Source organism: Triticum urartu, chromosome 2A (assembly GCF_056163025.1).
Source record: "Triticum urartu cultivar PI428250 chromosome 2A, HENAU_Tu73, whole genome shotgun sequence".
NCBI classification, from domain to species: domain Eukaryota; kingdom Viridiplantae; phylum Streptophyta; class Magnoliopsida; order Poales; family Poaceae; genus Triticum; species Triticum urartu.
The window spans coordinates 685,206,041-685,278,129 of record NC_141874.1 but is presented as its reverse complement, the minus strand read 5'-3'; positions in this window follow the sequence as shown (position 1 = coordinate 685,278,129).

Sequence of the window (72,089 nt, the reverse complement as noted above, 5' to 3'; positions counted from 1 at the left end):
GACCTTGTGAGAGATGATGACATGTTGCGCGATCATGCACAACATGATCGTGAAGGATGAGGGTGAAGATGCTATCGGAGGTCTGAAATTTGAGAATCTGGTTGATCCTATCCAACTTCCACATCAGGATCTAACTACGTTTTATGAGTTTGTTCAAATGCATCCACAAATTTAGCATCGAGCAACTCATGAGCAGCTCAAGGAAGACTTGACTGGGCATCCATGAACTGTTAAAGGGGACAACTAGAACATATGCGCGAGTTGAATTCAAGTTTGAATTATTTTATTTGAAAACTTAGTTTGATTATAATATTTAAATTAGAACTACTGCTGTATATGAATATTTTCTCTTGTATATTTGATATGATATTATTTTGAGCTCATGGACTTAAAAAAACAAAGGCAAATATTTATGAGACAAGGTTGGATGGTTGGCCCCCACATCACTGTCCGTGGACAAATACAATGTCTGTTTTGGAGGCCGGTATTGGAGATGCCCTTACCGCACACAATTTATTTTTGGTATTATTTCTCTCTCACATGCTGTCAATATGGGCCTACACTTTTATTATATGTTGCATATGTAGACAGGACCGTATTTGTGACGTATTCGTGTGTTTGAGTATTGTTTTGAAGCATTTTGCAAGTACTAGAACGGTTGAGTTACAAGCCAACGTTAGGAGGACCAAACGTGTACTTTACTTAAATATTGGCAACATCTATCTTCTTACCTTTTATCTCCATGTCGCCCTCACTCCCAACTCAGGTGTACAAGATTTAAGTTTGGATCTTCGATTATAAATATCAATATCTCTTGAACTAATTGTCAGATTAACAAGCCACTAGTTTATTGCACATGCGTTACGACGAGCGCGTACTGAATCTTGTCTGATATATACCTTAAATACATCAATGTTCATAACATTTAATTTGATGGGAGTATGTGTAGGAAAGGATAAGGAAAGTTTTGATTCAGTTGACATGTTGGTAAGGTTGATTTGAATGAGTTAGCACGTGGTTTTGGGAAAGTATTGATTTGTTTTAGATAATTCCAAGTTAATATATTTATGTTTGTTTTTATTTTGTGCGGCACTAGTTGAGGTTATCAGAAAAACAAACAGGAAATCAAAGGGGGGGGGAATGTCCAGGGAAAAACCGGATGGGAGATGAAGGCGATGCTGCCAACTCCCCTTTAATAGTAGAGATTTGTGTCACATAGGTTGGGGGAAAAGATCGAATGAGAAGTGGAGGCTACGCTACCAACTCCACTTTAATAGTAGACATTTGTGTGGCATAGGTTTGGAAAAAATATCGAATGAGAAGTGGAGGCGACGCTACCAACTCTCCTTTAATAGTGGAGATTTGTGCGACATAGGTTGGGGAAAAAGATCGAATGAGAAGTGGAGGCGATGCTACCAACTCCCCTTTAGTAGTAGAGATATGGGCGGCATAGGTTGGGGAAAAAGATTGAATGAGAAGTGAAGGCGACGCTACCAACTCCCCTTTAATAATAGAGTTTGTGCGGCATAGGTTGGGGAAAAAGATCGAATGAGAAGTGGAGGCGACACTACCAACTCCCCTTTAATAATAGAGTTTGTGCGGCATAGGTTGGGCAAAAAGATTGAATGAGAAGTCAAGGCGACGCTACCAGCTCCCCTTTAATAGTAGAGATTTGTGCGGTATATGTTGTAGGGTGGAACCCTAGATGGAGATCTTTCACGAATTGGAGGGGAAATCCCCAAGAATAAGAAGAACACAAAGGGGGAAAACAAGAGGAACACTCAAATTCTTGATCCAATCACACATGTGCTAGATCCAATCACACAAAGGGAGATACCAAGGTCCAAATCCAACACAAGAACATAGAAGAGGTAACTAGTTCATCCCAATCCTATGAGGAAGGAAGTCTTGATGATCCTATGATGGGGATCCTTCTCCAAGAGGAGGCCTTGCTATCCACAAGAGGATCTTCTCCCTTAGGAGGTCATGATCTCCAAGAGGAGGAAGATGAGCAAAGCTCTCTCAATATATCACATATACTTTGCTATCCCCTCTAATGAGCTAGGTGAGGAGTATATATAAGCTAGGGACGAATTGGGGGTAAAACCAGGGTACATAGGTAAATTATCCCGAATACGCGTAGCCACGGTGGAGGGTCTGGGCACCCGGGGTCAAGGGGTCCGAGCACCCGGGGGTCGCCTGGAGACGGAGGGCTGGGCACCTGAGGCGCGCCTGGGGAGGGGGGCCAGGCACCCGGGGAGTCCAGGGGCCGCGCCCTTGGCGGCTTGCGGGGCCGGGCACCCGGAGGTGGCGGTGCGGGCACCCGGGGGTGGATGGTGCGGGCACCCGGGGTGTCCAGAGAGCTCTGATGCTTCGTGTCTTGGGGTCCTTTTTCCTCCTCCTTCTCCCTTCTTGGATGGTGTAGATGTTCTCTTGCTCTTGAACTCCTCCTCGTCGTTGATGAAGCTCCGGTAATACCTATACATGCACATGAGAGGGATGTCAAGTAGTATACCATCCTCGAAGGGGTCAAGTGAACATGTGTAAAGGAGATGATTAACCTTTATGTATGTGAAGTAGATGTCGCACGTGTCACTTGCCGAACAGACTCTTGACAGGGTGATGTCCGTAGGATGCTCCGCATCACCCCGCCCCCCTTGGGAAAGATCCGACCACGGATCGAAAACCAAATCACCATGGGAAAGAGATGGCGTTGCCGTGTAGAAGTGAACATGCACCAAGTACTCATAGTCCTCAAGCTCGAAATGGGCACTCTCCAATGTCGCACCGTCTAGTGATTCCTTCAAAAGGAGCACGAACAACAAACACTTGGAAGAACAAATGTGGTTAGCATTAGTGCAAAACCAAGCATTCAAGTGGTGATTCACTGAACAAGTGTCATCATCATGCATAGCATATGGTGTAACAAAGGATTGTGACATGGCATGAAAGCACATAAATTGAGAGAAATCAAGGACATCATGGAAACAAGCATGTAAATGTGAGATAGCAACGAAAATATGTGTGTTAAGAGAATAAGCATCTACCTCAAACTCATAGAAAGCATGCATAAGGCGCTCAACAAATGGTGTATGGTATGCATATGAAGCATTCACAACACCAAGATAAATGAAGTGTCTAAAGTGCAAGACAATCCAAGCGTAACGTGCATGGGGTGTAGTGAATATAGAGTGGCACTCAACACAATAGAAAGAGAAATTGTTCATCATGTGCGAGGAAATCAATTCAAGCAAGCTAGTGGTGCAAAGATGCAACATACTATAGGTAATCATGGCAATCATGTCATGTGTGCAAATAGTAGGCCTAGGTAATGCACATGGCATATTGCAAGCACGAACACTAAGCAAGATCAAAGTATCATCATAGGCATTGGGAACAAAGCAAACATGGCAATAACAAGCAATACCTTCACTAAGCTTGCAAATACACATACAAGTACTAGAATCAATCATCATGTGTAATGCAAAGCATGGGTCACAAATGCATGGTAAAGGCATAGGAATAGGCATGTCATGCAAAGTGAACATGGCAAGATGGGCATAAAATATGTAATGGACAATAACCGATAACCATGTGAGGGCCATATAGAAGAAATGCGCGAAGTCATTATGCGGAGGGAGTGGTGGGAATGAGAATCCACGGTATCCCAAGTCATCATTGCTCTCTAGAGCTCATTTTGTCAACTCATGGGATTGTGAGGTTGACAAGTATGCATGGGTACCTACACAACAAATACACAAACAAAAGAAATTGTGTGTGTGGTAAATGTACACATCATCCATCATGATGTGTATGTGCACGTGTGGGTTAGCACAAGATAAGCATCGCTCAAAGAAATTTGATGCATGGTACAAGAACATGTCATCCATCATGAAAGAATATTTCTTATGTATAACACGATGGGGACACAAATTGAGAATGCAATTATAGCAAGTGTGTGGCACAACAAGAGAATTTTTATTCATGGGATGCATATGGTGCACACAATCATGGGAATCATGCAATGGATGGGATGGATCAAAATCTCCTAATATGGATGAGGAAACTATGGGGGTCTCCTCATGAGAAATAGTGGAAACATCATATGGAGAAAATGGATAACATCCGAAACAATGCATATTCGAAGCTAGGTGGTAATGGCATGGCATATGAGATAAATAATGCAAAGTAATCATATCAATATCATCACAAGAAAAACAAATGCCAATAACCATGGGCTTGTCATCTATGCCGTATGTGCAAATTGGGTTTATTTTAATGGCATATGCAGAGTCACTATGATGAGATTGGAATGATGCAATATGGGAGATCTCACTCATAGCATATGACAAATTTAATGGATTGTCAAACATAATGTGACCAATAGAATTTTCACATGATATCCTATTGAGCATAGCATCACAACTAGGTAATTCGATATGCTCAACATCATATTCATAAATGGGTGGAATATCGAAAAAAGTAGATGATTGCTACCTCTTAAGCACTACGTTGGTTTTCCCTTGAAGAGGAAAGGGTGATGCAGCAAAGTAGTGTAAGTATTTCCCTCAGTTTGTGAGAACCAAGGTATCAATCCAGTAGGAGGCCGCGCACGAGTCCCTCGCACCTACACAAACAAATAAAATCCTCGCAACCAACGCAATAAAGGGGTTGTCAATCCCTTCACGGCCACTTATGAAAGTGATATCTGATAGATATGATAAGATAATATTTTTGGTATTTTAATGACAAAGATGCAAAGTAAATAAAGCGAAATAAGAACGGCACCCGAAATAGCTTGTTAACGGGAGATTAATATGATGGAAAATAGACCCGGGGGCCATAGGTTTCACTAGTGGCTTCTCTCGGGAGCATAAGTATTACGGTGGGTAAACAAATTACTGTTGAGCAATTGACAGAATTGAGCATAGTTATGAGCATATATAGGTATGATCATGTATATAGGCATCACGTCCGAGACAAGTAGACCGACTCCTGCCTGCATCTACTACTATTACTCCACACATCGACCGCTATCCAGCATGCATCTAGAGTATTAAGTTCAAAAGAACAGATTAACGCTTTAAGTAAGATGACATGATGTAGAGGGATAAAGTCATGCAATATGATATAAACCCCATCTTGTTATCCTCGATGGCAACAATACAATACGTGCCTTGCTGCCTCTACTGTCACTGGGAAAGGACACTGCAAGATTGAACCCAAAGCTAAGCACTTCTCCCATTGTAAGAAAGATCAATCTAGTAGGCCAAACCAAATTGATAATTCGAAGAGACTTGCAAAGATAATCAATCATACATAAAAGAATTGAGAGAAGATTCAAATATTGTTCATAGATAAACTTGATCATAAACCCACAATTCATCGGTCTCAACAAACACACCGCAAAAGAAGATTACATCGAATAGATCTCCATGAGAATCGTGGAGAACTTTGTATTGAGATCTAAAAAGAGAGAAGAAGCCATCTAGCTAATAACTATGGACCCGAAGGTCTGAGTTAAACTACTCACACATCATCGAAGAGGCTATGGTGTTGATGTAGAAGCCCTCCGTGATCGATGCCCCCTCCGGTGGAGCTCTGGAAAAGGCCCCAAGATGGGATCTCACGGGTACAGAAGGTTGCAGCGGTGGAATTAGGTTTTTGGCTCAGTATATGGTAGTTTGGGGGTACGTAGGTATATATAGGAGGAAGAAGTACGTCGGTGGAGCAACATGGGCCCCATGACGGTGGAGGGCGCGCCTGGGGGGTAGGCGCGCTCCCTACCTCGTGCCTTCCTGGTTGATGTCTTGACGTAGGGTCCAAGTCCTCTGGATCACATTCGTTCCAAAAATCACGTTCCCGAAGGTTTCATTCCGTTTGGACGCCGCTTGATATTCTTTTTCTGCGAAACTCTGAAATAGGCAAACAATAACAATTCTGGGCTGGCCCTCCAGTTAATAGGTTAGTCCCAAAAATAATATAAAAGTGTATAACAAAGCCCATTAATCATCCAAAACAGAATATAATATAGCATGAAGCAATAAAAAATTATAGATACGTTGGAGACGTATCAAGCATCCCTAAGCTTAATTCCTACTCGTCCTCGAGTAGGTAAATGATAAAAATAGAATTTTTGATGCGGAATGCTACTTGGTATAATTTTTTTAATGTAACCCTCTTAATTGTGGTATGAATATTCAGATCTGAAAGATTCAAGATAAAAGTTTAATATTGACATAAAAGCAATAATACTTCAAGCATACTAACTAAGAAATTATGTCTTCTCAAAATAACATGGCCAAAGAAAGTTCATCCCTACAAAATCATATATTTTAGTCATGCTCCATTTTCGTCACACAAGAATGCTCTCATCATGCACAACCCCGATGACAAGCCAAGAAATTGTTTCATACTTTAGTAATCTCAAACTTTTTCAACCTTCACGCAATACATGAGCGTGAGCCATGGATATAGCACTATGGGTGGAATAGAATATAATGATGGGGGTTATGTGGAGAAGACAAAAAAGGAGAAAGTCTCACATCAACACGGCTAATCAACGGGCTATGGAGATGCCCATCGATTGATGTTAATGTAAGGAGTAGGGATTGCCATGCAACGGATGCGCTAGAGCTATAAATGCATGAAATCTCAACAAAAGAAACTAAGTGGGTGTGCATCCAACTTTCTTGCTCACGAAGACCTAGGGCATTTGAGGAAGCCCATTGTTGGATTATACAAGCCAAGTTCTATAATGAAAAATTCCCACTAGTATATGAAAGTGACAAAACAAGAGACTCTCTATCATGAAAATCATGGCGCTACTTTGAAGCACAAGTGTGGAAAAAAGGATAGTAGCATTGTCCCTTTTTATTTTCTTTTTTTGGGCCTTTCTTTTTTATTTGGCCTTTCTCTTTTTTGGGGACAATACTCTATGAATGATGATCATCACACTTCTATTTATTTACAACTCAATGATTACAACTCGATACTAGAACAAAGTATGACTCTATATGAATGCCTCCGGCGGTATACCAGGATAGCAATGAATCAAGAGTGACATGTATGAAAAATTATGAACGGTGGATTTGCCACAAATACGATGTCAACTACATGATTATGCAAAGCAATATGACAATGATGAACGTGTCATGATAAACAGAACGATGGAAAGTTGCATGGCAATATATCTCGGAATGGCTATGGAAATGCCATAATAGTTAGATATGGTGGCTGTTTTGAGGAAGATATAAGGAGGTTTATGTGTGAAAGAGCGTATCATATCACGGGGTTTGGATGCACCGGCGAAGTTTGCACCAACTCTCAATGTGAGAAAGGGCAATGCACGGTACTGAAGAGGCTAGCAATGACGGAAGGTAAGAGTGCGTATAATCCATGGACTCAACATTAGTCATAAAGAACTCATATACTTATTGCAAAAATCTACAAGTCATCAAAAACCAAGCACTACACACATGCTCCTAGGGGGATAGATTGGTAGGAAAAGACCATCGCCCATCCCCGACCGCCACTCATAAGGAAGACAATCAAAGAACACCTCATGTTTCAAATTTGTTACATAACGTTTACCTTACGTGCATGCTACGGGACTTGCAAACTTCAACACAAGTATTTCTCAATTTCACAACTACTCAACTAGCACAACTTTAAACACTACCTCCATATCTCAAAACAATCATCAATCATCAAACTTCTCTTAGTATTCAGCACACTCATAAGAAAGTTTTTTACTAGTCTCGAATACTTAGCATATTAGGATTAATTTCTCAATTTAAGCAAATTACCATGCCGTTTAAGACTCTCAAAACAATATAAGTGAAGCATGAGAGAATAATATTTTCTATAAAACAAATCCACCACCGTGCTCTAAAAGATATAAGTGAAGCACTAGAGAAAAAACTATATAGCTCAAAAGATATAAGTGAAGCGCATAGAGTATTCTAATAAATTCCGAATCATGTGTGTTTCTCTAAAAAGGTGTGTACATCAAAGATGATTGTGGTAAACTAACAAATAAATACTCAAATAATACAAGACGCTCCAAGCAAAACACATATCATGTGGTGAATAAAAATATAGCTCCAAGTAAAGTTACCAATGGAAGTAGACGAAAGAGGGGATGCCTTCCGGGGCATCCCCAAGCTTTGGCTTTTAGGTGTCCTTAGATTATATTAGGGTTCCATGGTCATCCCCAAGCTTAGGCTATTGCCACTCCTTGTTCCATAATCCATCAAATCTTTTACCGAAAACTTGAATACTTCACAACAGAAAAGTTAACAGAAAATCTCGTGAGCTCCGTTAGCGAAAGAAAACAAAACACCACTTGAACGTACTGTAATGAACTCATACTTTATTTATATTGGTGTTAAACCTACTGTATTCCAACTTATCTATGGTTTATAAACTGTTTTACTAGCCATAGATTCATCAAAATAAGCAAATAACACACGAAAAACAGAATCTGTCAAAAATAGAACAGTCTGTAGTAATCTATAGCTAACGAAAACTTATGGAACCCCAAAAATTCTAAAATAAATTTCTGGACGTGAGGAATTTATGTTTTAATCATCTTCAAAAATAATTAACTAAATATCACTTTCCAAATAAAAATGGAAGCAGTTCTCGTGAGCGCTAAAGTTTCTGTTTTTTACAGCATGATTAAAAAGACTTTCCCCAAGTCTTCTCAACGGTTCTACTTGGCACAAACACTAATTAAACACAAAAAAACACAACCAAAACATAGGCTAGATAAATTATTTATTACTAAACAGGAGCAAAAAGCAAGGAATAAAAATAAAATTGGGTTGCCTCCCAACAAGCGCTATGGTTTAACGCCCCTAGCTAGGCATAAAAGCGAAGATAGATCTAGGTATTGCCATAATAATAGGATAGATCATTAAAACACATTTCATATTCTCTATGTTCAGCGGCAAGTTTTCTTTGAGGCAATCAAAAGTAATCGGAAGGGATAAATTTAATGGGACAAAAGTCCCCAAGATCAACTTTAGGAGGTATAGATTCCTCCTTCGGCCCTTCGTATTGCACAACCAATTCATCATTATAAGCATTCTTTTGACAGAACTTTGTGAGCCTATACTTGAGAGAATATCCTAGCTCATTATTTCAAATAGCCAAATCATTATTAAGTTCATAAATTCTATCAACTAGAACATTGGTAGGAACCCTCTTTCTAAGATTTTCATTGAAAGCAACATAGTCTAGAGATTGAAAACGCATTATTTCTTCTTGATCAAAGAGAATAGCCTCTATGGGAGGACTGCCAGCGTCCACCCTATAATGCGCGAAGATTTCTTTGGCCTCTTTTATTATAAATCTAAACTCATGAGCCAAAAAGATAGTAGCAGCATGCTTAACAGAAGAATGCTCAATATTAGAAAATTCTAGGAAAATCCTTTGTATGCAAGGATGCATGTGCATAAATTGTCTTTCAAGTTCAACTACAAGCATGGTGATAGCGTCCGCAATACTACTAGTTCTATGAAGAATAGAACTACCCATAGAAGGCAAATCACCGACACAAGTAAAGAAATCTTGGATAACTCCTTTTCCAATAATATTACCACTACCAATTCGGAATTTTTTTGTATGTAAGATAGGGGGTTCTTCAGCAGGAGCATCAGAATTTTCCATCATATTATTATTGTCCATATCGACAATAATTTCCCCAATTTCAGACATAACGGCAGAAAGTGCTAGGGGCAAAAAGAAGGAGGAAGGCGAACGAAAAGAGAGGGCGAATAAAATAGCAAGGATGAAGTGGGGGAGAGAAAACCGAGAGGCAAATGGCAAATAATGTAATGCAGGAGATAAGGGTTTGTGATGGGTACTTGGTATGTTGACTTTTGCGTAGACTCCCCCGCAACACCACTAGAAATCCTTCTTGCTACCTCTTCAGCACTGCGTTGGTTTTCCCTTGAAGAGGAAAGGGTGATGCAGCAAAGTAGCATAAGTATTTCCCTTAGTTTTTGAGAACCAAGGTATCAATCCAGTAGGAGGCCACGCACGAGTCCCTCGCACCTAAGCAAACAAATAAAATCCTCGCAACCAACATAATAAAGGGTTTGTCAATCCCTTCACGTTCACTTACGAAAGTGAGATCCGATAGATATGATAAGATAATATTTTTGGTATTTTTATGATAAAGATGCAAAGTAAATAAAGCGAAATAAGAACGACACCAGAAATAGCTTGTTAATGGGAGATTAATATGATGGAAAATAGACCTGGGGGCCATAGGTTTAACTAGTGGCTTCTCTCAAAAGCATAAGTATTATGGTGGGTAAACAAATTACTGTTGAGCAATTGACATAATTGAGCATAGTTATGAGAATATCTAGGTATGATCATGTATATAGGCATCACATCCAAGACAAGTAGACCGACTCCTGCCTGCATCTACTACTATTACTCTACGCATCGACCGCTATCCAGCATGCATCTAGAGTATTAAGTTCAAAAGAACAGAGTATTAAGTTCAGTGTTTCGCAGAAAACGAATATCAAACGGAATCCAAATGGAATGAAACCTTAAGGAACGTGATTTTTGGAACAAACGTGATCCAGAGGACTTGGAGTGGACGTCAAGAAACAAACAAGGTGTCCACGAGGCAGGGGGTGCTACCTCTTGAGCACTGCGTTGGTTTTCCCTTGAAGAGGAAAGGGTGATGCAGCAAAGTAGCGTAAGTATTTCCCTCAGTTTTTGAGAACCAAGGTATCAATCTAGTAGGAGGCCGCGCATGAGTCCCTCGCACCTACACAAATAAATAAATCCTCGCAACCAATGCGATAAGGGGTTGTCAATCCCTACACGTTCACTTACGAGAGTAAGATCTGATAGATATGACAGGATAATATTTTTGGTATTTTTCATGATAAAGAGAAATAAAAGATGCAAAGGAAAATAAATGGCAAAGGAAATAACTAAGTATTGGAAGATTAATATGATGGAAGATAGACCCGGGGGCCATAGGTTTCACTAATGGCTTCTCTCAAGAGCATAGGTATTTACGGTGTGTGAACAAATTACTGTTGAGCAATTGACAGAATTGAGCATAGTTATGAGAATATCTAGGTATGATCATGTATATAGGCATCACATCCGCAACAAGTAGACCGACTCCTGCCTGCATCTACTACTATTACTCCACACTCGACTGCTATCCAGCATGCATCTAGAGTATTAAGTACAAGAGAACAGAGTAACGCTTTAAGCAAGATGACATGATGTAGATGGTTAAACTCATGCAATATGATATAAATCCCATGTTGTTATCCTCGATGGAAACAATACAATACGTGCCTTGCTGCCCCTACTGTCACTGGGAAAGGACACCGCAAGATTGAACCCAAAGCTAAGGACTTCTCCCATTGCAAGAAAGATCAATCTAGTAGGCCAAACCAAACTGATAATTCGAAGAGACTTGCAAAGATAACCAATCATACATAAAAGAATTCAGAGAAGATTCATATATTGTTCATAGATAAACTTGATCATAAACCCACAATTCATCGGTCTCAACAAACACACCGCAAAACAAGATTACATTGAATAGATCTCCACGAGAATCATGGAGAACTTTGTGTTGAGATCCAAAAAGAGAGAAAAGCCATCTAGCTAATAACTATGGACCCGAAGGTCTGAGGTAAACTACTCACACATCATCGGAGAGGCTATGGTGTTGATGTACAAGCCCTCCGTGATCGATGCCCCCTCCGGCGGAGCTCCGGAAAAGGCCCCAAGATGGGATCTCATGGGTACAGAAGGTTGCGGCGGTGGAATTAGGTTTTTGGCTCCGTATCTGGTAGTTTGGGGGTACGTAGGTATATATAGGAGGAAGAAGTACGTCGGTGGAGCAATGTGGGCCCCACGAGGGTGGAGGGCGCGCCTGGGGGGCGGGGGGTAGGCACGCCCCCTACCTCGTGCCTTCCTGGTTGATGTCTTGACGTAGGGTCCAAGTCCTCTGGATCACGTTCGTTCCAAAAATCACGTTCCCGAAGGTTTCATTCCGTTTGGACTCCGTTTGATATTATTTTTCTGCGAAACTCTGAAATAGGCAAAAAACAGCAATTCTGGGCTCGGCCTCCGCTTAATAGGTTAGTCCCAAAAATAATATAAAAGTGTATAATAAAGCCCATTAATCATCCAAAACAGAATATAATATAGCATGAAGCAATCGAAAATTATAGATACTGATGTAGACTGAACCCTGTGGCGAGATCCGATCCGTTGTTGTGGCCCGACCTTTCATGACACTCCACCACCAATAGCAGCAACCTCTCGCCCGCGCACGCAATGTACACGAAGTAGAGGGTTTGAACCTTGCGGCCCAGCACGAGAAAACCAATCTCAACGAAGGTACTCACGCGCAAAACAATTTCCACGAAGAGAAATCGCAACTCAGAGGTTTTCTAAAGATCCCTCCAAAACTTGATACGGGTGTTTACCCTAAAAATACATCGTGTCTATTTCATCAAATATAACCTGCTTACATAACCGAACCCTTCTAGTACTTATAGCTGACGTGATCCATCTAATCAACTTGACCCTCACGTAAAAAAAAATTCTATCTATACATGCTACGCACAACTCAAAGGGAAACTGACACTTTAATCTACTCTGGACTCTGCTATATTTAATTACTAGTTGCCTTTTACATCTCACCAACAGACACCATCTAACATGTATTTGTCTCACCGCAGGTGGACCCCAGCCTGACTCCTTTAAGCACAATCTTTCCCGCATGATAAACTTCTTGATGCATGTAACTTGTTCTGGTGGCCGTGGACGTCCAAAGAAATAACCAACTTGATTTATTTTTTCTGCGTCCAAAACAGACTCTTGCATGCCCACGTAGTACATAACTTGGTGTCCACTAATTGATTTTTGGTTGGACCCACTACCATGCATGCGTGCTCCTTCATGTCCTAATTTATGGGAAGATAGAAACATATCTCCTTTTTTCTTGCTCATCATTTGTACAACTATGTCATGCTTAGTTGTGGCGCTTACTAATCCATCTACATCATGGAAAACGTCTGTAGCATATTCAGTACTAGGTGTAGACGTTGTATCATCAGCGATCATCGTAGTTAACTTACACACGGTCGTATCATCCTCTCCTCCTTGAAACGAAACCGTCCTTGGTTTCGAGTTGATCTCTTCAACAGTACTTTTCTTGGCGGACCGAATGACGACAGTAAGAATTTCAGTGATTTTGACTTTCTTCTTTTCTTCTTCTTTTTGCTCCTTTATCTTCTCAAGATGTTCTTTCCTCCAAGAAATAAAACGCTTTTCATCCATTGGCACGAGGCTGCACTTCTTACCCCTCCTGACAGTATATCTATGTGATTTGCAATCATACATAACATCATGCTCTTTATACCATGGCTCGCCCAATAGCAAGTGACATGAAATCATAGGTGTCGAAATCACGTCACATAAAACCTCGCAAAAATAATTTCCCAACAAAAACGGTACCTTGGTTTGGTGCGTCACAGTGAGCTCTTCATGACCCCAACGAAACAAGTACGGTCGTGCTCGTGGTACCGTTGGTAGATCCAACTTCTCCACCATCTCGATGCTTGCGGCATTGATCAAATTCATGTGATCGATAGTCATGGCACATGATCTCTCTCTGACCACCACACGGGTGTGAAAAAGTCCAGTCCAACGGCCTTCCTCCTCCAACTGAAATCCATATCTTAACTTACTGAATAACGATGTGCTTGCCATCTTATTCATAGTGTCGTGAACAACCTGATGCTCTGATACCACCTGATGTAGACTGAACCCCGTGGCGAGATCCGATCCGTTGTTGTGGCCCGACCTTTCATGACACTCCACCACCAAAAGCAGCAACCTCTCGCCCGTGCACACGATGTACACGAAGTAGAGGGTTTGAACCTTGCGGCCTAGCATGAGAAAATCAATCTCGACGAAGGTACTCACGCGCAAAACAATTTCCACGAAGAGAAATCGCAACTCAGAGGTTTTTTAAAGATCCCTCCAAAACTTGATACAGGTGTCTACCCTAAAAACACATCGTGTCTATTTCATCAAATATAACCTGCTTACATAACCTCACCCTTCTAGTACTTATAGCTGACGTGATCCATCTAATCAGATTGACCATCTCGTAAAAAAAATTCTATCTATACATGCTACGCACAACTCAAAGGGAAACTGACACTTTAATCTACTCTGGACTCTGCTATATTTAATTACTAGTTGCCTTTTACATCTCAGCAACAGACACCATCTAACATGTATTTGTCTCACCGCAGGTGGACCCCATCCCGACTCCTTTAAGCACAATCTGTCCCGCGTGATAAACTTCTTGATGCATGTAACTTGTTCTGGTGGCCGTGGACGTCCAAAGAAATAACCAACTTCATTTATTCTTTCTGCGTCCAAAACAGACTCTTGCATGCCCACGTAGTACATAACTTGGTGTCCACTAATTGATTTTTGGTTGGACCCACTTCCATGCATGCGTGCTCCTTCATGTCCTAATTTATGGGAAGATAGAAACATATCTCCTTTTTTCTTGCTCATCATTTGTACAACTATGTCATGCTTAGTTGTGGCGCCTACTAATCCATCTACATCTTGAAAAACGTCTGTAGCATATTCAGTACTAGGTGTAGACGTTGTATCATCAGCGATCATCGTAGTTAACTTACACATGGTCGTATCATCCTCTCCTCCTTGAAACGAAACCGTCCTTGGTTTCGAGTTGATCTCTTCAACAGTACTTTTCTTGGCGGACCGAATGACGACAGTAAGAATTTCAGTGATTTTGACTTTCTTCTTTTCGTCTTCTTTCTGCTCCTTTATCTTCTCAAGATGTTCTTTCCTCCAAGAAATAAAACGCTTTTCATCCATTGGCACGAGGCTGTACTTCTTACCCCTCCTGACAGTATATCTATGTGATTTGCAATCATACATAACATCATGCTCTTTATACCATGGCTCGCCCAATAGCAAGTGACATGAAATCATAGGTGCCGGAATCACGTCACATAAAACCTCGCAAAAATAATTTCCCAACAAAAACGGTACCTTGGTTTGGTGCATCACAGTGAGCTCTTCATGACCCCAACGAAACAAGTACGGTCGTGCTCGTGGTACCGTCGGTAGATCCAACTTCTCCACCATCTCGATGCTTGCTGCGTTGATCAAATTCATGTGATCGATAGTCATGGCACATGATCTCTCTCTGACCACCTCACGGGTGTGAAAAAGTCCAGTCCTACGGCCTTCCTCCTCCAACTGAAATCCATAGCTTAACTTACTGAATAACGATGCGCTTGCCATCTTCTCCATAGTGTCGTGAACAACCTGATGCTCTGATACCACCTGATGTAGACTGAACCCCGTGGCGAGATCCGATCCGTTGTTGTGGCCCGACCTTTCATGACACTCCACCACCAAAAGCAGCAACCTCTCGCCCGTGCACGCGATGTACACGAAGTAGATGGTTTGAACCTTGCGGCCCAGCATGAGAAGACCAATCTCGACGAAGGTACTTACACGCAAAACAATTTCCACGAAGAGAAATCGCAACTCAGAGGTTTTTTAAAGATCCCTCCAAAACTTGATACGGGTGTCTATCCTAAAAACACATCGTGTCTATTTCATCAAATATAACCTGCTTACATAACCTCACCCTTCTAGTACTTATAGCTGACGTGATCCATCTAATCAACTTGACCCTCACGTAAAAAAAATTCTATCTATACATGCTAGGCACAACTCAAAGGGAAACTGACACTTTAATCTACTCTAGACTCTTCTATATTTAATTACTAGTTGCCTTTTACATCTCAGCAACAGACACTATCTAACATGTATTTGTCTCACCGCAGGTGGACCCCATCCCGACTCCTTTAAGCACAATCTGTCCCGCGTGATAAACTTCTTGATGCATGTAACTTGTTCTGGTGGCCGTGGACGTCCAAAGAAATAACCAACTTGATTTATTCTTTCTGCGTCCAAAACAGACTCTCGCATGCCCACGTAGTACATAACTTGGTGTCCACTAATTGATTTTTGGTTGGACCCACTTCCATGCATGCGTGCTCCTTCATGTCCTAATTTATGGGAAGATAGAAACATATCTCCTTTTTTCTTGCTCATCATTTGTACAACTATGTCATGCTTAGTTGTGGCGCCTACTAATCCATCTACATCTTGGAAAACGTCTGTAGCATATTCAGTACTAGGTGTAGACGTTGTATCATCAGCGATCATCGTAGTTAACTTACACACGTTCGTATCATCCTCTCCTCCTTGAAACGAAACCGTCCTTGGTTTCGAGTTGATCTCTTCAACAGTACTTTTCTTGGCGGACCGAATGACGACAGTAAGAATTCCAGTGATTTTGACTTTCTTCTTTTCTTCTTCTTTCTGCTCCTTTATCTTCTCAAGATGTTCTTTCCTCCAAGAAATAAAACGCTTTTCATCCATTGGCACGAGGCTGCACTTCTTACCCCTCCTGACAGTATATCTATGTGATTTGCAATCATACATAACATCATGCTCTTTATACCATGGCTCGCCCAATAGCAAGTGACATGAAATCATAGGTGCCGGAATCACGTCACATAAAACCTCGCAAAAATAATTGCCCAACAAAAACGGTACCTTGGTTTGGTGCGTCACAGTGAGCTCTTCATGACCCCAACGAAACAAGTACGGTCGTGCTCGTGGTACCGTCGGTAGATCCAACTTCTCCACCATCTCGATGCTTGCGGCGTTGATCAAATTCATGTGATCGATAGTCATGGCACATGATCTCTCTCTGACCACCACACGGGTGTGAAAAAGTCCAGTTCAACGGCCTTCCTTCTCCAACTGAAATCCATAGCTTAACTTACTGAATAACGATGCGCTTGCCATCTTCTCCATAGTGTCGTGAACAACCTGATGCTCTGATACCACCTGATGTAGACTGAATCCCGTGGTGAGATCCGATCCGTTGTTGTGGCCCGACCTTTCATGACACTCCACCACCAAAAGCAGCAACCTCTCGCCCGTGCACGCGATGTACACGAAGTAGAGGGTTTGAACCTTGCGGCCCAGCATGAGAAAACCAATCTCGACGATGGTACTCACACGCAAAACAATTTCCACGAAGAGAAATCGCAACTCAGAGGTTTTTTAAAGATCCCTCCAAAACTTGATACGGGTGTCTATCCTAAAAACACATCGTGTCTATTTCATCAAATATAACCTGCTTACATAACCTCACCCTTCTAGTACTTATAGCTGACGTGATCCATCTAATCAACTTGACCCTCATGTAAAAAAAAATTCTACCTATACATGCTACGCACAACTCAAAGGGAAACTGACACTTTAATCTACTCTGGACTCTGCTATATTTAATTACTAGTTGCCTTTTACATCTCAGCAACAGACACCATCTAACATGTATTTGTCTCACCGCAGGTGGACCCCATCCCGACTCCTTTAAGCACAATCTGTCCCGCGTGATAAACTTCTTAATGCATGTAACTTGTTCTGGAGGCCGTGGACGTCCAAAGAAATAACCAACTTGATTTATTCTTTCTGCGTCCAAAACAGACTCTTGCATGCCCACGTAGTACATAACTTGGTGTCCACTAATTGATTTTTGGTTGGACCCACTTCCATGCATGCGTGCTCCTTCATGTCCTAATTTATGGGAAGACAGAAACATATCTCCTTTTTTCTTGCTCATCATTTGTACAACTATGTCATGCTTAGTTGTGGCGCCTACTAATCCATCTACATCTTGGAAAACGTCTGTAGCATATTCAGTACTTGGTGTAGACGTTGTATCATCAGCGATCATCGTAGTTAACTTACACACGGTCGTATCATCCTCTCCTCCTTGAAACGAAACCGTCCTTGGTTTCGAGTTGATCTCTTCAATAGTACTTTTCTTGGCGGACCGAATGACGACAGTAAGAATTTCAGTGATTTTGACTTTCTTCTTTTCTTCTTCTTTCTGCTCCTTTATCTTCTCAAGATGTTCTTTCCTCCATGAAATAAAACGCTTTTCATCCATTGGCACGAGGCTGTACTTCTTACCCCTCCTGACAGTATATCTATGTGATTTGCAATCATACATAACATCATGCTCTTTATACCATGGCTCGCCCAATAGCAAGTGACATGAAATCATAGGTGCCGGAATCACGTCACATAAAACCTCGCAAATATAATTTCCCAACAAAAACGGTACCTTGGTTTGGTGCGTCACAGTGAGCTCTTCATGACCCCAACGAAACAAGTACGGTCGTGCTCGTGGTACCGTCGGTAGATCCAACTTCTCCACCATCTCGATGCTTGCTGCGTTGATCAAATTCATGTGATCGATAGTCATGGCACATGATCTCTCTCTGACCACCTCACGGGTGTGAAAAAGTCCAGTCCTACGGCCTTCCTCCTCCAACTGAAATCCATAGCTTAACTTACTGAATAACGATGCGCTTGCCATCTTCTCCATAGTGTCGTGAACAACCTGATGCTCTGATACCACCTGATGTAGACTGAACCCCGTGGCGAGATCCGATCCGTTGTTGTGGCCCGACCTTTCATGACACTCCACCACCAAAAGCAGCAACCTCTCGCCCGTGCACGCGATGTACACGAAGTAGATGGTTTGAACCTTGCGGCCCAGCATGAGAAAACCAATATCGACGAAGGTACTCACACGCAAAACAATTTCCACGAAGAGAAATCGCAACTCAGAGGTTTTTTAAAGATCCCTCCAAAACTTGATACGGGTGTCTATCCTAAAAACACATCGTGTCTATTTCATCAAATATAACCTGCTTACATAACCTCACCCTTCTAGTACTTATAGCTGACATGATCCATCTAATCAACTTGACCCTCACGTAAAAAAAATTCTATCTATACATGCTACGCACAACTCAAAGGGAAACTGACACTTTAATCTACTCTGGACTCTGCTATATTTAATTACTAGTTGCCTTTTACATCTCAGCAACAGACACCATCTAACATGTATTTGTCTCACCGCAGGTGGACCCCATCCCGACTCCTTTAAGCACAATCTGTCCCGCGTGATAAACTTCTTGATGCATGTAACTTGTTCTGGTGGCCGTGGACGTCCAAAGAAATAACCAACTTGATTTATTCTTTCTGCGTCCAAAACAGACTCTTGCATGCCCACGTAGTACATAACTTGGTGTCCACTAATTGATTTTTGGTTGGACCCACTTCCATGCATGCGCGCTCCTTCATGTCCTAATTTATGGGAAGATAGAAACATATCTCCTTTTTTCTTGCTCATCATTTGTACAACTATGTCATGCTTAGTTGTGGCGCCTACTAATCCATCTACATCTTGGAAAACGTCTGTAGCATATTCAGTACTAGGTGTAGATGTTGTATCATCAGCGATCATCGTAGTTAACTTACACACGGTCGTATCAGATACGTTGGAGACGTATCAAGGATGTAGTATGTCATGAATCCGTAAGGTGATCAACATCATGCAAGCAATCAATGTCAAGAATGTCCACTAGTGCACTACTAGGAAAAGGCCTACTAGTGGCGCACCTGTTTTGCCTACTAATGGCGCACTACAGGTGCGCCACTACTAGCACGCCATTAGTATTTTTTGCTAATGGCGCACCATGCAGTGCGCCATTAGTATAGCCCACGGTGCGCCATTAGTATGCCTCCCAGGGGGCCATATTTACCCATGTGCTTTGGCATACTAATGGCGCACTAGTGGATGATGCGCCATTAGTGTGCTCTGGCTTACTAATGGCGTACTATGTGGTGGTGCGCCACTTGTATGAATATTAGGGATTTTTTTTCTTTTCTGATATTTTCACAGGTTACAAAATATATTATTGGACAGAATATAGCTAGCACCACACAACAACAACAGATTCATCGAATACAATAGAAGATTAGTCTCTGAATACAATTCATCATATTAGTCTCCGAATTCAAAAGACCGAACAAAGATAGAACATTACAAATCTCGAGACCGCGAGTAGCGAGTTTGTCGGAAGTAATACTAATCCTAACAAGTCCTACTAATCATCATCATACAACTTCTACTCGTTATTAATAACAAGTCATATGATCATCATCTTGATAGTCATCGAACCAACCCTACTTAATTGTTCTTAGCACATGATCATCAGTATTAGGCAGGACCTAAATACCCTATTTAAGGTAAAATAGCATAAAACAATATAGACCCTGACTCTCCATTATGGAGAATGGAGATCATCCTGTCTCCAATTCTTGCGCTTAGCTTCCTTTTGCTTCCAAGAACCTCCTTACGACTGTCCATACATTTTTTCCATCCTTTGATTTTCATGTCTCCACTTCTTTTACAAATCTCGTATGGACAGTTGAGATTCGTAGGATGACCTGGCTGTATGTTCAAGACATTAAGACTACCTTTCTGATACATCAAATGAGGCACACAATTCTCTGGGATTATCTGTTGAAATACATAGTAATAACTTCATAGTTAGCAATGTGTACTAGTTTTAGAAGTATGCAAAAGATGCACGGATGTCGTAATAGTAAAAAAATCTTACCGGGGTATCTCCATGGTAGTTACCGTAGTTGAACACATGCACTAGTGGCACGTATTGACCATAATGTTGAGGAGTTTGATTGTAGATATTGTAATTCTCAATGTCAGTACAAAATCCGACCAGATGATTTTTCTCCTTGTAAGTTGTTAATTCGGAGCCATCGGTGCAGTGGGTTTTGTCTACCATATCCCGCACATTCTTTGAACAATGAAATAAGCTGTCAATGGAAATAAGCTGTCAACTATTTTGAAATAAACAATATAAATTAGCTAATAACTATGTTTGAGAAACTCACATAGCGGTAGAATTGGAGGCGTATCAACAAGGACTCAAATGTCCATATTGTCTTGCTCGATTTTAGGATCACCAAGATCCATGGTGACAAGAATAACCTCATCAAAACCATACATCTTGCAAAATGCTTCCCAATTTTTGCAACCAAAATGGGCTATGCTCCCAGAATTATACAGATTTGCTTCAAAATCCACATCATGATGAGTCCTTAGGTGAATTTTCTTTGTTTCAGAAATTTCATGGTCTTCAAAATCCATCCTCTCCAAGACATAGCGTCTTGCATGGCTTGGGATAAGCTATACTCGAATTGTAAAAGATGAAAATTACATGTTGAAATAGTTGAAGTCATGCTTAATTATGAAAATAACACTTGTCATCGTTGTGTATCGTTTCAACTTCAAAGGTCTCCTCGAGCTTAATGCTGAAGCGCCGATCATCGTCCAGGTGAGGCATGTCGCACAAACCTCGATCGTTGTGGCACCAGCCGCACTCCCCCGGGAGACTTTCGTCGTCCGATGATGACATATCCTACGTTCATAATTCAAAACTACATCATCTCTTGCGTTGGGTCCAATAAGATAATCCACAATGTGGTGAAAACACGCCCTTCGAACTGGTTTCAGCTATTGGTGAATGGAGATGGTCTAAGATTTTCAGTAGTAAGAAGTGAAGTGGTAATTTTGAGAGCAAATGGTTAGGATGAGTGGTTCCTCTTTCCTATTTAGCTTTACAATAGAATATTGTTAGTCATGCACACTTGTGCATTTACAGCCAGGCCTAGTGGAGTTGGCCTAAAAACATTTCTTTCTTTAAGCCTGCTACATCCATCTCAAGTATTTATGGTCAAGGGTTAGCAGGGCCATCCAAATAGAATATGTGGTATGGGCTTTTTTAGTAGGTCATCCTACCAGATTAGGATTTATCGATGACGAGCAACTGACATTAGTAATAACTATGAGTTGATATCACACTTCTATATGTATAACACAAGAGGCAGTTGATCCTACTTAATTAAGTACTAAGATACCCCGGCCCATGCATTAGTCGCAAGTACCCCATATGTCCTATTTTTTTAGCAAAGTCATGCTAAAATTCACGAAAAATTTCAGCATGACCTTTGCTGAAAATAGGACATATGGAGTACCCAAATTTGCCAGAACGGAAGTTAATCGACATTCCAGTAAACTCAAGGGCCTCTCGGGGTACCTGCAAAATAATTATCCCCGCGTAATGAAGTCGCCAACGGGTCATTTCAGAACATCACAAGTAGCAACATCACAAGTACAACATCATCACAAGTACAGCAGTAGCAGAAGTGAATACATGCATAACAGCAGCAGCAGCAGGTTTATTCTTCTTCTTCATAAACATTAATTGGTGTGGGTGATTCTATCTGCCCTCTAATGACTTACTCAACTTAACAGGACAACCCACAAGCATTGTTTTGATTCCAACAGCTGCTGTAAAATACATCCAGCAAATGTGCTCTAAAATCAGAAATACTACCCCCCAAATCTTTAGCTCAATTCTGAAAATACATGGCTAGGACTATGGTAGCATTCAACCACAAGCCCAAGCCTATACTTAACTAGGCCTAGGTCCATTAAATTCTTACAGAAACCAAGAAATGGAATCAACTCCCCTTGTTGCTGATTCAGTCATGGGAGATGCCATGTCTCAAAAATATCAAGTAGCACCATCATGTTCGATTTCAATATAAGGAATATTACAAAATTAACAGTTAAGATCCCAGGTGAGTAACACACTTTGGTCTTCTAGTTACAAAACAAAACTGACATAACTCCTTAATCACTATTTCAGCAAGCAGCAGAGGAGGTTTAAAGGAAAGGAGCATATGTAGAAATACACAGCAGAAAAATACAAGAAGCCTTTGACACTCCGCTGCTCAAGGTACCACTACCCCATGCACATGTATTTGGGTAAGCAGCAGAGCAGAGGAGGAGGCCATTTAATCAGGTAAATGGTGCATTTACAAATTCTTTTCTCCTAGGAACTAGAAGAAAATCTCAGTCACTCAAATGGACACACAGGGCAACAAAACTAGTGCCTAAACTAACTAATTAGACTAACTAACTAAACTAGTCCCTAAACAAGGAGCCTAAACTAACTAATTAACTAACTAACTAATTAGACTAACTAATTAGACTAACTAACTAACTAATTAGACTAAATAACTAAACTAGGGCCTAAACTAAACTAACTAATTAGACTAACTAACTAAATTAGAAGAAAATCTCAGTCACTGAAATGCAGAAGCAGTTAGTAGCAGAGGAGAGCGGGACCAGCGAGCAACAGGGCAGCCCGGAGGGAGGGGGAAGGGGGCGAGGGAGGAGCTCACCGCGGTGGCGACGACGAGATGGGGAGCAGTGGTGGCGACGGCGAGCGGAGGAAGAAGAAGTGCTCGGGCCTCCTCTCCTGGTTGACGCGGGCCTCCTCCTCCTAGTGCTCCGGGGGCTGGCAGTCGTGGCGGCAGGCCATCGACGGCGAGGACCGAGACGGCGAGGCGGGGCGCGGGGGTCGTCGGAGCGGGTGTGGAGCGAGGGGGGGGGGGAGTGGATCTGGCGAGGGAGGGACGAAGGGATCGGGCAAATTAGCTAGGGGGGAAGATTACTAATGGCGCACCCCCTGGCGGTGCGCCATTAGTATGTTTTTTATAGCAATGGCGCACCCCCGAGTGGTGCGCCATAAGTAATCTTTTTTAGATAGCAATGGCGCACCAGCCAGCGGTGCGCCATAAGTAAATTTTTATTATTATTATTTTATGTTGCATCTAATAATTTTTTAGAAAATGAATATGAATATGAAACAGTAATAATTTTTTTTATAAAAACAGTAATAATTTTTTAAAGAATATCATCAAATTTTTTATTTGAAAATATTTATGAATATAAAAAATATCATCAAATTTTTTATTATTTTTTGTCGCATTCATTAAATTTGTTAGTTGAAAATATCATCCAATTTGTTATTTGAAAATATAATCAAATTTGTTTTTTTTGGATTTTTAGTTGCATTCATTTGTGACGGTGGAGCGGGGGAGGATGCGGGGGGTCGGCGGCGGCGGTGGAGCAGGGGAGGGTGCGGGGTGACGGCGGTGGAGCGAGGGAGGGTGCGGTGGGTCGTCGGCGGCGGTGGAGCGGGGGAGGGTGCGGTGGGTCGTCGGCGGCGGTGGAGCGAGGGAGGGTGCAGTGGGTCGTCGGGTTGAGGTGCGCCATTATAGTAGTTTTGCAAAAAAAATAGTAGTGGTGCACTGCGCTGGTGGTGCGCCATTAGTATTTTTGGAAAAATAAAAAAAATTGTTACTAATGGCGCACCATGTGTCTGGTGCGCCATTAGTGTCTACCACACTAATGGCGCACCAACTCATGGTGCGCTATTACTATATAGTAGTGGCGCACCACATGTCTGGTGCGCCATTAGTGGCCATATCATCTATAGCCCTTTTCCTAGTAGTGGTGGGACTAGAGCATCATCATCACATATGTTAGCTTTGTCATTCCCCTCATGTGGTGTAGGTGAGGTGGGAAATACCAAATGGTGGTCATCATCTTCATCTGGATGGAACCATGTGGGGGGTGCATCATATTCCACCATGGCCATCATTTTGTCCATAGGAAGGACGAAGTCGTCACGGATTGGCGCATCATCATATATGGGACCTAGCACAAAATGAGAAGACACAATAGAGGTAGAGGTTAAGTTGTTATAAATCAAAATGGCCTCACATGCCCTATCAACTACCTCACTCTCTCGATGTGGCGGTGGCTCACTCACTCCCTCAAGGTAGGTGCACTCAGTGTCACATATGGTGGAGTCACTCCAATCACTCAAGTGGTGGTGGTGGTGGCTCTCCGCTCATGGGAATTGGGACAACTCATCATATATGGGGCTAGTAGTGAAGTCACTCTCACTCGCAATATGGTGGCTAAGGTCACTCAAGTCATCATACATCGCCGTGGTCGCAGGGAAAATCCCATGCTCAACCCTCTTGTCAGCGTGGATGAAGGCCGAAGATGGCAAATCATCACTCTCATCATGGATGAAGGCCAAAGATGGCACATCATCACTCTCATCGGCAATGGTGGAAACACCATCTTGGAGCTCATCGGGCTTGGACATCTCGGTGGTACTAGCCTCATGCTCGACGTCTTGGTGTGTGGTCATCGTGAAGTGAGCTCGGGGTCGAGTAGGCTTGGCCTTCTTGAGTTCTTGCTCCGCCTTGAGAGCAACCATGTAGTTCTCGTCGAGGGACTTGTAGTTCTCGAGGAAGATAATCTTGGAGATGTCGTTGTTCAATCCCATCATGAAGTAGAACTTCATCCAAATGGGGTCGTCCACACCGGCTTGTCGCAAGGCTTTCTTCATCTCAAGGAAGTACTTGTCGAGGGACTTGGATCCTTGGATGGTGTTCTCCAATTGGCATTGAAGATGTTCCATGTAGGTGGAAGGAAAAAACTCTTGCCGCATAGCTTTCTTTGTCTTGGGCAAACTCATGTCGAAGGTCTTCAAAGGTGTATGAAGCCACCATGTCGACGCGCAGCCGCGGAAGGTACTTGAGGCGCACTTCACTTGTTCTTCGGAAGGGACTTGACGTAGCTTGAGGTAGTCGTCCATCTTGCGCTCCCACTCGAGATACTCCTCAGGGTCTGATACTTCTCCAACGTATCTATAATTTTTGATTGCTTCATGCTATATTATATTCTGTTTTGGATGATTAATGGGCTTTGTTATACACTTTTATATTATTTTTGGGACTAACCTATTAACCGGAGGCCTAGCCCAAATTGCTGTTTTTTGCCTATTTTAGAGTTTCGCCGAAAAGGAATATCAAACGGAGTCCAAATGGAATGAAACCTTCGGGAGCGTTAGTTTTGGAACAAACATGATCCAGGGGACTTGGAGTGGACGTCAAGAAACAATCGAGGAGGCCACGAGGCAGGGGAGCGCGCCTACCCCACCTGGGCGTGCCCTCCACCCTCATGGGCCCCTCGTTGCTACACCGACCTAGTTCTTCCTCCTATATATATCCACATACCCCGCAAACATCCAGGAGAACCACGAAAACCTAATTCCACCGCCGCAACCTTCTGTACCCAAGAGATCCCATCTTGGGGCCTTTTTCGGAGCTCCGTCGGAGGGGGCATTGATCATGGAGGGCCTCTACATCAACTCCATGGCCCCTCCGATGATGTGTGAGTAGTTTACTTCAGACCTTCGGGTCCATAGCTAGTAGCTAGATGGCTTCTTCTCTCTCTTTGGATCTCAATACAAAGTTCTCGATTCTCTTGGAGATCTATTCGATGTAATCTTCTTTTGTTGTGTGTTTGTCGAGATCCGATGAATTGTGGGTTTATGATCAAGTCTATCTATGAACAATATTTGAATCTTCTCCAAATTCTTTTATCTATGATTGGTTTATCTTTGCAAGTCTCTTCGAATTATCAGTTTGGTTTGGCCTACTAGATTGATCTTTCTTGCAATGGGAGAAGTGCTTAGCTTTAGGTTCAATCCTGTGGTGCTCAATCCCAATGACAGAAAGGGAAACAACACGTATTGTATTGTTGCCATCGAGGATAAAAAGATGGGGTTTACATCATATTGCATGAGTTTATCCCTCTACATCATGTCATCTTGCTTAAGGCGTTACTCTGTTCTTATGAACTTAATACTCTAGATGCATGCTGGATATCGGTCGATGTGTGGAGTAATAGTAGTAGATGCAGAATCGTTTTGGTCTACTTGTCACGGACGTGATGCCTATATACATGATCATGCCTAGATATTCTCATAATTATTCGCTTTTCTATCAATTGCTCGACAGTAATTTGTTCACCCACCGTAATACTTATGCTATCTTGAGAGAAGCCACTAGTGAAACCTATGGCCCCCGGGTCTATTTTCCGTCATACAAGTTTACAATCTACTTTATTTTGCTATCTTTTACTTTCATTCTATATCATAAAAATACCAAAAATATTTATCTTATTATTATCATCTCTATCAGTTCTCACTCTTGCAAGTGGCCGTGAAGGGATTGAGAACCCTTTATCACATTGGTTGCGAGGTTCTTATTTGTGTGTGTAGGTACGAGGTGACTTGCGCGTGGTCTCCTACTATATTGATACCTTGGTTCTCAAAAACTGAGGGAAATACTTACGCTGCTTTACTACACCACCCTTTCCTCTTCAAGGGAAAACCAACGCAGTGCTCAAGAGGTAGCAGGGTCTTGAGTCCCATAGAAAGGAAGCTCGTGGTCGGTGTGGAGGTTGTAGTAGCTCGTGGAAGTCGCGGACTTGAGCTTGGGGAGCTTCTCTTGAGCGTATTCTTGAGGTGCTTGTAGGTTAAGATGCCGAATGTCCAAAGGCGAAGGTGCCTTGAAGTCGCTTGGCGAAGATGCCAAGGTAGATGGTGAAGTCATTGAGCGGTTGTTGGTGTTGAGCTCTTGACCTTCACGTTCTTGCTGGTGATGGTGTCGATGCTGATGTGACCTTGCCAGAGATGGTAGCTTGGAAAGATGTGCACTAGAGCGTCTTCTCGAAGATGAGGAAGATCTCTTGTAGGACTTGATGAGGACCTTGAGCTCCTCCATTTGAGCATCCATCTTGGCGTCCAAATTGTTCTTCATGGCATCGAACTCGTCGTTGTCGTGGAAGACCGGAGATGAAATGCCTTGCCTATCCATCACAAGACTCGAGCAACTGTGAGTGGAAGAAAGGAAAGAACTAGACCAAATGTACCATTGCAATGTTGAAGATGGATCAATGATCACTCAAGAATGTATCAAGGAAATAGAACAATTGGTATCGGATCTTGTCAATTCTCACACCTACACAAGTAAGGCTTATGGCGGACCTTGTGAGGATAGTGGCACCAAAATTTGATGCAAAATGCTAGCAAGAGTCAATAATCTTTAAAAAGATTCACAAATTCGCAAGTGAAACAAGTAGACCAATAGCAATGGGTGGCACACACAGAAACATACACACGTGTAGATAAATGGGGTCGTGCAACGAAGGAATGAGCACAAAATGTGAAATCCACGGAAAACGCTCATGTTGTACAACTCTAGAGAGACGCTAGCACGATTGCTCAATAGGCAGATATGACACTTGTGCACAACCTATAAGATGCAAAATGTATCAACTTTCTATCCCATGTATGCTATATATGTATGGTGTTCTGGTGTTTCACATACGATGATCCAAGATGATCAATATGGTAGTATGGTATGCAATGTGGCGATGCTATGGCTCTTGCTTACAAGCTTCTTTGCTCTCTTTTTGCTTAAAAGCTTATTCTCTTTTTTTGTATGGCCACTTATGCAAAATGCACAAACCAAGATAGCTATTGTGTATATGCAGGAACAATCTTGTGACACAAGGGATGGTACTATGATACCAAGATGATACCGATGGAAGGCGTAGATCAATGATCACTAATGTGCACAAGTAACATTGCTAGCAATACTCAATGGCTAGTCTCGATAGGCAAGTGACACAAAATGGGCTAAGTGGTTAACAATGTAAAGGCAAGGGGAATATACAATGATGGGATACCATGATACCAATATGATATAGAGGTTACTAATCTTGCTTATGGTTAGGGTGTCAAATTGGTGAAGGTGGTCGATGTCGAACCCTTATCAAAGTTGAGCGGCGGTGTTGTTGATGTCAAATCGTTCCTAGTTAGCTGAAACATCCTAGGAAAAGGAAAAACCGCAAACTCAAAATCTCAAAGGAAAATGTCAAATGGTGGTAGTGGAATGCGTTGGTGGTTCCGGAGTTAGCAATGCGGAAGTGGTGGTGGTGGTTGATGACGAAGCAACCGTCCCTAAGTAGCCGAAACACCTTAGGAGACTCAAGTCACCACTCAAGCAACCACAAATGCTAAATGGAGTAAAATGGGTTAGGTTGCGTAAAGCTATGGTTGTTTGCGGATGATATGGTGGATGGCCTAAGAAAAGATGCGAAAATACCAAAATTTTGATGGAGTCAAATGATGTTGGAACCTATCTAGATGGATGGGGTATGTGAATAGTACTCAACGAGCTAAAGAACGTCAAAATCGGACTTCGGGAGTGAAAGTTATGTCTGAAACGGTTTTTGTTGGTGAGATAAAACTGGTAGGTGCGGGTGCCCAGGGGTTGGAGGTGCGGGCACCCGGGGTGGTTAGCGGGGTTGGGTGGAAAAATGGCCCGGGGGTCCGGGTGCCCGGAGGTAAGAGGTGCGGGCACCGGGGTGGTCAGCGGGGTTGGGCGGAAAAATGATCGAATGAGAAGTGGAGGTGACGCTACCAAGTCTCCATTTAATAGTAGAGATTTGCACGACATAGGTTGGGGAAAAAGGTCGAATGAGAAGTGGAGGCAACACTACCAACTCCCCTTAAATAGTAGAGATTTGCGCGGCATAGGTTGGGGATAAAGATCGAATGGGAAGTTGAGGCGACGCTGCGAACTCCCCTCTAATAGTAGAGATTTGTGCGGCACAGGTTGGGAAAAAGATCAAACGGGAAGTGGAGGCGACACTACCAACTCTCCTTGGAGGCGATACTACATCAACTGTCGATCGTGAAGACGTATGACTACATCAACTGTGTTGTCATAATGCTTCCGCTTACGGTCTACGAGGGTACGTAGACAACACTCTCCCCTCTCGTTGCTATGCATCACCATGATCTTGCGTGTGCGTAGGATTTTTTTTTTGAAATTACTGCGTCCCCAACAGTGGCATCCGAGCCAGGTTTATGCGTAGATGTTATATGCACGAGTAGAACACAAAGGAGTTATGGGTGTGGGTATATACATATTTCTTGCGGTCACTAGTTGATTCTTGATTCAGCGGCATTGTTGGATGAAGCGGCCCAGACCAACTTTACGCGTACTGTCGGGGATATACCCCGCGGTATGACCCGGCCAGATGTATAACCCGGCAGGACTTGGCGACTCACTAATGACCCGCCCTGACAAGACGACTCACTAAGTGACCCGCCCGAGCCTGGCGACTTATGGGTGACCTGGCAAGCGAATCAAAGGAGCGACAAGACCCGGGGGCCCAAGAGGCTCAAGGCCCAGAAGGCCGGCTACGTTATGGTAGGCCGGCTTAAGAGGAAAGGCGTGAGGAATATCTCCTTTACGAGGAAGCAAGACCCGGACTTGTAATCAACTTGTAAGAGAAGATAGACTAATCCTTGTCCTACTAGGACTCCACATGTAACCCGCCCCTCTAACTTATATAAGGAGGGGCAGGGCTCCCCAAAGAGGGACAGGGAAGAAGAAACAATCTCTAGGGCTAGACACAAAGAGCCGGCTTACCGGCGACTCTCTCATGAGCATAATGAGACCTAGCCACAAACAACATGTAGGGCTATTACCGGATGATGTTTCCCGGGGCCCGAAGCTGTCTAAATCCTTGTCTTGTGTGTTGTGTCTCTAGTCCCGATCAACCCCTCCAAGCTATCGCATAGATGCGTTGGCCTCGCGACTAAGTCCTGACACTAAGGACATCTGCCGTGACAATTCCACGATAGTTGGCACCCACCGTGGGGCCAGACGCACAGTGGTGTTGAGTTCTTGGAGGGATCTTTTCTAGGGTTTGAGAAGTTCGCAATTTTCCGGTTCAACTAAAGCCGGCGTGGAAGATTCACATCAACGTCAAGTTCGTTAGATCCAATGTGGGGGAGTTTCCATTTGGTTCAGCAAGGATTCAACGGATTTGATGGGTGCAAATCGCAGATACGTACAAGGGCAAATTTCCGATCGAGTTATCGGATCAGACGAGGGATCGGGCACTATTTGGAAATTGATTAGCCTTATATCTGATGAATCAAACAAGGTAGAAGACAAAAAGACCAAAAGCAATTACGTTCCCGATCCAAAAAAGGAAACAAACCACGACCCAGAAGTTTGGGCGTGAAACTCGTTTTGACTGTTTTCCATCGGGCCAGTGGCCCCTGAGCCGCCGCGGCTCTCCACGTCCGAGTCCGGGTCCGCCTCCACTTGCGAGCCAGCCTGCCGTGTCAAATCGCTGGGTCGTCTCTCTTGGTTCCCTCTGGGCTGCCCCCGTGATGAGCCGACCTGTTTACCAGTGAGGCTCGCGTCATTTTTCTGCTGCGGCCCCGCGCGTCCACCGGACCAGTCTCAGGAGGCTGGTTGACTGACAGGACATTTTCTGGGGTTAAAGTGGAACTCAGCCATATTGCAAAATTATATATGAACACTACTTATGAGCAATCCGTCATCCGAACAAATCAGGTGATATTCATCTAAAGTTTATTTTTCTTAACACATATTGTTTTTATCAAAGAACAATTACTTGGTCTAGTAATATTTTTGCAGGACCATTACAAAAAGGTGTCGCCTAAGGGGGCGCATCAACATCACTTTTTGCATTGGTGTTTGTCCGTGCTAGGATGCTCGACGGATATACGTGCAAGTCGCCACCCCGATGTTCGGATTACATCCGTCCGCACCTGTTGCCGATTCATGCATCTACACCGGTTAAACAACATCACGTTTGACTCACTGCTCGCGCCGCTTTACAAACGCCATGGAAGACTCGTCCATCTGCCCTCACGGCGGCTCACGCGTCCGCATCGGTTCACGCGTCCGCACTGGCTTACAATGCCACGGCCGACTCATCTGTTGTTCGGGCGAATCAGGTGATATCCCTCTAAGTATAATTTTAGCACATATTGTTTTTGTCAGAGAGCAATTACTTTGGTCTTTTCATTTTATATGAAGGACAATTGGTCATTGCAAAGTCGATGGCCGGATCATGGATATATAAATTGCGTAATTACCGTCATGTGCTAGCATATGACCGTGCCACAAGGATCAAAGAATATGTGTGCAAGATGCCGCCCTTGTGGCCCGGACTACTTCGACTCACCGGGACCGCACCCGCGATTAACTCGCCCGTCCGTGCCGGTTTACAACACCGGTGAAGATTTTCCCCGTCCGCACCGGCTTACAATGCCGTGGCCGACTCATCTGTCGGGGCCGCCACTGATGCTGCGGTCGTCTCGGCCGTCCGTCTCTCGCGGCCTGTTCTACATCAACACAATGGGCCGCACCTGTCAGCATGAGCTGTTTATTGAGTATGAGCAAGTCACCGCTTGGGAAGCCGGTTTTCTCTTCCAACAAATTGGAGGCAAATTATCATATATTATCAACCGCCGTCTGCACTGGATGGCTCAATGGGCAGCACAAATTGTCACCACTACAGTTTGATTAAGCTTCAAACAACCAGTTGGAGGGAACCATTGGCCGAGTTGCTGACATGGCTCATACGGGATCATTTATAACCCGCCGCAGTCACCTCAACCTTCTGTGGATTCACATCGCGTTATCAACGACAATGATATACACCTTCTGCTATGGTCAAATATGGAGAATCTCAAGCCAACTCTTTGAGTCATCTTGAGACTCGGGGGCTACAATGGTATGACTCGGCAAAATTAGCCGGTTTCAATGAATTCAAGAACTCCGGGTCATCGAAGGGAAGATAACCCGGCCCCGGACGCTACTCTTTATTGGCGAATATTTAAAGGCCGTCAGAAAAATTTCCGGCTCAAAATGAAGATTCCAGTTTAAAATATAGCTCAAGAGACATCTGTCTCCCGCAAAGCTTTAAAGCTCTCAAATCCGGTTCAAAATCCGGCTCAAGGTAAATTTGTCTTTCACAAAGTTTTGAAGTTTTTAAATCCGTTTTAAAGTTCCGGATTCAAAAAGATTTAAATCTCTCGCAAGTTCGAGTTCTCAGAAAAATTAAAGGTTGCCAAAAAAACTTACTGCCATGATGCGCGGTTCAAATTTGGATATCCTGCCTTACGGCTTATCTTATTATGATCACTTGGGGGCTTCCTGCTCATCGAGCATAGCTATCAATACCCTCTTGATCGGCGCAATGCCAAAATTTATATGGCCACTTGGGGGCTTCCTGTTCAAACATAGGTCGTATTCGAACCAAAGAGAACATAGCTGTCGATACCCTTTTGATTGGCAAACTGCCAAACCTACTTGGGGGCTTCTTGATCGTATCCGAATCATAGCTCAACCCCTTTGGGTATCGACGTGGATCGTATTCGAATCAGCGTCGTTAAACAACTCTCAAGGTCATTTGGGGGCTTCCTATTCAAACATAGGTCGTATTCGAACCAAAGAGAACATAACTGTCGATACCCTCTTAATCGGCATCGCCAAAGCCACTGGGGCTATATGATCGTATTCGAATCTTAGCTTAACCCCTTTGGAACGTTTTATTGATCGTATCCGAATCAGAAGCCTCAAAAAGTTTTATTCCATCTCTGGTAAAGTTTATTGCAGCCACAATTACTTAGCTTGAGACCTTTTTGGGATTATATCTCAAATATATATAAGTGTTTTATGCTTAACCCGGCTTGAATTTTGACTATAAGTCGCCAGTTTATGACAATCATCATCTATGTGGAAGCATTGGCTTCTAAGGATTGGGTTATCACCCTTACTGCACAGGTTATGTAAGCCGGCAGTACAAATTCAATATCACAGTAGTTATATGTGAGATATTATGACCCGCCCTGGTTTTGACGCTAAGTCGCCAGGGCATATGTTGTTTAAACTCTCTGCAGGATTTGCAGAAATATGACATGTAAATGATTAAGTTCAAGTTCATTACCAAATTTTATGCTTCAAAATGATTATCTGTTCTGGATTTTTCTCAAAAGGCTATAAGCCGCCGGGTCATGAAAATTCCGGTTTACAATGAAGGCGTATTGAATCGCCATCGGCCAAGAGCCACCGGGTGTTTAAACTCCGGATTTACTTGTCAACAGATAAGGTATTTGAATTCTTTAAATAGCCAACATGGCTGGATTTTCAATGATGATATTGAATGATTGAGGTTTTCATACCGGATTATATTATTCAAATTTTGAATAGCCAACATGGCTGGATTACTATTATGATTATCAATAACCAGTATTATGATTGAGGTTTTCAAAGTCGCTTTAGCGCCACAGCTATTATCTTTATCAATGGGCATGATTTATTTTACAATGGAGAAAATAGTCCCGAGTCGCTGCAGGCTTACGACCCGGCACTTGGGGGCTACATTATTCAAGTTGAGGTTACATCAAATATGCAAGTTTCATGTCGCTGCAAGCATGCACCATGACACTTGGGGGCTAATGCAAAGTCATTTTTGTTGGCCTTATTGAAGACCCGACTCATCCCATTGTAATGAGCCGGCCCTTGGGGGCTACCAATTGCTCCTGTTAAAATTCAAGATACACAAGCCTTATTCCATTATATATTGAAGGATCCACTGCTCAGTTGGTAAAGCATAAAGCTCTTAACCTTGTGGATGTGGGTTCAAGCCCCAGGATGGGGGTTACATCATATGATATTATTTTCAATGAAAAGTCCCAGCTTAGTATTATCTTACTAAGCCGGCCCTTGGGGGCTACACGTTACTGCTCAAATTTACATCATCATATTTACAAAGTCCCTTCTCATTATTACATAATGGCCCGACACTTGGGGGCTAATGCATATTGCTCTTTGCTTAAGACAATTCTAGGATGACCCGGCTACACTACTATGACTATAGCCGACTCATGGGGGCTACACAACTGGATTTCATTTAAAGCCATGGTGATAAGTCCCGGCTTATTCATGCTGATTAAACCGGCCCTTGAGGGCTACATGTATTATGGATATAAGGGAGAAATATCTTCAAATTTTCAGTTTGAGTAAATCAGATTGACCCGGTGTCTGCAAAAATCATAAACCGGCGTCGGTGACAATTATGACTCGGCATCATATATTTATAACCCGACAATTTTGGTAATCATAAACCGGCAAGTTTTATATCTCAAGTCGGCTGAATATAAGTTGAATATTTGAAGACCAATATTTTTGTCCAGTCAGGGCATTGAAGGCCGACTCAAATAGATGCTTTATTTACAATATTTCTTCTACAAGCAAATTTACTATGAAGTTGGTCCATTGACCTGGATTTTCCAGAAGGAGGAGATGACAAGGACTTAAGGATGATCAAGTGCCGGCTTACAAGAATATTTAACTCGGAGTGCAACCTGTCAATTTGTTCTTGTGTTTATGTTGCAGATCAGTTTAACATGGATAAATCCAAATTAAACTTGGGGGCTAATGTCGGGGATATACCCCGCGGTATGACCCGGCCATATGTATAACCCGGCCGGACTTGGCGGCTCACTAATGACCCGCCCTGACTGGACGACTCACTAAGTGACCCGCCCAAGCCTGGCGACTTATGGGTGACATGGCAAGCGGATCAAAGGAGTGACAAGACCCGGGGGCCCAAGAGGCTCAAGGCCCAGAAGGCCGGCTACGTTATGGTAGGCCGGCTTAAGAGGAAAGGCGTGAGGAATATCTCATTTACGAGGAAGCAAGACCCGGACTTGTAAACAACTTGTAAGAGAAGATAGACTAATCCTAGTCCTACTAGGACTCCACATGTAACCCGCCCCTCTAACTTATATAAGGAGGGGCAGGGCTCCCCAAAGAGGGACAGGGAAGAAGAAACAATCTCTAGGGCTAGACACAAAGAGCTGGCTTACCGGTGACTCTCTCATGAGCATAATGAGACCTAGCCACAAACAGCATGTAGGGCTATTACCGGATGATGTTTCCCGGGGCCCGAAGCTGTCTAAATCCTTGTCTTGTGTGTTGCGTCTCTAGTCCCGATCAACCCCTTCAACCTATCGCATAGATGCGTTGGCCTCGCGACTAAGTCCTGACACTAAGGACATCTGCCGTGACAATTCCACGACACGTACGCTTACGCAAGACTGGTTCTAGAGATGTGCTTTGCACATAGGTGGCTAGTGGGTGTCTTTTTCTCCAGCTTTAGTTGAGTCGGATTCAATGAACATGGTTCTTTCTGAAGATCAAAAAGCAATCACTATACCGAGTTGTGGTTTTTGATGCGTAGGTATGAACGGTTCTTGCTCAGCCCATAGCAGCCACGTAAAACTTGCAACAACAAAGTAGAGGACGTCTAACTTGTTTTTGGAGGGCATGTTGTGATGTGATATGGTCAAGACATGATGCTAAATTTTATTGTATGAGATGATCATGTTTTGTAACGCAGTTATCGGCAACTGGCAGGAACCATATGGTTCTCGCTTTATTGTATGAAATGCAATCGCCATGTAATTTCTTTACTTTATCACTAAGCGGTAGAGATAGTCGTAGAAGCAATAGTTGGCGAGACGACAACGATGCTTAGATGGAGATCAAGGTGTCAAGCCGGTGACGATGCTGATCATGACGGTGCTTTGGAGATGGAGATCAAAGGCACAAGATGATGATGGCCATATCATATCACTTATATTGATTGCATGTGATGTTTATCCTTTATGCATCTTATTTTGCTTAGTTCGGCGGTATCATTATAAGATGATCTCTTACTAAATTTCAAGGTACAAGTGTTCTCCCTGAGTATGCACAGTTGCTACAGTTCGTCATGCTGAGACACCACGTGATGATCGGGTGTGATAAGCTATATGTTCACATACAACGGGTGCAAGCCTGTTTTGCACATGCAGAATACTCAGGTTAAACTTGACGCGCCTAGCATATGTAGATATGGCTTCGGAACACTGGAGACCGAAAGGTCGAGCGTGAATCATATAGTACATATGATCAACATAGTGATGTTCACCATTGAAAACTACTCAATCTCATGTGATGATCAGACATGGTTTAGTTGATATGGATCACGTGATCACTTAGAAGATTAGAGAGATGTCTATCTAAGTGGGAGTTCTTAAGTAATTTGATTAATTGAACTTTAATTTATCATGAACTTAGTACCTAATAGTATTTTGCATGTCTATGTTGTTGTAGATAGATGGCACGTGCTGTTGTTCCGTTGAATTTTAATGCGTTCCTAGAGAAAGCTAAGTTGAAAGATGATGGTAGCAACTACCCAGAATGGGTCCGTAACTTGAGGATTATCCTCATTGCTGCACAGAAGAATTACGTCCTGGAAGCACACTAGGTGACAAACCCGCTGCAGGAGTAACGCCAGATGTTGTGAACACCTGGCAGAGCAAAGCTGATGACTACTCGATAGTTCAGTGTGCCATGCTTTACAGCTTAGAACTGGGACTTCGACGATATTTTAAACGTCATGGAGCATATGAGATGTTCCAGGAGTTGAAGTTAATATTTCAAGCAAATGCCCGGATTGAGAGATATGAAGTCTCCAATAAATTCTACAACTGAAAGATGGAGGAGAATAGTTCTGTCAGTGAACATATACTCAGAATGTTTGGGTACCACAACCACTTGACTCAGCTGGGAGTTAATATTCCTGATGATATTGTCATTGAGAGAGTTCTTCAATCACTGCCACCAAGCTACAAGAGCTTCGTGATGAACTATAATATGCAAGGGATGGATAAGACGATTCCTAAGCTCTTCACAATGCTAAAGGTTGCGGAGGTAGAAATCAAGAAGGAGCATCAAGTGTTGATGGTCAACAAGGCCACCAGTTATTCGCGAACACAGTAATTTCAAAAAAATAATCCTACGCACACGCAAGATCATGGTGATGCATAGCAACGAGAGGGGAGAGTATCGTCTATGTACCCTCATAGACCGTAAGCGGAAGCGTTATGACAACGCGGTTCATGTAGTCGTACGTCCTCACGATCGACCGATCTAGTACCGAAGATACGGCACCTCCACGATCTGCACACGTTCGGCTCGGTGACATCCCGCGAACTCACAATCCAGTAGAGCTTCAAGGGAGAGCTTCATCAACGCAACGGTGTGATGACGGTGATGATGTTGCTACCGGAACAGGGCTTCGCCTAAGCACCGCTATGATATTACCGAGGTGGATTATGGTGGAGGGGGGCACCACACACGGCTAAAGATCAATGATCAACTTGTGTGTCCATGGGGTGCCCCCTTCCCCCATATATAAAGGAGTGGAGGAGGGGGAGGGGGCCGGCCTCTCTAGGCGCCCCCAAGGAGTCCTACTCCCACCGGGAGTAGGATTCCCCCCTTCCCTTTGTTGGTTCTAGGAGAGAAGGAAGGAGAGGGAAGAAGGAAGGAAAGGGGGGCCGGCCCCCCTCCCATTTTGGATTGGGCTTGGGGGGGCTCCTTTGCTTCTTTCCCCTCTCTTCCACTAAGGCCCAATAAGGCCCAGATACCTCCCGGGAGGTTCCGGTAACCTCCCGGTACTCCGGTATACTCCCGATTTCACTCAGAACCATTCCGATGTCCAAACATAGGCTTCCAATATATCAATCTTTATGTCTCAACCATTTCGAGACTCCTCATCAAGCGTGATCAAATCCGGGACTCCGCACTACCTTCGGTACATCAAAACACATAAACTCGTAATACCGATCGTCACCGAACGTTAAGCATGCAGACCCTACGGGTTCGAGAACTATGTAGACATGACCGAGACATGTCTCTGATCAATAACCAATAGCGGAATCTGGATGCTCATATTGGTTCCTACATATTCTACGAAGATCTTTATCGGTCAAACCGCATAACGATATATGTTGTTCCCTTTGTCATCGGTATGTTACTTGCCCGAGATTCGATCGTCGGTATCTCAATACCTAGTTCAATCTCGTTACCGGCAAGTCTCTTTACTCGTTCCATAATGCTACATCCAGTAACTAACTCATTAGCTACATTGCTTCGTAGTGATACCTCTCCGACAATCGGAGTGATGTTCATTACCGAGAGGGCCCAGTGATACCTCTCCGACAATCGGAGTGAAAAATCCTAATCTTGATCCATGCCAACTCAACAAACACCATCTGAGAAACCTGTAGAGCACCTTTATAATCACCCAGTTACGTTGTGACGTTTGGTAGCACACAAAGTGTTGCTCTGGTATTCGGGAGTTGCATGATCTCTTAGTCATAGGAACATGTATAATTATGGAGAAAGTAATAGCAACAAACTAAATGATCATCGTGCTAATCTAACGGATGGGTCAAGTCAATCACATCATTCTCTAATGATGTGATCCCGTTAATCAAATGACAACTCATGTCTATTGTTAGGAAACATAACCATCATTGATTCAACGAGCTAGTCAAGTAGAGGCAAACTAGTGACACTCTGTTTGTCTATGTATTCGCACATGTACTAAGTTTCCGGTTAATACAATTCTAGCATGAATAATAAAAATTTATCATGATATAAGGAAATATAAATAACAACTTTATTATTGCCTCTAGGGCATATTTCCTTCAGTCTCCCACTTGCACTAGAGTCAATAATATGGATTACATTGTAATGATTTTAACACCCAGGGAGTCTTGGTGATGATCATGTTTTGCTCGTGAGAGAGGCTTAGTCAACGGGTCTGCAACATTCAGATCCGTTTGTATCTTGCAAATCTCTATGTCTCCCTCCTTGACTTGATCGTGGATGGAATTGAAGCGTCTCTCACTACAAGAAATATGTCAACTTGCGACCATCACTATTGGTCACCGAAAGGTCATTGTTTTTCATTTTTGACATTTTTTGACCAAAAACAAATGGTCAAAAGATGGCGGTCGTAAACTGAAATTAACGACCTTCTCTGTGAGAAGGTCGTGGAATTCCACGACCAAAACAAAAGGTCGTTGATTCTATGACCTTCTGTTTTGGTCGCTAGCTCTCTGCCCAGGCCACGTCGTATCCGACGTGGCAATCTGACGTGGCAAAATTGTGACCAATTGAAAAGGTCGTTGATAAGATTCAGCCTGGTCCGACTAGGTGTTTTACATGGGCCGAGCCCATTAATTCAGCCTTTCTATATTTTTTTCCTGTCAATTTTTGGTCGACTTCATGGGCTAAGCCCAACAATTCAGCCTTCTTATTTCATGGGCCGTGGCCTTTTTGTACCAACATTTTTAGTTTTCTTTTTTTTATAAAATGGGTCCACTAGTCAAACAGGTCCCACTTGTCAGGTTCTGATAAGTGGATCCCAACTATTAGGCCTAGATTCTTCACATTTCAATTTAACAGTAAGAAGAAAACCAATAGTTAAATTGGCAAGCATAAAACACACATGATACTTCCAATAACAATAGCCAGATTCAGTACAAGTTCTACAAATGACACGTACTACAAGCTGTTACATATACAATACTTTAAAAGTTCTACAAGTTACACGTAATACAAGCTTAGTTGATACAAGCTCTACAAGTATGGGAATCACTGGTCTATAAGTGTTTTCTTCTTCTACATGTAGCTCCTTCAATAGTCAGGACTGGGCCTTCCACGGACGCCCTGTTACATGAATCAACTGATAAGAATTAGAAAAACTGGAGCCAATATATTATGAACATTCCATTCAAAAAAGGAGTAAAGGAGTAAAGGACATTCTTTGTTTCATCACGTTACAAAGGAGCAGCACAAACCACAACTTTACTCGACACACACACACATACACACATGAATATTAAGCTCAGTTCCAACAACTATATCATGGTTTAACAGGGCATGTAATGAATGACAGTTCAATTTCATAGCCGGCCTTAGCATCATCAAACCACCATGCTTATGATCATAATCTAAGCATATCATCAAACAAAACCTACACAAATAAAGATCATAGCACATCAAGCCACAGGCGCACCAGCGCTAGAATGAGATTCAATGCAACAGCGATGGGGCTACCACAACAGCATCGAAAACCTACACATCAACCAACTATTTACTGATAATGAAAACCAACGGCCTACTCACACACTTTGCGCCTTGACCAACTGTCAAAGCATCTTCAGATTTTTCAATCAGTTTGCCAATAATTTTAGTTGATTACATGTCTGAATACTTCAAACCACTGATTTTGTACCAAATTCAAAGAACACACACATTTTGTAAGCCAAAAAAGCTACATCCAGGGGCTTAATGCTACATCCACAACAGTCTAACTTCTCAAATGGCAGATTCACCTTCCGAACCATGTAGGAGAAAAACATCGAGACCATGGAATCAATAGGTAATCGTTCCTTGAGTAGCAGAGCAGGCGCCTCATACGATCACGGGAGCACGATCCCGCCGCATTGCCTTGCTGCTGGCCTCGTCGGACGCTTCACCATTGGCCAGAGGAGGAGCAGCCAGAGAGTCCATGACTGTAAATGCCAAAGAGAGCAGCGAGTAAAATGAACTGGATTTTTCTGCCGCTAAATGAATGCTATATACCTATGCTGCTGCTAAATGGTGCTTGTGGATAACTGAATTTTGCTGCTGGCACTGAACGTTGACAGAAAACTATTGCACTAAACTTTGCTGCTACTAGTATGTGATTTTCAAATGAGCTTATGTAAAAAACACAGCTTGCGCGTGTCCAACTGGAAAGGACACGACAGATATAGCTATGTGAGCCAGCCTGATAGGTAGGTCAGGCAACTTGATTCAGTGAACTGGGAATTATCTAAGACGGACAATAAGAATGGAAAGCAAACATTGAACCCCATGTTGATCTGAAACTTTGGGATTCAAGCAAGAAGTCGCAAACGTGCAACCAAAATGCTCCTGTCAACATTATTATTCAAGGTAATAGGCCATCAGCATCAGGAACACTGCTCGATGATTTGTATGTGGCATAGACATGATCCAGTTATCATGATACAATGACCATCCTGTAAAATGAAAGGCATGTGCTGCTCATTACAATTATTTTTAAGCTGAGTGTTTCTTTCTTCTCTTTGATTTATGCAAGCGGAGATGTAGCAGGCAGGGAGCCATCACATATGCATGTATGTATGAAGCAGAACATGAAAAGAGCAACATCTAATTAACTTGATTGACATGACATGGCAGGGTGTTTTTGTAGCCGATGCCAAACAGCACCATCGCCACCACCGTTGCATGGAAGCATCAGAAAAGAGGAGCCTGGCATGATGAACCCCTTGTACAGAATCAAATCCTGCTGCACATGGACAAGAGAAATAAGAAGATAATACGGAAGTTGTTAAACTGAATCATAGAATGCCATCACTAGCCCAGACAAATTGAACACATATATATGCATGCTTGTCAAAGTTTAATTCCAGAGAATTAAAGTGCTTCTGATAGTAACCAAATTGTTTTAATATCAGCCATCCGGTACCACATAGGAAGCAAATCCTAAAATAAAAATGCACTTTTGAACAGAGCGACACACTACAAGAACTTACCAACAGGCTTGAACAATGGATGACATACAGTACAAGAAAAAGAGCAGGAGAATGGATTCTGATAGACTGCACAAGATGACTGCAGTGACTAGGCTACAAGTTAATACAATTAACACAAGTTAATACAAGCCTGATGCACTACTGAGGCTAAGAAGAAGCAAGTATAGTAGTAGTTTTAGCATACTAGTACATGTGTTAAAATGGAAGCATCACTACTGGGTTATATTAATAAATAATCCAAGTGTTGCAACAGCCAACAAAAAAAACTATACACATGCATAGACCACAACACATTTACCGACATTGATGGACTGGACAAACCTAACACATACTTATCATACTAATGCAATACAAGGTAATGCATTAGAGTGTCTGGATTTGCATGAACAAGATGACCAGTTTCACATCGGATTTGCATGAACATGTAAAGTATGTATTAGTGTAAAGCCTAGCAAGTATTTGCATGAACAAGATAATGTTGTCCATCCAATAGAGACAACAAACCAGCTTATCACAAGCCTGATGTTGGACTCCATTGCCGGAATCAGTGTCATGTGTTATATTCGAACTGTGCTGCAGTTTAGTTGAGTTGCAAGTAGAACTACAGTGAAGATGCTATTCTAACTTATGTGACTGAAGAAAAAGACACACCGTATGTACATCATATGTGCTAAACATTAGCACACAACTGATGCTACTATACAACCACAAATTAAATCACTGGACACCGAGGCCGGAATGGAGCTAGAGTGAACCAAGCAGCCAAACTGGGACATGTTGGATGATTTTACCCTTGAGTAATCTAAGCAGCTGTAACTGACAGGCTCCCCCTCTGCACGCTATCCTCTCTTCACTGCCTCACCCGAACCATCATCTTCCTTGACACCTGCAGCACCTGGGCTTACCATGGTGATAGCCTGCACAAACCCCCTTAACGGATCAGATCAAATCTAATCAAGAAGAAGTAGAGGAGGGGAGGGCAGGGGAGGAGGGACACCTCCATGGTGTCAGTCATCAGTAGGGTGGGTCGGACCAGCTCCTCCTCTCCCTCTTGGATTCCATGACGCAAGAAGAAAACGAGATTCAGATATTAGAGGAGAATAAGAGGACCAGGATAGGGGAGAAGGGATTCGTACCCACCCTTGTTGATCTCCTGCTGTGTGCGTGGTTGAGGAGATGGGAGGAGCTCCATCTCCTTCCATGGCAGCATCCCGTACGACAGAGTGAGGCACTCCTCCTCGTCTTCCATGGGGCAGGCACGTGGTGGTGGCGTCCCGGCGAGGGCGGCGACGCAGGTGGGTGCAGATCCGGCACCGACGCCATCCTAGCCCCGTCCACATCCATCCATGTGTGGTTGAGGGGCGAGGATCTCCTCATCCATCCCCATGGCAGGAGGGAGAGCTGCGGATGGATGGATGTCGTCGGTGGCATTGGGATTGGGGGGAGAATGGGGAAGAAGGTCTTGAGCGGAGGAGAATCGGGATAGGTTCGGTGGGTGGGAGCGGGATCGGTTCGGTGGGTGGGTTGGAGCGGAGCGGAGAGGACTGTATCGGGATCGGGAGGAGAGGGGAGATGGATCGATTCAATCAGAGTGCATCGCGGAAGGAGGTCGGGGACGGGGAGGAGGTGACGGCGATGGCGAGGAGACGAGGACGAGGGAGGAGGAGACAGGCGGCGGTGGGAGAGAGATCTAGATGGAGTGAGGAGAGTGGGATGCTAGGGTTTGGGTTGGGGAGAGAGAGACCTGAGAGGTGATGAGAGCCGTTGGATCCGTCGGATGTGGACGGTTCAGATCGGCTACATTGGGGTGATCCGTGGGAAGTTCCCTGATTGGTTCAGAAAATTTATGATTTGAAATAGTTTCTAAGTACTAAAACTAGGAGGTTTTGTGAAGCAACTATCAAAAATATTTTGCAAAACGGCTCAACAAGATTTATCACTCAAGTTAGAGCACATTTGATGGATGATCACAAATTTTCATGCATTTTTTATCTTTCTAGCTATTTTTAATCATTTTCCGAGTGCCCAAATTGAGTTCTTGTTGTGAAGTACCTACCATATATTTGTTGCAAAATTGAACCAAATCATTTTTCTAAAATACTAGGCCATATTTGATTCACAATTGACCAAATGGTTGGGTGTCAAAAGCCTTGAACCACCTCCGGTGAAAAAGACAAATTCCCGCAGATTCAGTAGGAAGCGGGTCAAATTTGAACTGTAGCTGCCTCGTAGTTTGCTCTTTATTTTTTCAAAAAATCATTTCTAGGTACATAAGTATCTATTTAATTAGAGAAACATCAAAAGTTTTCTAAGATTCAACCACTAACTAGGAACGGTCAAACCCGTCGTTTTGATCGCATTTCGAAACGGGCATAAAAAATTCAAAAAAAATCAAAAAATTGGAAAACCTTCGCATTGTGTCATTATATATGACCAAGTTTCCAGGAAAAATAATAAACTTGTAATACGACAATTATTTTAAAAAAGTGTTCTCAGAAATGAGCTATCATGCATGAAGATTCAGGGTTTTCAAGCCAAATGATCAATCTTATGGCCACATTCATGGCATAGTTTGTTCAAATGATCTCATATTGTGCACAAGGGTGCATCTTGGAATTCCAAACAATGTTGCCTAAGGTAGTTTTCATTTTCTTTGCGCGGAAAATTCATTTTCCATTTTTTGAATGCCCAAAATGAGTTTTTTGTGTGAAGGAGCTACCATATATTTGTTGCAAAATTGTACCAAATAATTTTTATAAAATATTAGGCCATATTTAATGCATAATTGACAAAATGGTTGGGTGTCAAAGTTTTGATCCACCAGTTGTGAAAAAGACAAATTTCTGCCGATTCAGCAGGAAGCGAGTCAATTTTGAACTGCATCTACCTTATAATTTGCTCTTTATTTTTTTACAAAAATCATTTCTAGGTATATAAATATCTATTTAATCAGAAATACATGGTTTGGTGGCGATACATCGAGGTTTGGATGGTGGATGAGGGCCCCAACTCCAGAGCGCGTAAACTCGCATGCCCGCCGCGTGGTCACCGCGTGACCATGGCGTTGCCATGTGTTCTGGGAGGCCTAGTCATGTCTAGGGGGTTGGGTACTCCCCAGGCAGGTGCTAGGAAGAAAATTACAGCATAAGATTCTCATGAGGAGACCGAACTATGCTCAAACATGAATTAGCAGCCAAGTGTTTGATTAGCGATACGGGAAATGCATGCGGCCAATGGGCGTGAGTTTTGGCTGAGGATGATGATCTACTAAGAAGACTGTCTTCACAATTTTTTAGCTCAAAAGGAGGAGCCTAGGTGGTACTTGCTTTGCAAAGTACCACACTGGACAGAAATATGAATGTTGAAGCTGGGCTCAAAATAATGAACGGATTGAGATGAAATTTGGTGGGGGATGGTTATTTGGGCATAGCAAAGCACTGTAGAAAATTGATACCATTTGGACATGCCAAAGTGGTACTTCCTTCAGAATGCTATTCCCTGGACAAAAACTTGGGAAAATTAGCGAGAGAAATTAGATAAATGAAATGAGCTCAAATTTGGTGTAGGTAAGTTACATAGGTATGGTCATGCCCTGGTAAATTTTCAGATCATTTGGGTAAGCCTAGCTAGTACTTACTTCACAAAACTTCTCTCGAGGTAGAAACTTTGGAAATTTCTTGAGAAAGATTTACCAAGAAAATGGAGATGAATATTTTCATGTCGCAATGATTTGGGTATGGAAGAGTGCCAAAAAAGTTTGAGGGTAATAGGAGGGATCTGGATAACACTTGCTTTGCAATGTGCCAATCTGGCCATAAAATATAAATTGAACCTGGGCTCACATAGATGATTTGACTGAGCTGCAATTTGGAGGAGGGTGATAATTTGGGCATATGAAGGAACTGTATAAATTTCTTGTCATTTGGATATATAAAAATGGTACTTCCTTCACAATGCTTCTAGGTGGAAAAAAACTTTGGAAATTTGCCGAGGAAGATTTACTGGGCAAATGCAGCTGAATTTTGTCATGAGGCAATGATTTTGATAGGAAAGAGTGCCCAAAAATTTTGAGGGCAATCAAGAATATATAAATAGCACTTCCTTCACAAAGTATTATTGTGAACACAATAGGAAAATGAATATTCTGGAATTATTTTTGAACTAGGCAAGGAAGTATTTTTACATATTTGACGAACATATGACCCAAAGAATTTATGAGATTGTTTGGGGAATTTTGGGAATGACAGAAATATAGGTTGCTTCACAACCTAGGGCAAAAATTGACACATGGACATGACACATAGGCAAAACTGATGATGTGGCGCCTAGCCATAGCAATCCACCACAATTTACAAGGTTATGACCATCTATGTTGGTCGTGATCAGCTAGAAATAAGGCAGCAGACCAGTGTTGTCTGCTTTATGACCATTTCATGTAAGGAAATTACGACCTTTCTGACCAAAATGGTCGATATAGTTGAGGGTTTGGAGCCCTCCGAACAGCTTTTGACCAATTGATCTCAAATGGTCGTAGATCTATGACCAATTCTTTCAGGGTCACTGACAGAAGGTCACTAGTTGACATATTTCTTGTAGTGTCTTGATGTGCTTGGTGATGTCTACTACACAACCTTCTTCTTGTAGAAGTTGTTGAGCCTCCAAGTGCAGAGGTTTGTAGGACAGTAGAAAATTTCCCTCAAGTGGACGACCTAAGGTTTATCAATCCGTGGGAGGCGTAGGATGAAGATGGTCTCTCTCAAACAACCCTGCAACCAAATAACAAAGAGTCTCTTGTGTCCCCAACACACCCAATACAATGGTAAATTGTATAGGTGCACTAGTTCGGCGAAGAGATGGTGATACAAGTGCAATATGGATGGTAGATAAAGGTTTTTGTAATCTGAAAATATAAAAACAGCAAGGTAACTAATGATAAAGTGAGCTCAAATGGTATTGCAATGCGTTGAAACAAGGCCTAGGGTTCATACTTTCACTAATGCATGTTCTCTCAACAATAATAACATAATTGGATCATATAACTATCCCTCAACATGCAACAAAGAGTCACTCCAGAGTCACTAATAGCGGAGATCAAACGAAGAGATTATGGTAGGGTACGAAACCACCTCAAAGTTATCCTTTCTGATCGATCTATTCAAGAGTCCGTAGTAAAATAACATGAAGCTATTCTTTCCGTTCAATCTATCATAGAGTTCGTACTAGAATAACACCTTAAGACACAAATCAACCAAAACCCTAATGTCACCTAGATACTCCAATGTCACCTCAAGTATCCGTGGGTATGATTATACGATATGCATCACACAATCTCAGATTCATCTATTCAACCAACACAAAAAACTTCAAAGAGTGCCCAAAAGTTTCTACCGGAGAGTCAAAACGAAAACGTGTGCCAACCCCTATGCATAAGTTCATGAGGTCACGGAACTCGCAAGTTGATCACCAAAACATACATCAAGTAGATCATGTGATATCCCATTGTCACCACAGATAAGCACATGCAAGACATACATCAAGTGTTCTCAAATCCTTAAAGGCTCAATCCGATAAGATAACTTCAAAGGGAAAACTCAATTCATCACAAGAGAGTAGAGGGGGAGAAACATCATAAGATCCAAATATAATAGCAAAGCTCGCGATACATCAAGATCGTGCCGACTCAAGAACACGAGAGAGAGAGAGAGAGAGAGAGAGATCAAACACATAGCTACTGGTACATACCCTCAGCCCCGAGGGTGAACTACCCCCTCCTCGTCATGGAGAGTGTCGGGATGATGAAGATGGCCACCGGAGAGGGATTCCCCCCTCCGGCAGGGTGCCAGAACGGGACTAGATAGGTTTTCGGTGGCTACGGAGGCTTCTGGCGGTGGAACTCCCGACCTATTGTGCTCCTCGATGTTTTTAGGGTATATGGACATATATAGGTGAAAGAAGTCAGTCAGGGGAGCCACGAGGAGCCCATGAGGGTGGGGGCATGCCCAAGGGGCAGGCGCGTCTCCCTGCCTCGTGTCCACCTCGAAGCTTCCCTGACATCTACTCCAAGTCTCCTGGATTGCTTCCGTTCCAAAAATAACTCTCCCAAAGGTTTCATTCCGTTTGGACTCCTTTTGATATTCCTTTTCTTCGAAACACTAAAATAGGTAAGAAAACAGGAATTTGGGCTGGGCCTCCAGTTAATAGGTTTGTCCAAAAAATAATATAAAAGTGTATAATAAAGCCCATAAACATCCAAAACAGATAATATAATAGCATGGAACAATCAAAAATTATAGATATGTTGGAGACTTATCACTTAGTTCTCTTGTGAAATCTGGATTCCTTTGCCAAGGCAATTGCACCAGTATTGTCACAAAAGATTTTCATTGGAACCGATGCACTAGGTATGACACCTAGATCGGATATGAACTCCTTCATCCAGACTCCTTCATTTGCTACTTCTGAAGCAGCTATGTATTCCGCTTCACACGTAGATCCCGCCACGATGCTCTGCTTGGAACTGCACCAACTAACAGCTCCATGATACGTCTCCAACGTATCTATAATTTTTGATTGCTCCATGCTATTTTATCTACTGTTTTGGACATTATTGGGCTTTATTATCCACTTTTATATTATTTTTGGGACTAACCTATTAACGGGAGGTCCAGCCCAGAATTGCTGTTTTTTGCCTATTTTAGGGTTTCGAAGAAAAGGAATATCAAACGGAGTCCAAACGGAATGAAACCTTCGGGAACGTGATTTTCTCACCGAACATGATCCAGGAGACTTGGACCCTACGTCAAGAAATAAAGGAGGAGGCCACGAGGAAGGGGCGCGCCTACCCCCCCTAGGCGCGCCCTCCACTCTCGTGGGCCCCCTGTTGCTCCACCGACATACTCCTTCCTCCTATATATACCTACGTACCCCCAAACGATCATATACGGAGCCAAAAACCTAATTCCACCGCCGCAACTTTCGGTATCCACAAGATCCCATCTTGGGGCCTGTTCTGGAGCTCCGTCGGAGGGGGCATCCATCACGGAGGGCTTCTACATCAACACCATAGCCTCTCCGATGAAGTGTGAGTAGTTTACCTCAGACCTTCAGGTCCATAGTTATTAGCTAGATGGCTTCTTCTCTCTTTTTGGATCTCAATACAATGTTCTCCCCCTCTCTTGTGGAGATCTATTCGATGTAATCTTTTTTTTGCGGTGTGTTTGTTGAGACCGATGAATTGTGGGTTTATGATCAAGTTTATCTATGAACAATATCTAAATCTCCTCTGAATTCTTTTATGTATGATTGGTTATCTATGCAAGTCTCTTCAAATTATCAGTTTGGTTTGGCCTACTAGATTGATCTTTCTTGCAATGGGAGAAGTGCTTAGCTTTAGGTTCAATCTTGCGGTGTCCCTTCCAAGTGACAGTAGGGGCAGCAAGGCACGTATTGTATTGTTGCCATCGAGGATAACAAGATGTGTTTTTTTATCATATTACATGGATTTATCCATCTACATCATGTCATCTTGCTTAAGGCGTTACTCTGTTTCATGAACTTAATACTCTAGATGCATGCTAGATAGCGGTCGACGAGTGGAGTAATAGTAGTAGATGCAGGCAGGAGTCGGTCTACTTGTCTCGGACAAGATGCCTATATACATGATCATACCTAGATATTCTCATAACTATGCTCAATTCTGTCAATTGCTCAACAGTAATTCGTTCACCCACCGTAAAATACTTACGCTCTTGAGAGAAGCCACTAGTGAAACCTATGGCCCCCGGGTCTATCTTCATCATATTAATCTTCCAATACTTAGTTATTTTCTTTGCTTTTTACTTATCATCTTTATCACAAAAATACCAAAAATATTATCTTATCATATCTATCAGATCTCACTCTCGTAAGTGATCGTGTAGGGATTGACAACCCCTTATCGCGTTGGTTGCGAGGATTTATTTGTTTGTGTAGGTACAAGGGACTCGTGCGTGGCCTCCTACTGGATTGATACCTTGGTTCTCAAACACCGAGGGAAATACTTACGCTACTTTGCTGCACCACCCTTTCCTCTTCAAGGGAAAACCAAGGCAAGTGCTCAAGAGGTAGCAAGAAGGATTTCTGGCGCCGTTGCCGAGGAGGTTCGCGCAAGTCAAGATTTGACTCCCGACAACGAGCAATTTCTGGCACCGTTGCCGGGAGTCTACGCAAAAGTCAAACGTACCAAGTACCCATCACATACCCTTATCTCCTGCATTACATTATTTGCCATTTGCCTCTCGTTTTCCTCTCCCCCACTTCACCCTTGCCGTTTTATTCGCCCTCTCTCTCTATCCTCCCTCTCTTTCTCTATTTGCCTCTTTTTGCCTGTTTCTTGTTTGCTTGTGTGTTGGATTGCTTGCTTGTCACGATGGCTCAAGGTAACACTAAATTGTGTGACTTTACAATACCAACAACAATGATTTTATTAGCACTCCGATTGCTCCTCTTACCGATGCTGAATCTTGTGAAATTAATGCCTCTTTGCTAAATCTTGTCATGAAAGATCCGTTTTCCGGCCTTCCTAGTGAAGATGCCGCTACCCATCTAAATAGCTTCGTTGATTTGTGTGATATGCAAAAGAAGAAAGATGTGGATAATGATATTGTTAAATTGAAGCTATTTCCTTTTCACTTAGAGATCGTGCTAAAGCTTGGTTTTCGTCTTTGCCTAAAAATAGTATTGATTCTTGGAACAAGTGCAAAGATGCTTTTATCTCTATGTATTTTCCTCCCGCTAAGACCATCTCCCTTAGAAATGATTTTATGAATTTTAAGCAACTTTATCATGAACATGTTGCACAAGCTTGGGAGAGGATGAAATTAATGAAACTTAATTTTCCTACTCATGGTTTAAATTTGTGGATGATTATACAAAATTTTTATGCTGGATTGAATTTTGCTTCTAGAAATCTTTTAGATTCGACCGCGGGAGGCACTTTTATGGAAATCACTTTAGAAGAAGATAAAATCCTAGATAATATTATGGTTAATTATTCTCAATGGCACACTGAAAGATCTACTAATAAGAAAGTGCATGCGATAGAAGAAATTAATGTTTTGAGTGGAAAGATGGATGAACTTATGAAAATATTTTCTAATAAAAGTGTTTCTTCTGATCCTAATGATATGCCTTTGTCTACTTTTATTGAGAATAATAATGAATCTATGGATGTGAATTTTGTTGGCAGGAACAATTTTGGCAACAACGCGTATAGAGGAAACTTTAATCCTAGGCCGTATCCTAGTAATCCCTCTAATAATTATGGTAATTCCTACAACAATTCTTATGGAAATTATAATAAGATGCCCTCTGATTTTGAATATAATATTAAAGAATTTATTACTTCACAAAAGATTTTCAATGCTTTGATTAAAGAAAAACTGCTTAAGATTGATGAGTTGGCTTGGAACATTGATAGAATTTCTCTTGATGTTGATTCTTTGAAACTTAGGTCTATTCCTCCTAAGCATGATATCAATGAGTCTCTCAAAGCCATGAGAATTTCCATTGATGAGTGCAAAGAAAAACCGCTAGGATGCGTGCTGAGAAAGATGCCTTTATAAGAGCGTGTTCTTCTAGTTCCTATGAAAATAAAGATGAAGATCTAAAAGTTATTGATGTGTCCCCTATTAAATCTTTGTTTTGCAATATGAATCTTGATAATGATGGGACTGAATATGATCCACCTTTACCTAGAAGGCGTTCCAAAAATTTGGAGTTTTTAGATCTTGATGCTAAATTTGATGAAAGTGGGATTGAAGAAATTAAAACCCTAGATGTTGCTAAACCCACTATTTTGGATTTCAAGGAATTTAATTATGAAAATTGCTCTTTGGTTGATTGTATTTCCTTGTTGCAATCCGTGCTAAATTCTCCTCATGCTTATTGTCAAAATAAAGCATTTACTAAACATATCATTGATGCCTTGATGCAATCTTATGAAGAAAAACTTGAGTTGGAAGTTTCTATCCCTAGAAAACTTTATGATGAGTGGGAACAAACTATTAAAATTAAAATTAAAGATCATGAATGATATGCTTTGTGTGATTTGTTAGGTTTCCATGATTTTGATGATTGCTCTCTAAACTTGCACCTTGCGGATTCCACTATTAAGAAACCTATGGGAAGAATTAATGATGTTCTTATTGTTGCAAATAGGAATTATGTGCCCGTAGATTTTACCATTCTTGACATAGATTGCTATCCTTCATGTCCTATTATTCTTGGTAGACCTTTCCTTAGAACGATTGATGCAATTATTGATATGAAGGAAGGAAATATTAGATTCCAATTTCCGTTAAGGAAAGGCATGGAACACTTTCCTAGAAATAAAATTAAATTACCTTATGAATCTATTATGAGAGACACTTATGGATTGCCTACCAAAGATGGCAATACCTAGATCTATCCTAGCTTTTTATGCCTAGCTAGGGGCGTTAAACGATAGCGCTTGTTGGGGGGCAACCCAATTTTATTTTTATTCCTTGATTTTTGCTCCTATTTAGTAATAAATAATTTACCTAGGCTCTGTTTTGGTTGTGTTTTTTGTGTTTAATTAGTGTTTGTGCCAAGTAGAACCGTTGGGAAGACTTGGGGAAAGTCTTGATATCTTGCTGTAAAAAACAGAAACTTTAGCGCTCACGAGAACTAGTGCAATTTTTATTTGGAAAGTTATATTTATTTAATTCTTTTGGCATATGATTAATAGGTAAATTCCCACGTCCAGCAATTTATTGTATAATTTTTGGGGTTCCAGATCTTGCGCTAGCTACAGATTACTACAGACTGTTCTGTTTTTGACAGATTCTGTTTTTCGTGTGTTGTTTGCTTATTTTGATGAATCTATGGCTTGTAAAATAGTTTATAAACCATAGAGAAGTTGGAATACAATAGGTTTAACTCCAATATAAATAAAGAATGAGTTCATTAAGGTACCTTGATGTGGTCTTTTGTTTTCTTTCGCTAACGGAGCTCACGAGATTTTCTACTTTAAGTTTTGTGTTGTGAAGTTTTCAAGTTTTGGGTAAAGATTTGATGGATTATGGAACAAGGAGTGGCAAGAGACTAAGCTTTGAGATGCCCATGGCAACCCTAAGATAATCTAAGGACACCTAAAAGCCAAAGCTTGGGGATGCCCCGGAAGGCATCCCCTCTTTCGTCTACTTCTATCGGTAACTTTACTTGGAGCTATATTTTTACTCACCACATGATATGTGTTTTGCTTGGAGCGTCTTGTATGCACTACAAAAAAAAGACACATCTGTGACATTTTGAGCCGAACGAAATTTTTTTCTGTCATACATATGACACTTCTATGACGATAATTGTGACAAAACCCGGTATCATCATAGATGTGGTGGACTCCTAATTCTATGACAAAAAATCATGACAGAAAATGGGCTTTTCGTCCTAGGCGGGCCGGAGACGCAGCTGCATGACATTCTTTGGGCCGTCGATGACGGAAAAAACCATGGTAGAAGCGAGGGTGAGGAAAATTTCGGGGAGTTCCCGATTACGGTGGGAGGTCGGGGGCCGAGCGATGCACAATTCTCTCGTACATGTACGCGCGTGTGTGCGAGGCATTGCCTCTAACTGAACCCGAGCGAGGCGTTGGGCTCTAACTGAACCCGGGCGATTGCACTGCAGGCTACGTGTTACTGAACCCGATCGATCGATCGATAGCTGTTAACTGAACCCGATCGAGCAATTCCTTCGCTACTGCTGCTAACTGAAGCCGATCGATTGGATAAACAGTGAGCGTTGCAGGGGGATTGGATGAATAGTGAGCGGTGGCGTTGCCTCTAGATGAACAGGACCCCGTGGTGTGGAGGGCTGGATGAACAGTAGATGGTGGAGGGGTGCCCGTGGAGGGGTGGTTGAACAGGACCCCGTGGTGTGGAGGCCTGGATGAACAGTAGACGGTGGAGGGGTGGTTGAACAGTAGCCGGTGGAGTACCGCGCAGTGGAGGTTGGATGAATAGGAGCCCGTGGAGGCTGGAGGAGGTCGACGGTAGCCCGTGGAGGCTGGAGGAGGTCGACGATGGCGATGAACAGTATCCCGTGGAGTCCCGTCTTGCAGTACGCCACACCCCTCTCGATGAACATGACCCCCGTTTCGACCGTAGGAGGTCCGTTTCGTCCGTTTTGCGGTACGCCACACCCCTCCCGATCAACAGGACCCCCGTTTTGACCGTAGGAGGTCCGTTTCCTCCATTTTGCGGTACGCCACACCCCTCCTGATCAATAGGACCCCCGTTTCGACCATAGGAGGTCCGTTTCCTCCGTTCTGTGGTATGCCAGGCCTCGTTTTCATCGCCTGTTCCTACCAAGCCCTCCCGATGAACATGACCACGCATTTCGTTCCGACCCAGCCGGTTGGCTCCCACGCGTTCCGTTGCCTCCCGATGAACACGACGCATTCCGTTGCCTCCCCATGAACACGACGCATTCCGTTGCCTCCCCATGAACACGACGACGACGCTGTGTCTCCGTTCCGACCCAACCATGTACATGAGCCCTGGCCGTACGTATGCGCGAGTAGGAATTCGAGACCCTGCCCGTATGTACACATATGTGGCCGTATTTTCTTTCTTGCACCCTGGCCGCTGTACGTACGTGTACATGCTACGTGCGTGCCTCTACTACGACATGTGCGCGCCTCTGCATCGACCATTATGTACATACACGTTCACGACCAGAATGAGAACGCTACGTACGCTTCGACCAGGTGGGACCCGACTGTTAGACACTTCCTTGCCTGTGAAGATGTAGCTGGTGGGTCCCAACAGTCAGGGGGGCGAATCATTTTTTTTCGTGCGGACGCACTTCCTTGCGTGCGAAGGTGTAGCTGCTGGGTCCCAGCAGTCAGGGGGGGCGAATCGATTTTTTGCCCGGACACACTTCCTTGTGTGCGAAGGTGTAGCTGGTGGGTCCTAGCAGTCGGGGGGCGAATCGTTTTTTTTCGGACGCACTTCCTTGCGTGCGAAGATGTAGCTGGTAGGTCCCAGCAGTCAGGGGGACGAATCATTTTTCGGACGCACTTCCTTGCGTGCGAAGATGTAGCTCATGGGTCCCAGCAGTTAGGGGGCGAATCATTTTTTTCGCGAAATACGGTGGCCCGTCCGGTGGGTCCCTGCTGTCAAGTGGAGGAATAATTATTTTGCGCGTAATAAGGAGGCACTTCCTTGCGGCTGCCGTGGACCCAGCTGTCAGCCTCTCCACGTACAGTCCACGTCCGATGGAAGTCGTTCCTTGACCACGTTGACCACGCTGCGCCGAGAGCACCAGGGCGGTGGATGATGGCAAGGCTAAGGAAGGGGACGACGCGGAGCCGGGGAAGACGCGACAGTGGATGCACACGCAGAGAGGAGTACGAGGGTTCACTGGTTCGGCTGCGCTGCCGTCGCCGCAGAATAACAGGGTGTGTGGGTGAGTGGAGGGATGGCCTGGCCAGTGGTGGGAGTAGTAGGGGGCGGTGAGGCCTCCGCGGCAGCACAGCCGGCCACGGGAGGCAGGAGCAGGTGGCACGACCGGCGCTGCTTTGGGCAGCTGGAGCAAGAAGACCAGAGGTTGAAGAAGCACGGCGGTCGTTGGATGGACATTGTACGGTCACTGCAGCTAGAACCGTTTATATTGACTAAGTTGACAAAGCCCTTGGTACGTAAACTTAGTAGGCCCATAGGTCAGCTTCCGAAATGGTGCGCCCCAGATGTCAGGGGGAGGAATCATTTTTTGGGCGGGTGAAGCTAGAATATCCGAGATTGAAGAAGAAGCATGGCATCCATTGGATGGACATCCAACGGCCACTGCTGCAAGACCCGTGTGTTGACTATAAGTTGACAAAGCCTTGCATACGCGTCAACTCTGTTTTTTTAGGGGATGCGTCAACTTAGTAAGGCCAGAAGTGTGTGGCAGAGAACTTATAGCCCATTTGAGATTTGTAAGAATGTGTAGCCTATTTTTGAATTCTAATGGAATTTACTACAGCCCATTTACAGTTTGTTAAAAGTACAGCCCATTTCAACCAACCGTTCAAAACAGAATTCAATAAAATTTCCCACATTTTGATGGGATCCGAAATATTTTTATCCCAAAATTTCTAGTCAGATTAAATACAATTTCAATATAAATTTATATTACGTAAAAATCCAACAAAACATTGCGCTTGCAACAATTAATGAAATTAAAATTTTAAATATCCAAAAATAATATTTTATAAAGTAATCACATGTTTGGTGCATTTTTTATAGTTACTGCCCAGTTTTTATAATTACATCACATTTATTATTTCTTAAAGCCCATTTTCTTGTAAAGCCTAATGCATCCCTGGTAGGAAAGATCTGCAGCCCAGTGGGGCGGAGAATAACAACTTGACCTTGCCTGGGTATTCCTAAAAAAAGTATAGCTGGGCTAGCCATTTTCAGCTTGAAAAAAATTAATATCTGGGTTGGATATCTGGCCTGGGCTAGACGGGCCACAGCCCGCCCTGTTAATACCTGCAGCGATGTTTTCCTTGTTGTTCAGAGGAGAAAAATTAATATCTGGGCTAAACATCGAAAAAATCTGCAGTGCTCACACCTCAAAAACACAAATACTGCTCGAGCTGCTTGGTCCCAGCTGTCGGCCGCTTCTTGTGCAATTCCCTCGTTTATTGACTACTCCCTCCTTACCGGTTTATAAGGCTCAATCCAAAAATCTCACCAACCAAGGTAGATGATGAGTGGTGGAATTTTTTTTGTAGTTTGCGAAAGCACCCAATTAATGCTCTTGTTTTCCTCAAAAAATTATGTTTACGAATGCATTAATTGCAATGCATGCATGCATTGGTCAGTTTTCTCTTAATACTTGCATGCAATGATTTAATGCACCTTGAAGTTTGAACATGTGATGGGGAACAACCAAATTGAGCCTTATAAAATAGAAAAACTAAAATTTTGAGATGAGCCCTATAAACCGGAAAGGAGGGAGTACTACATAGGATGACAATGGTGTGGGACCGTGATGTCAGGAAACGAGGAAGAAGCAAAATAAATTATAGTTATATATATATATATAAAATAAGGAGGCACTTGCGTACGTGAGGCTATGGACCTGGTGGGTCCCCATTGTCATCCTCTCCAAGTAAAGTCATCTCCTCACCCGCGCGCACTTTCCGCCCGAAACAGTCAGCGCCGCCCACCCCGCTTCCCGGTGCAGGCGATTATTCCGCCTTCAAACGACACAAGTGCTGTCCGTCCGTCCATCTGCTGCCCACATTAATGATACGCGGTTGCCGAGGCGGCTAATCCGGCGCCACACGTCCGTCCCTCCGCCCGCCCACCATTGCTATATAAACTGCTGCGCCGGCCATAGCCGCAGTCATCCGCATATGTTCCCTTTCTCCTGTCCACACCACTGCTACCCACCATGGCTTCCTCGCGCTCCAGCGCTCTTCGGGACGGGCGGGCGACGGACCACAAGGAGATGGCAGCCATATCTGCCGACCGGCTGGCCGGCAGGCAGCCGGAGGACGACGACGTCCCAATGGAGAACATGGTAGTCAACGATCCGGCGCCAACCCCCTCCTCCACGCCATCCTCGCCGGTGCATTGCACCATGACCATCGGCGAGGCCCGTTCCCAATATATGGACAGGGTGAGGCAGATGCGTGAGGAGCAGTTCCGGGAGGCGCAGGCCGACGCCGCCTACAACCACCATCTCCTCCAGTAGCACCTACAGGCGGAGGAGCAGATCGCCGTGGAGCGGGCGGAGCAGGAGGCGCTGCTCGACTCATACCGCTCTGCCCGCAAGGGCCACCTCGAGCGCTAGTGGTCAAGGTTGTCAGAATCGTGATTTTGAATCGGATTGGAGCTCCAATGGTAGGATCGCAAATCATAGAATCTTCACTATCAGGATCATAGAAACGTAGATTCTATGAACTAAAATCATAGAATCAGAGGGGTTAGTTTGGATCGTAAAGTCATAGAATCGTATAATAGAATCTCGATTCTGACAACCCTGCTGGCGGTACTGCATGCAGGTGGCGGAGGCTGCGTCCGCCTACAAAGAGGCAAGCAAAGAGAGCGATGAAGCGGGCTAGGCGCTGTTTGGCGAGACCGAGGACGAGGCAGAGGACAATGCCGTCTCCGACGAGTCCCCGCTCCGCTGGCGTCGACGAGGCCCCGCGGCGCCAACAGCGAGGGAGAGGACACTGCCGGCTCCGCCGAGGCTCCGCCCCGCCAACAACGAGGCAGAGGACATCACCGGCTCAGCCGAGGCCCCACCCTGCCGGCAATGTGGGGGAGGATTTCAACTGCTCCGCTGAGGCGCCGCCTGCCGGCAACGAGACAGAGGACATCGTCGGCTCCGCTGAGGCCCCGCCCCGCTGCCAACGAGGCCGCGCCACACAGAAAACGAGGAAGAGTAGAACACGGTAGGTCGCCGCTGCTCGGGTACAAGTAAGGCCACCGCTGCTACCCTCCAGTTGAAGCCAAGCTAGGCGGGTTGACCATTGACGGCCGGTTAGCTTCTTCGCGGCGACATGGAGTCGGAGAGCTGCGCTGCAGAAGAACGCCGCTTCTACTTAACTGCTGGTGCAGTTGGCTGACTAACACATGGGCCCAACAGGCCACATGTCAGTTATGCAACTGCACCTGCAGTTAAGTCACTGAAGCTTCTGTTCGGCTCAGCGGGACACAGGTGGGTAGCTTCGGTTAATTAATTATACCTCCAGCGCACCCCTTTTTAGTTGAAGAATGTATGAAATGTAATGAAATCTGGCATGTTTATATGAAATCCGACCGTGTATGAATGAATTTATTTCGATTAGTTCGAATTCCTGTATCACTGGCATTGGATGAACATGCAAAACAATACGTACTAGCATTATTCCCAGGGTGATCACCTCGTTTGCAGCAGTTTCACATGTACTTCCTCCGATCCTTTCTAGTCTGCATAAAAGTTTTGTCTGCAGTCAAAGTATCTCTACTTTGACCAATCTTATACAAAAAAGTATGCACTTTCACAATGTGCGAAGTAAAAAGGAACAAAAGGAGTACAAAGAGTTTGAGCAGCTTTTTAGCATTTCTGTACATTGCAATCAAACACACAGGCCTGGTAATTCATAGAGAACATTCAAAACAATCGATGATTATGCATCTCTGCGACTCACATGTCAGAGGCAATATTTACTTCACAACTAAAGAATAAATAAAAAATTGATCAACGCTGCTGACAGCAAAGGGAGTCCCATTCGAAAATATCAAACGCATGTCTTGCTAAAATCAATGAGCAAAATTTGACAAGGTTGTCCCATTCCAAAATATCAAATGCCTACGATTGTGGAATGGGCAGGGTTTGCCATCAGTTCGGACATTGACATGGCACCTCGTGCTAAATAAACCAGCTGTTCTTTTTGTGCAGTTCCACCGAAATCAACCAAATTCGCGCGTAGCTTGTATGATTTCACCCTTATATGTTGCAAGGCCTTGAATTTATCGGCACCTCCTTTCTTGTGGTGGAAATGAATGATTCGATGTATTCATGAACATTTTGTGCACTTCCCACTGAAATCAAGCTGAGCACCGCTATTTGCACAAATACAAAAAAGTGATTAGTATGAAGCAAACTGTACTATGAATTGACAATTTCAACAGGCACATACATGGTCCATGTAGAGCACACTTTTAGAAAAATGGAACTCACCAGAAAGAATCCTAGAACAACATTGTACTCACGCATCACAGCAAGAAAATGGAGATTTGTCAGTCCTTCTGAGCTGAAGTTAGTTTGGTCTTGTGGGGAGTAATGTAACCATCCTTCAACTGCTCCTTCTGATGAGAAGATAGACAGGGCTTCTTCATCCTGGCATAATCGGAACTAGTCACTTCACGTACTCCATATTCTTCTTCAGAGGAAGATGATCCTGTTGTGCAAAGACAAGAGGACTACTAAATGCTAGCATCCTTGTTTGCTCGAAAAAAAGGAAAGGAAATATTTAAAACAACACAGATGAAGCACTTCTCAAGAACAATACCACTTTTTCATGACAGTATCTAAACAGTAGCACAAACACCAATAGAGATGACAAAGCTCAATCATATGGATGAAATCAGTGGGCGAGTACCAACCTTTGTCAGGAGGCTTATTATGTTGAGCATACAGATGAAGCACTTCGCCGGAACCATCTGTTGCTATCTACGGTGGTGGCCATGCTTACTATATACTCCTTGATTAGTTTAATACTTCTTGTGCAGTTCCACTCAAATATATGGTATCTTCAAAGAAGATCCCTGTTTGCACAAGTAGAGATAATTACATATTACATTAAGAGTGGCATCAAATCAGTGGCAAAACATTTGCTCGTTCCAGCCATAGCAATAAATTAAGATGCAAAACTAGATCATTACTTGTGTCATCACGGTTCCAGTGCTTCATTACAACACCAGGAGTTGATTTTTGTTTTTCTTCCGCTTGTTCTTCCCCTTCATCACTTGGTTCAATAACAGACAAGCTTCGCCTTCAATGTAAGATTTGGCATGTCAATTAGGGAGCACAAGTATAGTACTAAACTTAATTTTCTGATGAAAGTGGCAAAATACAGGCCATCAGTTGTGAAATATCCTTATCTTACCTCAATGGGATGTTACGGTGCACATACAGATTGGAAGTCTTGTCTCCATTTGTGCAGTTCACTAAAATCAAGCAATATTATCGTACAATTAGCACAACATATGAAAGCACACTGCAGAATCATGTCAAAGAAGGCAAGTACTGACCTCTCATGATGCGGAATTCAAACAACTCACAAGAAGAAGATCTGAACCAAATTCGCCTTAACGGATAGGAAGTAAGATCTCCTCTTGTGCAGTTCCACTAAGATCAAGCAATCAAGCAACGTTGTCGGTGTGAAATTTTGGTTGAACTACACAAAACACTCTTAAAACAAAAGTGTTTTGTGCAGTGCAACAAAAGGTCACAATGGCAACGAGGTGAAGTAGATAACCCTGTTTACACAGAGGTGCAAAGGAAACAATTAGTGGTCAATAACGGTGGATGACACAGAAGCCAACAAAAAGAAGCATCTACCTTATCTAAATGGGAAAGAAAGCAAGACAGTAGCATTTCTCAAATGGTGGCATTGATTAATATTAACATAGAGATTATATTAACAATAAAATTCGTTAAACATGTAATTTGCTTTTAACTATGGCATTGCATCAATTTTCCAGCGGCATTATTAGAGGGTGTTTGTTTACAGGGACATTTTGGTGTAGGGACTAAAAAACTCCGTGTCAGTCCCATCTAAACCAAACAGGAGGGACTTTTTGGGACTAAAAGTGGGCATTTGGGACTAAAGAAAGAAGACCCCGAGGGAGTCTTTTTGGGACTTTTTCCAACAGTTGCCCCTGCCACGCATCGCACCTTGTCTCTATTAGTTCATTACTAGGGGTAACATGGTCTTTTAGCATGTCATTTAATAACCTCCAGTCCATGTTTAGTCCCTGGAACCAAGCAGGTAGGGACTAGGGAGTTTTTAACCAAATAGGGCCTTAGATTAACAACAGCTAATGAGTTGCACGGGACAGTGGACGCACCAGCACCATGTGCATCTACCGATATACTGTGGTCATGCACAGTCTGTTGCAACAAAGAACAAACAACCAAGGAGCACATTTGTGTTGGTCCCAATTTTGTTATCTTTAGACACCTTTCCCTATGTGAGCGCAGCAAATCTAGTCCTGCTCAAACTCTACAGCCTTGTCCCTTCCTTTCCTTTTTGAACTAGTACTTTCGCCCCATCCTTTCCTCTTTGAACCACGTCCTAGATTTATGCGATACAACTTTCCCCACTAATTTCCCCCATTCCTTTCCTCTTTGAACCACGTCCTAGATTCATGCTATACAACTTTTCCCCTTCATTTCCTATTTGAACCACGTCCTAGATTCATGCTATATACAACCTTTCCCACTACTTTCCCCCACTCCTTTCCTCTTTGAACCACGTCCTAGATTCATGGTATACATGCAGCTAGAGCAATGCATGTGGAGTAAGTAAATTATACCTTAAGGTTCTTGGGGCATGGTTCGGTGGGCGACGGGACGACGACGAAGAAGAAGGGGTCGGAGGCCCTCCTGCACCACCGCTGGGTGGAAAGTGAACAGTTGCGCCGGTAGTCCCTCGCCGACGGCGACCGCGTTAAGCCTCCTTCCCTTCCCGACGACGGATCCTGCCGGCTCTTTGAGCAGCAGTGAGGGAAGAGAGAGGCCAACGAAGTCTTGTTTAGATCTAGAGAGGGCGAGAGAGTGTGAAGATAGCAACTACAAGCGCTGAGGCTCCAGCGGGAGAGGGCGAGAGAGTGTAAAGAGAGCAACTACAAGCGCTGAGGCTCCAGCGTGTATATATATACTGGAGAGAGAGTGTGAAGCGTGCAAACCCTAGAAAACATTTTGACCAGTTAAAGAATCCTCCTGGCACAAATTATGCTCAAGTGTATTTATCGAACCCAAGACCTCAAGTTTGATGAGCGAACAGGCTAACCAGCTACACAACCCTCCCGTTATGTTCAACGAGAGGGAAATAACCTTTTATACATTCCAGCATTCGTGTGACAAGCATGCCGTGTTTTTTTTGTGTGTGGGAGTCATTGGTATTTCAATCATAATCGTGTCATGTGGCTTTGGTGGTAACACTACTAGGAAAAGGCCTACTAATGGCGCACCAGTTTTGCCTACTAAGGGCGCATCACTGGTGCGCCATTACTAGCACGCCACTAGTAATTTTTACTAATGGCGCACCACTGGTGCGCCATTAGTATAGGCCACGGTGCGCCATTAGTATAGGCCACTGGTGTGCCATTAGTATAGACCACGGTGCGCCATTAGTATTTTTGAATTTTGAAGGTGGGAAAATAGTAGTGGCGCACCGTCTAATCCCCACCGTGCGCCATTGCTATTTTTGAATTTTGAATTTGGATTTGGATCGCGATTTTTTTGCCTATTTTTGCTCATTTTTTGCTCATTTTTTTGCACGATATTATTTCAAATTTTGTTCCCATTTTTGGATCTTGTAAGTTCTTTTGCCGTGTTCTTTTGCCGGAGAGGAGTTCGTCGGAGAGGAGGAGGAGGAGGTGACCGGAGAGGCGCTCGCCTACATCGCCAGAGAGGAGGAGGAGGTCGCCGGAGAGGAGTTCACCGGAGCATCGGAGAGGAGGAAGGAGAAACCATGAGGGGATGGGAGGAGAGGAGGGAGGAGGAGCTCACCGGAGAGGAGGGAGGAGGAGCTCACCGGAGATGAGGGAGGAGGAGCTCACCGGAGAGGAGGGAGGAGGAGCTCACCGGAGAGGAGGGAGGAGAAATCGTGAGGGGAGGGGAGGGGAGGAGAGGAGGGAGGAGGAGGTCGCCGGAGAGGAGGAGGAGGTCGCCGGAGAGGAGGAGGAAGTCGCCGGAGAGGAGGAGGGTAGTATGGTGGAGGAGAGAAGGGAAGATGGAGTGGAGGAGAGGAGGAGATAGAGTGGAGGAGAGGAGAGGAGGAGATGGAGTGGAGGAGGTGCGCCCAGCCATATATACGACATAGTAATGGCGCACCGTGGGCAGGTGCGCCATTACTAACCTTTTTTTTATATTTTTTTATTTGTTTTGAATTTTGAAGGCGGGAAGATACTAATGGCGCACCATGGGCAGGTGCGCCATTAGTAACTTTTTATTTTATTTTTTTGACTTATTTTGAATTTTGAAGGCGGGAAGATACTAATGGCGCACCATGGGCAGGTGCGCCATTAGTAACTTTTTTTTATTTTGTTGACTTATTTTGAATTTTGAAGGCGGGAAGATACTAATGGCGCACCATGGGCAGGTGCGCCATTAGTAAGTTTGAATTTTTTTGCCTCTCCAGATCTTAAAAGCCCCGTATCTTTTTTCTGTTAGGTTTTTGAGTATTTTGAAAATGTTTAACAAGGTTCCCCCGTTAAATTCGGATGTAACTTTTCGAGTAGATGATTTTTCATATAAAAAACTTTTTCATCCGAGTTCGTATGCAAAAGTTATGCCCATTTTTACAAATTCTCGAGAGATTTTGCAAAAAAGTCGAAAATTCATGTTTGTAAATTTTTCTAACAACTAGACCACATATCACATGGGAATCTTATTTTCTTTTAATTTTTTGAAATTTCTATCATTTTCTTTTTTTTTGAAACTGAAAAGGCGGTCCACGAGGGGGGGGGTTGCATTTGGGCGAATGTTTGGGCCAAGTTACTAATGGCGCACCATGGCATGGTGCGCCATTACTAGTTCAACTAGTAATGGAGCACCACTCCCACGGTGCGCCATTAGTAGTTTTGAAAAAAATTAATTTTTTTTTACTAATGGCGCACCATGGATGTGGTGCGCCATTACTAGTTCAACTAGTAATGGCGCACCACTCCCACGGTGCGGCATTAGTAGTTTTGAAAAAATTAAAAAAAATTACTAATGGCGCACCGTGGACGTGGTGCGCCATTAGTGTCTACCACACTAATGGCGCACCAACATATGGTGCGCCATTAGTATATAGTAATGGTGCACCACATGTATGGTGCGCCATTAGTGTCAATTCCATCTATAGCCCTTTTCCTAGTAGTTTAAGACTATCCACAGTGGTGCAGAAATAATGCATCCTTAGTCACCTTACCTCTCTCTCCACGTAGTACGTTGGGTCCCACCAGTCAGAGGGTGAAACAAACAAATTAATAAGAAAAATTAAAAGCTCCAGCGGTGTTTCTTACCGCACACATCTCGCTACTACTCGGGAACACTGTCCAATTGATCCCTCTGTTTGCTCACGTACTATTTTAAGTGAATCCTTATTATAACATGCACACAAATTTTGGGCACTTGTATTCGACTTAAGTCAGTGTGCCACCGTATCTCATATACTTACTACTCCCTCCGTCTAGGTGTAATAAGTCACATTAGAAGGTGCTACGGGACCAAGGTGCGTGCGTGCATGTGCGTGTGTGTGTGTGTGTGTGTTTAACAGAATGTGTGTGTTAGAGAGAGCGACAGATCGACCTACTCCTACAGAGAGATGTTGTGTAGTGTACAATTTTAGCCGTGAGAGTCGGTGCATCCTCTCATTTCCGGGCATGTCCAGTAGGGACATGCGGACAGCTGCCACGCCCGCTCCTGACCAGCCTGGCCCACCCAAAGCCCCTCCATCGCCCGCGCGCGCTTCCCGCCCGAAACGGTCAGCGCCGCTCCAAAGAATCGGTGCCGCATTCATGCCCGGGCAGAGCGGACACGACCTCTCACTGGCGCAAGAGTGATGGTTGCTTCGTTCGTCCAACTTACTGCTGGGTCTATGTGATTTGACGGCTCATTGGTCTTTATTATTGAGGTGGTAGGACTGCTGGATGTCCCACGCTTTCAGCGAAAGGAAGTACTACTACTAGATTACAATTTTCTCCATTCTTACAGCGGAGGCGTGCAAGAGCAGTGAAAACACGCAGGCTCGGTGATTACATGGCCCACCTCACACTATCACCGTGCGACACCTAACTCTTTACATAGTACTCCCTCTGTTCCTAAATGAGTCCCCGCGCGTTGCCGCGGAACAGCGGTATATCTCTCTGCGCAAAATTATTGATTTCATAGAACTAAAAAAACTCTATAACCGCATGAAAAATGTGGTAGCTAAACTAAATAAACTCCCATCATCATTTAGATCATCCCACGTAAGGAAAAAAGATCAGCCAACCCCATCTGCATAATGGGATTATATTTTTCTTTTTGATGGGACTTAAAAGCTCACTTACATGCATGCTACCGGTGCATGCTTGCATGCAGACATGTTGATGTGATTTAGAACCCACACACATGCATGTGCCACGGTATTTCTGCATGCTTGCATGTGGCTTAGTGCGGAGCCTCTCAACGTCTAGATCAGATGGCTATTCTGGACTGATTTACTTCATCTAACGGCTACATCAATTTTGATGATGTGGCTCAAGGAGAGGATAGAGAATTCCTAGTAGTGGGGGCTAGCTATTACTAGTAGATAAGTCTTTGTAGAGATTCCACTACATACGGAACAAAGTGAATGAATCTACACTTAAAATGCATCTATATACATCCGCATGTGGTTCATGGTGAAATCTCTACAAAGACTTATATTTAGGAACGGGGGAGACTGCGTACTAAGCAAGCTTCTCCTCGTTCTGCGAGTTGACGGGACACATCAAAAGTACTCCAGTGTATAGAGCCTTCCCTCTAAGGTAGGCCCCACATGGTTTGCCTCTTTTTTAACATAACACGTCAAGTCGCAATTTGTTTGTTCACCCGTGGTAGACGATCCTCCCTCCACCAAGTGGACAACTAGTACACGTGCCAAATTACCCTGTGGGCTGCCTTTTTTGTACAGAAATGAGCTCCACCGTGTACCCGTGCGGGTGTGGTTGGGAAAGAGACAGGAGTACGTGTGCCGTGCATGCACCTCTTCTCTTCGTGCACGTCCCCCACCTACGTGGGTGTGTGTGAGAGATACAAACCGCATTCGTGAGTGTTTTTTGTTTTGGGGTGGGGGTGGGGTGGGGGTTGATTTCGTGAATTATTTGTGGGAATATGTGTCGATGACATCTCAAACAAAATTTTGCATGCAATGTGTGTGAAATGGATGCCTATCCATATCATACATAGAGGGTCGAGCAATCCACGAGAAGAGAGGGAGGGGTCATAGCTATCGATAGAGTCGAAGAGAGGATCAAGTGGGTGGGTGTGAGATCGATGAAGAGAGCCATCGAAATTGTGTGTGTGTGCAAGTCAAAGATATAGCGCGACTGGCCTACCGGAACGTTAGAGGGCACATGTCAAGTTTGTGTGTGGCAGGGAGACATGACTAGAGTGCTCGATGTATCGGTGTGTGTGGGGGGGAGGGGTAGGCAGAGGCCTAACTATAGAGGTAGAACGGCTCGTATATGTGTTGAGAAGGAGAGACCCATCTATGTCTTGAGGGAGATCGATCGACATCCATACATAACTTAAGGACGGGAAATATGATGGGACAGAGAGAGAGGAGAGAGAGAGGGAGGGAGAGGGAGGGAGAGGGGTAGAGTGCTGGATGGGTGATGGAGTTGCTTCTCGAAGATGGTGGGAGAGGCCTACTAGGCAAACTGAGGGTGGAACTGCAATGTTATCAATAAGAGTGGGGATGTGTTTCTGTGTGTGCCTATGCGTGATAGATCTGTCGGGACGCATCCATGGATGATGAAGGGGAACCATGTGTTTGGTAAGAAAACCTAACTAGATCGGTAGATCAATTGTCGTCTGTTGGAGCAAGGGAGAGGCACAACTAATGAGGTAGATCGATTGACGTGTGGGTAAAAATGAGTTATAAGGACCTAGCTAGCTATATGTATAGAGAGAGATGGGTCGATGTATGTCCATTTGTTAGAGGCAAATAAGGCCCAGCTAGAGGGATAGACAGAGAGAATGGAGCTAGGAGGTGGTGCGAGAGGCCCAACTACTAGCTAGATAGGGGGAGGAGTGTGCGGTTGTGAGATCGATGAAAAGAGGGGCCAGAGTTTACACGTGTGTCTGGCCGTATGAGAGACACGAGGCAAGGACACATAAAGGAGGAGATTGAAGGTGTGTGTGTATGTTGTAGGCAGGCATCGCTGGAGAGGTTTATCGATCAGTGTGTGTAGGAAAGGAGTTGTGGAGACTCTAGGAGAACGACCTAAAGAAAAAAAATGAATGTGCCCGGTGGATAGAATGCCGAGGGAGGGGGGGGCGAGGAGGGCGTGTGCATGCACGAGAGAAAGTTAGTGGTAGCTACAAAGGTTAGAGGATTGTGTGTGTGTAAGAGACTAACAAAGATCATAATTTGATATGAAAGCAGATTCATATATTTGAATAGGAGATCATATTATTTTAAACATTGCATGCATGAATATAGCGGTGATACACATGATGTGCACATGTTATACCATAATGTCATAATGCATGGCGTTTGCAACTCATAGCTAAATGCCGAACAATCTAAACCATACTATACATAAAAAAATCTCACATTTTATATGAATTTGTAATAATGTGTGGCGTTTGCAGCTTACAACTAAATATCGAACAATCTAAACAATACTATATATCGAACATTCTCACATTTTATTTGAATTTGTGGTAATGTGTGGTGTTTGCAACTCACATCAAAATACTTGTAGGCGTAGGCAGTGGGGCACCATACATAATGTGATAAACACATTATACATATGAGACATTGTTTAGATTATGAAGATCTAGCTAGATCTAGAAATGTAATGTGATTTGAAATCAAAATAAAGTGGATTCAAAAAATCTAGTTCAAGTTCATATAGTACACATAGTTCATATGTAACTCGAGACTAATCATGTGGTGTGCTGTGAAGATAATACACAAACGATGGTTTAACTTGACAATAATGATGATTTTAGATCTTATTAAAACAGAGAAACGAATTCAAATGTTTTGACTTCACAACAATCATTACTGTAGATCTTATTCAAATAGAGAAACGAATTCAAATTTAGTTCATATTGAAGCGGTAGTATATACATTTGGAATGCACTAAAACGTTCATTTGTGTAGTAGGTTGCATGCATTATACACGTAGCGAAATATTTTAATTGAACATAACATGAATTCAAAGTTTTGAATGACATTTGTAGTGCGCATTGATTTGGTACAGTACACGTTAAGCTTGTCCGGAAATTTCAACCCGCGCCTTGTTAGCCCAAAATATTTAAGATATATCTTTGTCTCGTTGTGCTCCGACAACTCCCTCCATCTCAACCCGCGCCTTGCTATTCTGAAATTACAATGCGCGTGAAAACTCCCACCTCCTGTGAAATCCCGACACGTGAAATGCCCATGGTACCCCTGAACCGAAAGAACCGCCTCAAACCGGTGGGGGTACTTTCGTAACTTACCCCATATTTCGGACAAGTGCGTCTCTAAGCCATGGTTCCCCACCGCCATCCCATCCTCCCACCCATTCGTACACCGAGGCCGCGAAAACCCATGATGAAACCCCACACCCTGCTTCGTCCGCCACCATCCAGAGCCTCTTCCCCGACGACGTCGTCCACAGCAACACCTCAACGTCCCTCATCCACCGTATCAGATGAGGATCCGCCGTCGATCTCATCGTCCCGCCGGTTCAGCCACCCCGTCCTCCACCTCCAAGGAGCTGCCCTGACGTTCCCCTCGTCTTTTGCGCCACCTCCATTCCCACACCGCCGTCTTCACCTACACCACCGGAAGAGCATCATCATCACTGTTTCCTCGGATGAAGCTGCAGCCTAATCGGCACCACCAAAGAGGTTGTTGTAGCGACCCGACCTCAAATGGTCAAGTCTCTGTGCTTCAGTGTCATCTCTGGATCGGTAATGCTGACACACACAATGCTCGAGGATTTATAGAAGAGTAGCAATCACACACTTATTACATCGAATGTCTCCAAAGAGAACTTACTACAATAATATGGCTTAAGGCCATCTAATACGATAACAACGAAAGGCTTGGAAGATAAAGTGAGTCCATCAACTCCATGGCATAGCTGAGTTGCATGGCAACGACCTAACGAACCTTACTCCTCATCTGAAACGTCTGCAACATAATACGTTGCAGCCCGAAAACGGGCCAGCACATGGTATATGCTGGCAATACAACACAATAGAGCATGAACAGAATAATGCTATCACTACATGAATATTTGGCTGGTGGAAAGCTCTATGGTTATAGTTTTTCGCGAAAAGCCAATTTTTCCCTACAACAAAGGAATAGATTTTACCTTAACTATAATGGTGGTTGAAACATTGAGAAGGTACCCCCAACTCAATCCCAATTAGAGTAATTAACAACCCAACAATATTAATTAAGAGTGATGAGATACATGTGATAACCCAAGTACCAGATACTCAAGATTGTCCATAACCGGGGACACGGCTAACCATGATTAGATTTTACACTCTGCAAGGTTTGCGCACTTTTCCCCACAAGACTCAATCGCCTCCATTGGATTTCTCACACTACATGGTGTTTGACAAACGGATGACCGAGACACAGTCTTTCAGAAACATTAACTCTCTACTCCGGGTAGACCATACCAAACCTACAAAACCGACTACCTGCTGATCTACCTCTTCAACAGCTTCACGTAACTTACTCAACTATGCTAGAGCCCATAATAGCTTTTGGCTGCACATCGAAGTTTCTAGCATGAATCATCTCAGTTCCCTTTGAGCCTGGGTGGCGGTCCATAGGAAGATCACACGGTTCCCCAGGTGCCTCAATCCACCCAGATGTTAAGTTAAGTTGCCACCTTAAGTTGAACCATTAAATAACAATCTCACATTTTTCATGGATTTCACTCAAACCCAAACCACGTCTACGAGCATAGCATAGCAATATAAGCAACGCGTAGAAGTAACTCCCAAGGGTTTGATAGTAACAGGGTAATAGGTTCTACCTCAATAACTACTTCCCAACCCACATGTTTATGACATCCTAATCATGCAATGTTTGAGGGGGTGTGAAAATAATGCATAAAAACTGGGTATGAAAGAGTATGATCAATGTGTTACTTGCCTTGTTGACGATCCGCGAATCCTAGGGACTCATAGTAACACGCTTCGCACTCCGGGAAATCTATCGCAAACAAACAATAGCATACATAAGCAACAAGCAAATATGCACAAGCAAAACTCAAATAAAAGAGGTTGACCAGAAAGTTCAACTTAAGAACTCCGGTTTGCAAAAATAATCAAATCAAATGGGGCATCGAAACTCAAACGGCGAGAGAAACAAGATCCAATTACTAATCTGAACTAAAGTCAAATTTACAGTATCAAAATCTTGTTTAAGTTTATTAAACAGAAAGAGGGTCTCAAGACAAGGATCCAGGCGCTTGAATCGCCTGATTCCGACTAACGAGCGAAAAGATAAACAGAAACGAAAATCGGATGAGAGATCGCGATCGAAAATAATCGCAGTTAAATCCGATAAAAGAAAACTGACGAACAGACTAACGAACGAGCATTCGTTAGCTGTAACTAACGGCCAAAAACCGTTCGTTTAAACAAACTTACGAATGAATGTACGCTGATAGAAGAACCGGCAAAAAAATCGGCGAATCGTTCTAAAAAACAATGTAGGGATTCTAAAAAATGAATGGTTTTTTAAAAAAAACCAAAGGCTCGAATCCGGCGCGTTACCTCTCCGGCGAGGCTCTGGCGAGGCGGGGCTCGGGCGGCGGGGCGACGGCGGCGCGGGGCTGCGGTGGCGCTGCGGCGGTGAGGCGTGGGTGGCGGCGACGCGGCTCGGGAGGCGGGGCGCTGCGGGCGGCGGGGTTCGGCGGCGGCGATTTGGGGCTCCAGGGGGCCCCGGGGTTGGTTTTAAAGGGGGAAGAGGCGGCGGCGGCTCCGACTTGGGGAGGGGGTCGGGACGGCGGCGGCGGCTCGGACTCCTCCGAGTCCGGCAGCTGCACGGCTCGAGGAAGGCGGCGGCGCGGGGCTGGGCCGGCCTAGCTCGGCTGGGCTTTGGCCCAGTCGGGCGCGGAATTTAAAAAAAATAATAACGCCGAACTGAAAAATAGATCCTAGAAAATATAATAAAAATCTAAAAATGCAAAAATGAATTTTCACCGTCTAAATGAAATGTCTAGAACGAGATGAACATTTTCTTGGCCCTAAAATGCAATTTTTGAAAACATGCAATTTTTCTAATGCAAATAAAATCTGAATAAAATCAAATAAAATCAAATAAATGATTTTAATATTTTTCCTACAATATTTCAATTATTTAGGAGAAGTCACATTATCTCCTCTCATTTATTTTAACATGAAATATTTTTCGGAGAGAAAAATAATTAAAATCAAAATCCTCGTTTCATTATTTGATAAAAAATCAAATATGAAAACCGGGAAATCCCCAACTCTGTCCGAGCGTCCTTG